Raw genomic sequence first — 72,089 nt, 5'->3', positions numbered from 1 at the left:
ATTACGACGGGAGATAGAGAAGTGTTGTTTCATGCTTGAGGTGCAGCTTCAGCCACTATTACCGCTCGCATTCTGTCGTATTAGTTAAGAACGTCGGGAAACTGATGTACGATACTGTATACGCCTGTAAGAAGTGTAAAAGTGTCTCATACCGGCGTAGCGGCCATTAGAGACGTAGAGAGGCGGGTCTTGGCTGATTTGAGCAAATTAAGATGATTTAAATTCAAATAATCGGACGAGTCGAGTGTCCTAATTACTTAGCCACCTACATTCGTTTGTGTTATTATGTCCAGCTTACAACGCACGTGGTAAGTCCACAATGTGGCTCCATGGCGCGCTGTTCATCTACATCTACACTTACACTCCGCAAGCCACCCAACGGTGTGTGGCGGAGGGTTGCTGTTACTGCTACTAGAGTGCTGCAACGCTCCATGTTTGACCGGTCACTGCTCGCCTGTTGACGGGGGGACCGAGTCTCTCGTGTCCGGCCCCACACGACTCGGCTCGGTCACGTACTCGCGCCATGTCTGTTGCCCGGATTCCGGACACGCGGATAACCGAGCATGACCGGTCACCGCTGACGTCTCAGCTCGCCTCGCCCCGGCTCGCTGCACTGTACTGTACAAATCCAAGGCCTCCCTCTCTCCACACACACGCACGCGCGCACACACACAAACACACCTACACACACACACAACGTATTTATCTCTGTCTCTCTCTCTCTTTTAATACAAAAGTAACGTTTCCAAGAACGGGTATGTGACTCAGCTAAATTCATAAAGCACTTGGAAAGTAATATGATATTTCAACACAATCGCGAATAGGAGATGTAGCAATTTTATGTCTGGAAGTGATCACAGTCTTCTCACAAACGAAAGTCAAGGCTCGATTTTCAATCCTTTGTACCTCCTCTTAAAAAATACATTTCTGTTAGTACACATCAATTACGCTACTTAATTATAAATCTATCGCGTATCATAATGAAACAGTGCTTTTAACTGCAGTAACTCACCTGACAGTCAGTGTCATTGACACTGCAAATTTGTTGCAGTTCGTGAAACGAAAGAAGAACTAACTGGATTGTCAGTTCTTTTTCGCCTTCTAATTCATCTGTGGCCTCTTTAAATGGTCTCAGAAAATGAGCAATTTTTCCTGCAAGCTCACTATCATATCCTTGCAATCTGTAAGCTGAGTCCTTTTCCGTCAGCAAAGCAGCAACTTCGTTATACTGAGTGTATAAGGATTCCAGCATAGTGTACAAGCTGTTCCAGCGTGTGCAGACCTCTTGTTTCAACGATTATTTCAAAGACGAGCAGAGGCCATTTTTCTTAATGAACCTTACAATGCATTTTGCAGTACATATTGTTGATGCGATGTTCGGGGCATGATTTAACAAGAAGTTATCTTCATTGAAAGTGTGGCTAAGTGCTGTGTTTATACAATGAGCAGCACAAGGAATCCTTTCTTGATTTTCCAAAGCCTTTATTACATTAGCAACCTGGTCGGAGACAAAAACAAAACTGTGCAACATGTGCGGCGAAATGTCCCAATCAGCCATCCTCTCTTCAGTTGCTTTCATAATATTTAATCCCGTCTTATTAACACCAGGGAATTTTGTTGTAAATAAAACATTGTTCACAGGAGACCAATCTGTGTTAATGTAATGTGTTGTAAGTGTCAACCAGTGCACCTGATTATGCGAATCAGTCCACATATCAACTGTCGCAGCACTTGTTTTATTAATAACTTCCGTAATAACAGAACGCATTATGCTGCTTCGCATTGCATCAGCTTGTTCTTTGACATGTCTGCTTATAGTAGAGGGATGTGGCATGATATCTGCCACGTTAACTTCTCCATAATGCGCACCTAGATATAGTAATTCTTGGCCTAATTCTCTGAAACCTTTACCGGAAACAGCATTAAAAGGTCTCATATCTTTAGCACAGATTGCAACACATTTTGCTGTAATACTATTTTTTATTACTGCCGGTATTCCTGAGGGAGCTGTATCTTTGTGACCGAGGTTTCCTGCAAATGTGTTTCTTTAAATGAGGGGTTCCCGACTGGATACACAAAAATGTGGAGCAGTTTATGCACGATACGAACCCAGTAGACGCACTGTTTTCGTCTACAACCAACAAAAATGTACTCCATACTTGGCATTTTAGACCTTCCCGTTCCTTCAATGTGTAAACATTGGTTTCAGTCTTAAGTCTTGCTGCACTGGCTTCCTCGCGCTGCTTGATTACAGAGAGAGACACACCACAAATTAGAAGCCGGTACTGGCTGCAGTCTCAAACGGATATTGACAAGTGTAATGTGTTTGAAGTTACGTGCTACGTATTCGGTCACAGCTTCAATGTTCGGTCACATAAACTAGTCGGGCAGCCTATCCAGTTAGGGTGTGCTCGCCCCATCTCGTATTTCGTGCTCGCGTACTCGGTCATGCAGGACTCTTAACTGTTACCGGTACAGGACTGCGACGCCCTGTGATCAGCTCCAGCCGAGCCAATATTACCCCTCCAGGTGGTTCCCCGTGGGTACTGGTCCGAGATTAACTATCACTGTCGAGGGCGAGCAGCAACCCGTCGTGCATGCGTATGACTGTGAAAGAGGTAATCAACCTTCGACTCCCGTGACAAGGCGCTGGAGCGGACTGAGTTAGAAATGCATGTAAGCGTCTTACGATTCCCCACTCTGGACGCACGGCCGGCAAACCTCTTAAGAACCAGAGCACGTCCACCGTCTTGGAATTTTTGTGAGTCAGCCTACGCCGACCGATCGAAGCAGCTCGCGACGGCTGGCAACAGTCGCCTTTGAGAAATCCTTCTGTTTGGCTTCTGTGAGGCCGAAGACCTATCACGTGGGATAAATTTCATCCCTGTGCGATACAAGCTCGCAGAAGACTGATAAAAAAATTGCTGAGAAAATACAGGCACAGTCAGAAGTACTAAATATTTAGAGATAAACTATTTCGGTCTCTAATCATAACTTCTGCCGACTGGCAGTTCCAAATGCGTTTATAATACCTGAACCTTCTTATCACGCGACGTGAAATTAGATGAATAATTCGAAAACAAGAACTATCATAGCGATATTCTTTCAGGGTACTATTTCTGACTAGCTTCACTTCGAATTCGCAAAACAAACATGAGGGTATTCTTTCAGGATATCATATGTCGTTTCGAATTCACATGTAATGTGTTACAGCATTATTATCACTTGTTTAAAATACGAGTACAAATATCTGCACTACTGGCCATTAAAACTGCTACACCATGAAGATGACGTGCTACAGACGCGAAATTTAACCGACAGATGCTGTGATATGCAAATGATTAGCTTTTTAGAGCATTCACACAAGCTTGGCGCCGGTCGCGACGCCTACAATGTGCTGACATGAGGAAAGTATCCAACCTATCTCTCATACACAAACAGCAGTTGACCGGCGTTGCCTGGTGAAACGTTGTTGTGATACCTAGTTAAGGAGGAGAAATGCGTACCATCACGTTTCCGACTTTGATAAAGGTCGGATTGTAGCCTATCGCGATTGCGGTTTATCGTATCGCGGCATTGCTGCTCGCGTTGGTCAAGATCCAATGACTGTTAGCAGAATATGGGATCGGTGGGTTCAGGAGGGTAATACGGAACGCCGTGCTGGATCCCAACAGCCTCGTATCACTAGCAGTCGAGATGACAGGCACCTTATCCGCATGGCTGTAACGGATCGTGCACCCACGTCTCGATCCCTGAGTCAACAGTTGGGACGTTTGCAAGACAACCACCATCTGCACGAACAGTTCGACGACGTTTGCAGCAGCATGGGCTATCAGCTCGGAGACCATGGCTGCGGTTACCCTTCACGCTGCATCACAGACGAGAGCGCCTGCGATGGTGTACTCAACGACGAATCTGGGTGCACGGATGGCAAAACGTCATTTTTTCGGATGAATCCAGGTTCTGTTTACAGCATCATGATGGTCGCATCCGTGTTTGGCGACATCGCGGCGAACGCACATTGAAAGCGTGTATTCGTCATCGCCATACTGGCGTATCACCCGGCGTGATGGTATGGGGTGCCATTGGTTACACGTCTCGGTCACCTCTTGTTCGCATTGACGGCACTTTGAACAGTGGACGTTACATTTCAGATGTGTCACAAACCGTGGCTCTACCCTTCATTGGATCCCTGCGAAACCCTACATTTCAGTAGGATAAAGCACGACCGCACGTTGCAGGTCCTGCACGGGCCTTTCTGGATACAGAAAATGTTCGACTGCTGCCCTGGCCAGAACATTCTCCAGATCACTCACCAATCGAAAACGTCTGGTCAATGGTGGCCGAGCAACTGGCTCGTCACAATACGCCAGTCACTACTCTTGATGAACTGTGGTAACGTGTTGAAGCTGCATGGGCATCTGTACCTGTACACCCCATCCAAGCTCTGTTACAATGAGATTCTGGCAGAAAATAATATATAGGATTTTATCGAAACAACCTTCTTTTTGGAGATTCGGCTGGAAACAATAGAACTTTGTTCTAACTAAATTCGGAGAGAAATAATCTTATCAAGTTCCCATTCACTTCGTGCCGCAATCCATAACTCTCGTGAAGGTTTTGCAGCTATGTTTGTTTATTGTTATTAGTCTGACCCCGTAGATTTATTTAACAGATTAAAAACTGAAATGGGTCTAAATTTATTTCACTGAATCTCAAACTGATTAAACATCATCATACATCCGATTTTTCGATTTCAAAACAAGTTATTGTGAAATAATAAAGTCAAACCTTACCTGTGGCTGATTACAGATTCATGAAGCTATAATCTTTATACATGTGCCACAACCACGTTGTCCAAATATATTTGTTATTGAATAGATGCTGATGAACAATACGTTCTTCCATAGGATCTGCCGGGAGGTGCCGTGAACATTCTTTACGATACTACGAAGGATATTCAGTCAAAGTAATTATAATTCTGGTGAAGTCACCTCAGACTTTTATTTTTAATTATCCGTTTCAATAAGATCTTCCCTTGTGGTCAGATCGCCAGGGGGTATATACTTCCGAGCGGCGACCTGCTTCAGTGCTTCTGTCTCTCTGTACCTCTTACGGGAAAGCACACCACACCAAACAAAAGGTCCCTCTTAGGGGCCCTGAATAGCAGCGGAGACACGGGAAATAACGTTGTCTTTGCTTGTTCAATAGCTCGTGCAAGCACTTTTCATTTTCTTCTGTGATTGCGGAGCGCGCTCTTTCATTCGGAAATAGCAGCAACTCCGCCTCGGATGAGGCTGGAGTTGCTGTGGCCATTGTGGTCAACCGACGCGCCGCTGGTGAATAAAGCAGTCCGCCGGGGCTTTCTTGTAGCGCTGCGCATAGACCGCCAGTTGTTTGCGAACCTCACCCTATTTCGGATTTTGTTGCTTGCGCAGATATGCAAGATTACTACTTATCACCTGGCGAATTGAATCACATATGAGGTTTGCATTTGGTTGCGTAACTAGGGACGCAGAAGATAATTTGAGGCCGGCCAGTACATTTCAGGAATGTTGTTGTCCACAAACCATTGTCTCGCAGAGGCTGCTTTATGACAGGGTGAGTTATTATGCTGATACAATCAATGACCATCTCCGAACTGTTCCTCTTATAACACATCGTGTTACGTACCCTTCCGAGACGGCCATGTACAGTGACGAATGTGTGGCCGGACGAAGGCCAGAAACAAAAGATAAGTCGAGAAGTAATAAAAGAGTACGAAATCGTGTGACGAATTTGAGACCTTTTGATAACTAACAAACCGTTTCTCTGCCCATAATTTGCGTATTAATTTTATTTCGAAGTATCGAAAGACTCAACCGCGAGTTGAGACAGAAACGAAAGGAATCTTGAAATAACAATTCCTTACAAATAGAAGAACCGAAATCTGTGCAGGCCGGAGTATCCGAGCGGTTCTAGGCACTACAGTCTGGAACCGCTCGTACCGCTACGGTCACAGGTTCGAATCCTGCCTCGGGCATGGATGTGTGTGACGTCCTTAGGTTAGTTAGGTTTAAGTAGTTCTAAGTTCTAGGGGACTGATGACCTCAGAAGGTAAGTCCCGTAGTGCTCAGAGCCATTTTTTGAACCGAAACCTGTAAACAATTTAAAAGAAATTAATAATTCGTTCAGTATGGCGGCAGCTGTTAAAATGATTCAACCTCAATCTGAGCATCTTCTTCATCTTAAGGCGCGGACGAACACAGTAGAGAAGCCCGCCATCCCAATGGCTGAGGCTGCTGCCTCTGGCGCAGAAAGGAAGTGGCCAGTTCTACGGCCCAGTAGGCGAAAGCTAGCCGCTTCACCGCGCAGCAAGTTGGCACGGAAAGTAGTTTTTTCAGCCGTAGGCACACTAGTGTGAGGAGCCGATCGGCTAACAAAACCCCTAAGCATCGCCTATCAGGCCCCTTCTGCAATCCTGTAATGTTTGAATACTCCATTAGAAGTGTAGCGCTTGACACAGTAACGTCGATTAAATATTTGGGCGTAACATTGCAGAGCGATGTGAAGTAGGACAAGCATGTAATGGGTTCAAATGGCTCTGAGCACTATGGCACTTAACAGCTGAGGTCATCCGTCCCCTAGAACTTAGAACTACTTAAACCTAACTAAGGACATCACACACATCCATGCCCGAGGCAGGATTCGAACCCGCGACCGTTGCAGTCGCGCGGTTCCGGACTGAAGCGCCTAGAACCGCTCGGCCACCGCGGCTGGCAAGCATGTAATGGCAGTTGTGGGGAAGGTGGATAGTCGTTTTCGGTTAATCGGTAGAATTTTGGAAGATGTGGTTCATCTGTAAAGGAGACCGCTTATAAAACACTACTACGACCTATTCTTGAGTACTGCTCAAGCGTTTGGGATCCCTATCAGGTCGGTTTGAGGGAGGACATAGAAGCAATTCAGAGGCAGGCTGCTAGATTTGTTACTGGTAGGTTTGATCATCACGCGAGTGTTACGGAAATGCTTCAGGAACTCGGATGGGAGTCTCTAGAGGAAAGGAGGCGTTCTTTTCGTGAATCGCTACTGAGGAAATTTAGAGAACTAGCATTTGAGGCTAACTGCAGTACAATTTTACTGCCGCCAACTTACATTTCGCGGAAAGATCACAAAGATAAGATAAGAGAGATTAGGGCTCGTACAGAGGCATATAGGCAGTCATTTATCCCTCGTTCTGTTTGGGAGTGGAACAAGGAGGTAAGATGCTAGTTGTGGTACGAGGTACCCTTCGCCACGCACCGTATGGTGGATTGCGGAGTATGTATGTAGATGTAGATGTAGATGGAAAGTCTTTGAAGGTCCAGCAGCTGCCGTCTCACCCGAGACCTCCCATTGTATGCTCCGCCATGTGACGGTTCGTGACTTTGGGTACAGTCTAATAATGCTGCTCGGATTCAATCGCCGATTCGGTCGTTTGATACTACAGGAAAGCAGCAGCGCCAGTCATGCGGTAAGGTGCACCGAATTCTGACCCCCCACCACCACCTTTTTTTGTCGAAACCTAGTTCTCGTGGTTCAGTATTCTCTTTCCGCAGTGTTTTTAGTTAAACTTGTGTAGCTATAGGTGTATGCTACTTCTATGTCATTCGGTGAATCTATTTATGTCAGTGGAGTCTGCCCTCAGTCAAGCGTGCGTTGTAGTGTACTAATTTCTAATCTCTTTGTGCTACTTTCTAAATCGTTTATTTGTGTTGCGATTTCTACCACTTTCCCCCAGTATTCATTCAAATCAATGGTTCCCTGCAAGTAGGGTCGTTGTCCGTGCATTCCCACGGTTTGATACTGGGTAGAGCAAGCCGCTGTGGCCGTGTGGTTCTAGGCGCTTCAGTCGGGAACCACGCGACCGCTACGGTTGCAGGTTCGAATCATGCCTCGGGCATGGATGTGTGTGATGTCCTTAGGTTAGTTAGGTTTAAGTAGTTCTAAGTTCTAGGGGACTCATGACCTCAAATGTTAAGTACCATAGTGCTAAGAGCCATCTGCACCATTCTGAATCATTTAGCTTACATTTGTGGAGATTTTTTGTTGCTAAATAGCCCACATGTTCCGTTTGAAGCCACTGATCAGTTTTAGCAGTGCATTAAACGGTTGAGTGCACTTCTTTAATGTACACTGCTAAATATGCTGCAGAATCAATGTATCACCAGCGGCGCAGTCGGCCCAAAATTGCGGCCACTGGCAAGTTGGCCGTACTATCCCTATACAGAGCTTTAGTGTGTAATATGCCGGTGTGTAATGTCAGGATAGCCTAGAGCGCTAACGCGCTGCATCCTGGACTCGGGTAGGAGCGCCGGCCTCGGATCGAATCCGCCCGGCGGATTAACGACGACGGCCGGTGTGCCGGCCAGCCTGGATGTGGTTTTTAGGCGGTTTTCCACATCCTACTACGTGAATACCGGACTGGTCCCCACGTCCCGCCTCAGTTACACGACTCACAGACATTTGCAACACATTCACACTATTTCACGATTTCCACAAGACGCAGACAGCTGGGGTACACTAATTCCGTCCTGTGGGGTACGGGGTGACGGCAGGAAGGGCATCCGGCCACCCCTTACAATTAACATGCCAAATCCGGTTAACCATGGCCAAGCCTGCGTAACCGTGGGTCAAGGAGCAAGCGATAGAATGGCGGTGTGTAACGTAGCTATGTCATTGTGTGAGACAGTCTCAAAAAACTGAAAGCACGAATATGAAGAGTTCGTCCACACACGGAGCACCCTCTGCTTCAGCACGACAATGCCAGACCATACACGTGCGCTTGCGACATCTACAACAATCCGACGTCTTTGGTTCACTGTCATCGATCATTTTCCGTACAATCCCACTTGGTCCAACCCGATTTTCATCTGTTTCCAAAACTTAAAAAACCGCTTCGAGGACTTCAATTTCATAGTGATTGAGCGGTGCAAGCAGAGGTGAGGTTGTGGCTCCGTCAACGAAGTCTAAACGTTCTACAGTGACGGTATCAGCAAACTGGTTTCTAACTGAATGAAATGTGTTCGTCGCCAGTCCAAAAAATAAATATGTAAGCATGAAGAATAAAGATGTAAAATATTAATAAAGTTTGATTTATTTAAAAAGCTTGAAGAGTTTTCACATAATAACGCAGAGGATTTACTTTTCAGAACACCCTCGTAAAAATAAATTGTAATGAAGTTACCATCGCTTCAGTAATTGCTCTTCATAAGCGTCCTTGCCCTCTTTTCCATTATAGCCCTTGGCATGAGGTTCATAAATAAACAATCCCATACCGTATCTCTATGTACGTACAATTAATAGCGCAGGAAACAAAATTTGAGTCCATATACAATTGAGCATGCCATAAACGAAAGGAATTATTTTCTTTACCACTGCCGAGCAAGGTGGCGCAGTATTAAGGCGTGGGCTCTCATTCAGCTTGGTGGCACTGAAAATTCCCGTCCAGCAATCCAGTTTTTCATTGGTCTCCGAGAATAGTCAAAGACAACTGCCGGGATGGGTGCTTGAAAAGGAATTAGCTGACTTCCTTCCCCACTCTAAACTTTTATACGCCTCTGACTACCTCTTCGTCGATGGAATTTTAAACGCCAGTCTCTTTTCTTCAGTTACTTCGCAAATACGACTCACAATCAATACTATGTACATTTGCACTAGTGAGGGAGTATAAGCAGTGTAGTACAGTCACAAAGATAAGTAAATACCAAACGCAAGAGGTTATCCAGCAACGAAATACTAGAGACCATATTTTTCTGGTACCAAAATACTCTGCAGATAGTCATTATTTTAACTGAGAGAATGGTATGACGCCGGCCGGAGTGGCCGTGCGGTTCTGGGCGCTACAGTCTGGAGCCGAGCGACCGCTACGGTCGCAGGTTCGAATCCTGCCTCGGGCATGGATGTGTGTGATGTCCTTAGGTTAGTTAGGTTTAATTAGTTCTAAGTTCTAGGCGACTGATGACCTCAGCAGTTAAGTCGCATAGTGCTCAGAGCCAACCATTCAATGGTATGACAGATTAGGTTGCATCTCTTTGATTTCAAAGTAAGCAACAGATATCAATTGTCACACGCTCTAAAGATAGTATAGTGGTCTCTTTGGTAGATATTCATCACACAATCTAGTTACAGTACTGAGAGAAGACTTTTATGACTGCCTTGTGCCTTTATCTTCACTTTATAGGAGGGGCCATCAAAAAGTTTCCTTTTGAGGGAGTTGCTGCAGCGTATATGCTGACTCCGGTGCGGGTATGTAAGCGTCGACGTATAGGCAAGGGATTAGTGTGGCGTTCGTATCTTTCCGACGTGCGTGCGGCAAATGCTATAATGTGAACTATGCCGACGTTATTACCAAATGCTTCCAAGTAGGACAATCGTGCTGCCGAAGGACAAACACCGGTGGATATCCATCGGCGAAAGGAGAATGTGTAGGAGGAAGTAGTTCTGTCGAAGACCACTGCTGTGGAATGGTGCGCAAGAAGGAAAAATAAAGCTCGTCACCACATCACAAATGTCGTTCGCAGAAGTTACGCCAACTCTAGTGGGAGATACTCGATCTCCCGCCCTATAGCCTTGATCTCTTACCGATCGTTATCACGGCTTCAGTCCCTTAAAAAAAAAAAAAAAAAAAAGCCTTGAAGGATCGACGATTCCTGTCGGGCGAGTATGTGCAGCAGGCAGTTACGCACTACTTCACGCAGGACGACACGGTGTTCCACGAAACGAGTACCTTCAGCCAGAAGCGTCGGTAAGATGATTATCTCAATATTTGAAACTTCTTGGAAGATTAAAACTGTGTGCCGAACCGAGACTCGAGCTCGGGACCTTTGCCTTCGCGGGCAAGTGCTCTACCATCTGAGATACCCAAGCTCGACTCACGCCCCATCCTTACAGCTTTACTTCCGCCAGTACCTCGTCTCCTACTTTCCAAACTTTACAGAAGCTCTCCTGCGAACCTGAGGTTTCATATCAGCGCACGCTCCGCTGCAGAGTGAAATTCTCATTCTGGAAACACCCCCAGGCTGTGGCTAAGCCATGTCTCCGCAATATCCTTACTTTCAGGAGTGCTAGTTCTGCTAGGTTCGCAGGAGAGCTTCAGTATGGAAAGTAGGAGACGAGGTACTGGCGGAAGTAAAGCTGTGAGGACGGGGCGTGAGTCGTGCTTGGGTAGCTCAGATGGTAGAGCACTTGCCCCCTTTAAGGCAAAGGTCCCGAGTTCGCGCCTCTGTCCGACACACAGTTTTAATCTGCCAGGAAGTTTCATATCAGCGCACACTCTGCTGCAGAGTTAAAAACTTCTCATTCTATCTCAATATCTGATCGGCATACCAGTGCTGGACTGTGCGGACTACGAACGGTTGCTTTTTTATCGCCTCTTATAATTTTCTTTTTCTGTATGTGCTTTCCATATATTTCTACTACATAGACTCTAGTACTTTTGTAGGCCACATTTGGATTACAGTAGACGTATGTGAAATTGATATAAATTTGCAAAACAATAGAACACACCTGTTTATTGACATTGTGCTCCACTTTCACGACTATGTTGACAGACCCGAAGATGAGCAGCCGCTGTCTCTAGCGATATCTAGAAATTCGACTCAAGAAACGAAACGTCCGATACATCAGCAGCCTCATCCTGGGTGATCATAACTGTCGACTTTGGCTGAATAAAAGTGTGTTAAATCCCTTACATCTCCGTAAATCGTTTTTAGTCAAGTTCAGTTAATATTTACACAATAATGCATTTAGTTTTGTCTCCACTAATTCAGTGTGAAGTTTTGCTTCCTTTCCACAGTGAATTAATTTGATTAAGTTTGTGGATTTTGTTTCGTGACTTCTGCTGGCCCTGCTAAACTAAAGTTGAGAGGCTCCACGCAAGACCCGAAAGCTTAAACAGGAAACCAATGGTCGAATACTAATTTTCTCGTAATATTAAAAACTATGAAAACTTGAACATGATTAGGTAAATACAGTAATTTGTGGACCGAGCGACTTCCGTATGATATAATTTGCATTTTATCCGTCACGGCAAATGACAGGGTGGTGGGGAAGTAGAACGTGGCATACGCAACAAAAATGTAGCGTTAATTAATGTTCTGTGTTGTGTCAGGTTTAGGAATTCGCATGAGTGGGTGGATCAGATTTGACTCCGTTCCACCGCCAAATGATTGACAGTAATTTAGTTTCGTCATTCGCTTTAAAAGTCATTAACGCGCAAAACGTTTGCAAAATCGTTGGCATGCAATTTCATGCGTCCTTTGCTGAGTGACTAATTTAACCATCATCGTAACTCGATTCCACATTTATGAGCCAATAATTACAGTAACTTCAAAAGCTCGTGAGTCAATGCATGATACCCTCTTTTCCCACTGATGAATTTCATTCTCTCGTAGACTGGACGATATACGAGGTATGATCGAATAAAGACCGGGCTTCTGAAATAGCCGGCAGAGAGTGCACTGCGGCCACTGAGCATACATAGGGGCAGGTTTAGAAAACAAACTGAGGTTAGCATTTTTCCACTGTGGCTGTTTATGCCGAGTTACAGCCACTTAAGTGAGCGCATGAGCAAACTGTTCTACGTGTCAGTGACAATGGATGAGATTGAACGCCGAGTTTGTGTAAATTTTGCTACAAACTGACATAACTTTTATGGCTATGATGTTGAAACGGAGGTGCAGTCGTTGCAGTGGATGGGTAAACGGTTTCTTTGTACGCATTAGTCTCTCTAAGATAAACGCTACTTTGGTTGTGTTTTTTAAGGCATTGTACACCATAAACCTGCACCACGTTGTCAGATGGTACACAAGGAAGCCTACCAGGGAATTTTAGCGTCTTTGAGGGATGCTGTGCGCCAGAAGAAGCCTGAATTATGGAAAAAACCAGCCCTGATTGTTCCATCATGACAATACGCAGGCTCATACATCGCTCCTACTCCGCAGCTATTTGGGAAAACATCAGACTCCCGTTGTGCCCCATCCACCCATTCTTCGGACATGGCTCTAGTAGACTTTTCTCGGTTTCCCACTCTTAAAACCACATTGAAAGAACGTTAGTTCCAAACCCTAGAGGACGTTCAAGACAATGCGACAATGCCCTGCGTACCACACCAGGAATTGCATTCCAGGAAGAATTCCAAAAGTGGAAGAAATGTTGGACACAATACACTGCCAGTGAAGGGTTCTACTCTGAGGGGGGAGGGGGTGGGAATAAATATCTTAAGAGCAAAAGTCTGTCTTTTTTTGAACATATCTCGTCTTCACAGTGTAAAATTTAGCCAGTTTTTCATCAGAATCAACTGGCGAAAAGCTTACTTTTGTGTCAGCCGTTTGACACATTCAACGCTCCATGATTTTCTGTATGTCTATTCATTATCTAAAGAATATCATCTTACAGTGTCCTCATTTACTCACACTGGCGATTATTTTCTTTAGCTAGCTCGTTTTCTTCTTCACGCTGCAGACATCAATTCATAAACCTTTTGTGACCTTATTTCTTAAAATTATATTCTCACGCAAAGGCACAGTGATAATTGCTTTCCTCTCTCTGAATGGATGAGACTCGTAACAAAACACCTACTTTAATGTCTTCTCTTCTGATTTAATCTTACCAAGCGACATGGCACCATGGTTCAGATACTGAGAGCAATATTCAGATGCCATTTCGGCCGTACTTATTTAAGTTTTTCTTCGTTCACTTAAGTCGTATTGCATACTAGGAACGTTTAGTGATTAAGGTACTGGAGTCGCACTGTCAAGGACTCGGGTTCAAATTCCCGTTTGACTATTCGTCTTTAGGTTCTTGTGATTCCTCTCAATCCATTTATACAATTGCTCCGTTGATTTATTCAGGAATTTCACGCCAATTTATTTCCTCACTCCTCTCCCACTGATTCAGTGCCCTGCTCTAACAATGCCGATACCGATGATAGTTCAAACTGCAAAATTCATTCCTGCGACTAGTCAAGAAATTAATGCACATATCCTGTAATGACCATATCGGGAGAAAGAGCGGAATCCAGATCTTTACAGTGACTTATTATGTTCTTCGCGTGTATCATCCAATGCAACACGAAGGTACAAAATGATACTGGTACACTACTTACCCCTCGCCATAGGCAGTTTACTGGCTCAAAGACTACAAATGGAGTCAGTATTTACCGCCGTACCCACCGTTTGGCCGCCACAAAAACTCACAAATCGAAAATACTGAAAGAATACTTCCAGCATTGAAAAGTAACTGAAATTATTCAAAGCACAGAAGGTGTTAGACACTGACAAAGCCTTTTATTAGACTTTCCATTTAACTCGCGACGAAAGGAGCCCCTCTCCTAGCTCATAAGAATACCAGGCAAAAAAAAAAATTGTCACCCACTGGAGAAACCACGCGAATACCGTGTAACACCGCCTTTAACACTGAAAATGGCATCCTTTCGCAGGGAAAACGAGTCCACAAGTCGTCAGATATACACTCCTGGAAATTGAAATAAGAACACCGTGAATTCATTGTCCCAGGAAGGGGAAACTTTATTGACACATTCCTGGGGTCAGATACATCACATGATCACACTGACAGAACCACAGGCACATAGACACAGGCAACAGAGCATGCACAATGTCGGCACTAGTACAGTGTATATCCACCTTTCGCAGCAATGCAGGCTGCTATTCTCCCATGGAGACGATCGTAGAGATGCTGGATGTAGTCCTGTGGAACGGCTTGCCATGCCATTTCCACCTGAAGCCTCAGTTGGACCAGCGTTCGTGCTGGACGTGCAGACCGCGTGAGACGACGCTTCATCCAGTCCCAAACATGCTCAATGGGGGACAGATCCGGAGATCTTGCTGGCCAGGGTAGTTGACTTACACCTTCTAGAGCACCTTGGGTGGCACGGGATACATGCGGACGTGCATTGTCCTGTTGGAACAGCAAGTTCCCTTGCCGGTCTAGGAATGGTAGAATGATGGGTTCGATGACGGTTTGGATGTACCGTGCACTATTCAGTGTCCCCTCGACGATCACCAGTGGTGTACGGCCAGTGTAGGAGATCGCTCCCCACACTATGATGCCGGGTGTTGGCCCTGTGTGCCTCGGTCGTATGCAGTCCTGATTGTGGCGCTCACCTGCACGGCGCCAAACACGCATACGACCATCATTGGCACCAAGGCAGAAGCGACTCTCATCGCTGAAGACGACACGTCTCCATTCGTCCCTCCATTCACGTCTGTCGCGACACCACTGGAGGCGGGCTGCACGATGTTGGGGCGTGAGCGGAAGACGGCCTAACGGTGTGCGTGACCGTAGCCCAGCTTCATGGAGACGGTTGCGAATGGTCCTCGCCGATACCCCAGGAGCAACAGTGTCCCTAATTTGCTGGGAAGTGGCGGTGCGGTCCCCTACGGCACTGCGTAGGATCCTACGGTCTTGGCGTGCATCCGTGCGTCGCTGCGGTCCGGTCCCAGGTCGACGGGCACGTGCACCTTCCGCCGACCACTGGCGACAACATCGATGTACTGTGGAGACCTCACGCCCCACGTGTTGAGCAATTCGGCGGTACGTCCACCCGGCCTCCCGCATGCCCACTATACGCCCTCGCTCAAAGTCCGTCAACTGCACATACGGTTCATGTCCACGCTGTCGCGGCATGCTACCAGTGTTAAAGACTGCGATGGAGCTCCGTATGCCACGGCAAACTGGCTGACACTGACGGCGGCGGTGCACAAATGCTGCGCAGCTAGCGCCATTCGACGGCCAACACCGCGGTTCCTGGTGTGTCCGCTGTGCCGTGCGTGTGATCATTGCTTGTACAGCCCTCTTGCAGTGTCCGGAGCAAGTATGGTGGGTCTGACACACCGGTGTCAATGTGTTCTTTTTTCCATTTCCAGGAGTGTATAATATCCAGTTAATGTCATTCATTGACGATAAGATCCCGTAGGGCTACTAAATTTCGGGGATGTCGATTGCTACGTTTCACCCATTCTTGCAATGACTCCAAAATATTTTCTGTGGGACTTATATTGGGTGATTAAGCTGGCTAGTCCATGTGCAATTCGATACCTGAGTGTTTTTCAAGCCAGGGACATATGCGTGCAGCTCTATGAGCACCGATGTTGTCATCCTGCAAGACGGGAGTGTCCTCAGCATATTCACCATGAAGATATAGACGTAAGAGCAACACTTGGTCACCGATAATGTTGAAATAAAGATCCTGGGTTATGTTCAAGGTAACCTGAATGAGCGAGCCCAAGTCATGTTACGAGACACAGGACCCAAAACATCGCGGAAATACCTCCGGACTGAATTACATCCTCAGCACATACAAGGGTAGATTTCATTGGCCTGTCGGTGCAGTCGACGTCATGCATCGTTCGAAAAGAGGTCGGACCACGCTATACGCCTCCACTAAGTTACTGTCCTGCTGCTGTGTTGTTTGGGTAGTTAGTGACGGGCAGTTTTACACGAGCTTATGAGCAACGGCTTTTACGAAGTAGGCCTAGCCTACTCCAGATGTCCAATTTTTGTAGTTCCCTTCGCAGTGTTCTCTCGGAAAATCGATGAGATCGATAAGCATTCGCGACGTTACCAATTCTCGGGTTTGATTCCTCTTGATGCTAGTCTCCGGTCGCTGTCGGTTAGTATCCTTTTGCAACCAGTTCTTCCGCTGTGTTAAATGGTTTCGAGTGTTACGCCATTCCCTGTACACACTTTGGACAGCCCGCGTTGATATACGAAGAAATTGGGCAACTTCATTGACGATGTGGTCATGGCCGTGTCCAAACACACCAACTTCGTGCCATTCTGTCTCGTCTCGATTGTAACTGTGTAACGTGCTCGTCTAGAATGTGTGCTCGTATATTATCATCAATCATTCCGAACCCAGATCCATATGAGCCCACGAAAAAGTTTGGGATACTGTTGCAGGATACCATCCAAACAGACCCCAGCCCCCACAGTACCCCTAGGAAACATAAACAGAGGCGTATATGCTCCTAACAATATTCCCTAGATAAGGATTAGGTCGTCGCCGTATGCGCTTCTTTCTGCAATACTGTCAGTGTATTATTCGTCCCAGGAGCATGTAAGAAAACATACAATGACAATCACTCTCCAGGCTAAACAACGGTAGTCCATGAATGACGTGATACCCTTCTGCACCGAGCTGCAATTACGGTGGACAAGACACCACATCCTCCCAACAATCCGAAACTTCTGTGTGATTGGAATCTGTTTATAGGTTTGTGCCGGTTGCGTAGCTTTGGACAATGAAGAGATGGTAGCGATTCGGTTTCTGTGTTGAAGCACGGGCAGTGCAACGTCGATGACTGTTTCCTCATCCTAGAATTCTCTCAACAGCCGTCGAAAGACGCTACAGGCGACGTCAGTTCCCAACCCATCTCGCCTTGGCTGAGGCTTCTCTACAGCTTACTACTGAATTGGCCGTGCTCAGTGTCGGTAAGAAGTGTTCTCTGTTCCTTACGATTCGAATGTTGTGTGCAAAATTCACACCACACGCATTCAGTTCTACTCTATCCAAGATCTTTGCACACACGATTTCGTACTGGGTTGCCGTGAATAACAGGGATTTCTTCTTGTTGTCCCGCTGTAATTAGTTTGCGCACTGACGTAATTTTTTCCGCTTGATATTGAAAATCTCTTCACTTCCGGACATCAATGTACGTAGATATTGCGGAAGTCAAGGAATCTAGAAATCAGTTCTCGCGAATCCCAAAGGAATAGAATAGATATGAGAGAACTACAGGGTGTTTATAAATGAATATTGGGGTTTTAACGCTTTATAATGTTTATTACATTAAACTTGCAGTTATAAATGATATGTCAAATGAATGAGCAACTCAAACAGTTTTACCAAGAACCTTATAAATGTTCAATGTGAGCACCATTTGTCACACGGCACACATCAAGTCTATAGCCGAGTTCCTCCCAAACGATGAAAGGTGTGTCTTCAGTGATTGTAGCAACAGCTGCTTCAATCCGGTTTCTTAATTCAGGGAGGTCTGCTGGTAGCGGAGGCACGTACACACGATCCTTGATGAAGCCTCAAAGGAAAAAACCTCATGGCGTTAGGTCGGGTGAACGTGGAGGCCATGCAAAGCAAGCCCTGCCATTGGGCCCCTTGAGGCCTATCCAGTGCTTGGGTTCAGTGAAGTTCAACCAATCGCATACTTCGCTATGCCAGTGATGTGGCGCACCATCTTGCTGGAAAATGAAGTTCTATGACTCATCTTCTTCCAGCTGAGGGAAGAGCCATTGCCCTAGTGTCTCAAGGTAAGAAGAGCCAGTTAGAGTAGATTCACCAAAAAAGAAAGGCTCATCAACTTTCCGCCGGGATATGGCACAAAAAAGTCACTTTAGGAGAATCTCGATGCATTTGTACCACCTCATGTGGATTTTGTGAGCCCCAGATAGGCACATTGTGAGTGTTAACATGTCCACTATGCTGAAAGGTCGAGTCATCAGTGAAGACAGCATGATCCAGAAAACCTTCATCGTCATGAAACAACATTTCGTTTCCGAAGTTGGCACGTAATCCAGGTCTGCCGGCTTTAGCGCCTGTAATAACAATAAACGGTAAGGACGTGGTTGTACGCGTTTTCTTAAAACTTTCCAAACAGTCGACACGGGAATTTTTAATTTACGACTAGCCTTCTGGACTGATTTCTTTGGGCTACGAGTGAAAGACTATCTCACTCGCTCAACAGTCTCTTCACTAACTCTTGGTCTTCCTGTGCTCTTCCCTTTACAAAGGCAGCTGGTATCTTAAAAATTGATGATACCATCTACGAATGTTATTATCACTTGGAGGATCACAACCGAACTTCAGCCGGAACGCACGTTGCATAGTAACTACAGATTCGGTCTTTGCAAACGGAAAACACAAAACGCTTTCTGTTCACTAGTCGCCGTCTTCGCTTCTACAGCTGTCTAGCGGATTGCGGCGGAAACATTGCACGCTGCGCATGCGCACTGGTGCCAGACACAACTATTTGAGTTGTTCTTTCATTTGACATATCATATATAACTGTAAGTTTAATGTAATAAATATTATAAAGAGTTAAAACCCCGATATTCATTTATAAACAGCCTGTATTACAAGTACAGCATGGATACTTGGGGTATCCAACGACTCATTCTACATAACCGACTGTACTCCTAAACCTTTCGGTTCTCTGATGTGTATGATGCGTATCTGCTTCCACGAAGTAGGATTTCATGTGATCTGCTGTCCGAAACAAATAATTTTATGTAAAAAAGAAAAGCTAACATACATTTCTGAAGTTAGTTTCTCGATTAGCATCTTACTTTCTTTAAAAAAAAAAAAAAAAGATCACTGCCGGCCGTTGTGGCCGAGCGGTTCTAGGCGCTTCAGTCCGGAACCACATTGCTGCTACGGTCGCAGGTTCGAATCCTGCCTCGGGCATAGATGTGTGTGTTGTCCTTAGGTTAGTTAGGTTTAAATAGTTCTAAATCTAGGGGACTGATGACCTCAGATGTTAAGTCCCATAGTGCTTAGAGCCATCTAAAGATCACTATCTTTATGTTGGCGTGATTTCTTTGTTATGCATTCTTCCTCGTGCATTTTTAAGGAAAGTATTCGGGAAAAATCGATGTTTTTTCGCTTATTATAGTCCCACATCGCCGTTTCATAATTAACTCACAATTTTTAGGTAGGCTCCAGAGATGCATGTTAATGTAAATATAAGTTTGCGTGAACCAATGCTGTTATATTTAAACACATCTTTAAATGCAGCCATCCTTTTGGAACGACAATTTAAAAAGTAAAAACCGTTGTCCGAATTCCCGTAGCAGGAAACGCCTGAAAACAAACGGAAATGAACGTTTCCCCGAGGACCGAGAAGTTGTACATGAATCAGCAAGAACTGTTGTCGTTCTGATCCCGTGTGCTGCCGGCACGAACTCGTCCGTAGCGTGAAACGAGAGATGGTCTCGGATGTGGCACTCCAATACTTCACCTCAGCTCCCGAGGACACGTCGAAATGGAAACATCACAGTTCTCTGCTCTCGAATTGTCCACCATTGCGTCCATATAAATGTCCCTCGAGTTTTGCGCGTAGATTGTAACTCGCCACGCATACGGGGAAACAAAATGAGTTCTGAACTTTAGGTTATTTGCAGCTGTGCCGTTGCTGGCGGTGTTGTGCGTATTTCGCGCTCGAAGTTTGTCGGAGCGGCGGGCGGCATGCGAGGCGATGCCGGCAGATAATGGCCCACGCAGTTCATTTGCTCACGCCACGCCACGCCACGGTGTGCTGCGCCCCAGCTCCGCACGTGGGACGCCGCTGTAAACAAATTCGGTGGCATTGTCGACCTCGCTGCCCGGAAGCACCGCCAGTACGCTTCTCTCTCTACCTCTCCAGCTACACTGTCTTAACTTTCACATTCCGGCGTTCCAAGTTTTTTCTAACACGCTACCAGCCATTAAAATTGCTACACCACGAAGATGACGAGCTACGGATGCGAAATTTAACCGACAGGAAGAAGATGCTGGTCATATAGAAGAAATGCAGATGATAAATTGGTATTCATTGGACAAGTATATTATACTAGAACTGACATGTGATTACATTTTCACGCATTTTGGGTGCATAGATCCTGAGAAATCAGTACCCAGAACAGCCACCTCTGGTCGTAATAACGGACTTGATAGGCCTGCGCATTGAGTCAAACAGAGCTTGGATGGCGTGTACAGGTACAGCTGCCCATGCAGCTTCAACACGATACCACAGTTCATCAAGAGTAGTGACTGACGTATTGTGAAGAGCCAGTTGCTCGGCCACCATTGACCAGAAATTTTCAGTTGGTGAGAGATCTGGAGAATGTGCTGGCCAGGGCAGCAGTCGAACATTTTCTGTATCCAGAAAGGCCCGTACAGGGCCTGCAACATGGGGTCGTGCATTATCCTGCTGAAATGTAGGGTTTCGCAGGGATCGAATGAAGGGTAGAGCCTCAGGTCGTAACACATCTGAAATGTAACGTCCACTGTTCAAAGTGCCGTCAATGCGAACAAGAGTTGACCGAAACGTGTAACCAATGGCACCCCATACCATCACGCCATGTGATACGCCAGTATGGCGATGACGAACACACTCTTCCAATGTGCGTTCACCGCGATGTCGCCAACACAGATGCGACCATCACGATGTTGTAAACAGAACTTGGATTCATCCGAAAAAATGACGTTTTACCATTCGTGCACCCAGGTTCGTCGTTGAGTACACCATCGCAGGCGCTCCTGTCTGTGATGCAGCGGCAAGGGTAACCGCAGCCATGGTCTCCGAGCTGATAGTCCATGCTGCTACAAACGCCGTTGAACTGTTCGTGCAGATGGTTGTTGTCTTGCAAACGTCCCCATCTGTTGACTCAGGGATCGAGACGTGGCTGCACGATCCGCTACAGCCATGCGGATAAGATGCCTGTCATCTCGACTGCTAGTGATACGAGGCCGTTGGGATCGAGCACGGCGTTCCGTATTACCCTCCAGAACCGACCGATTCCATATTCTGCTAACAGTCATTGGATCTCGACCAACGCGAGCAGCAATGTCGCGATACGATAAACCGCAATCGGGATAGGCTACAATCCGACCATTATCAAAGTCGGAAACGTGATGGTACGCATTTCTCCTCCTTACACGAGGCATCACAACAACGTTTCACCAGGCAACGCCGGTCAACTGCTGTTTGTGTATGAAAAATCGGTTGGAAACTTTCCTCATGTCAGCACGTTGTAGGTGTCGCCACCAGCGCCAACCTTGTGTGAATGCTCTGAAAAGCTAATCATTTGCATATCAAGCATCTTCTTCCTGTCGGTTAAATTTTGCGTCTGTAGCACGTCATCTTCGTGGTGTAGCAATTTTAATGGCCAGTAGTGTAGAAAGGTGAATGAAAAATCACATGGCCGTGCGGTTCTAGGCGCTTCAGTCTAGAACCGCGTGACCGCTACGGTCGCAGGTTCGAATCCTGCCTCGGGCATGGATGTGTGTGATGTCCTTAGGTTAGTTAGGTTTAAGTAGTTCTAAGTTCTAGGGGACTGATGACCACAGATGTTAAGTCCTATAGTGCTCAGAACAATTTGAACCATTTGAAAAATCACAGCTAAACAAAGTCCAGGCCGAACCACTGCGCTGACGGACAGGGACCGCCGACGATTGCGGTGGACAATTGTAAATATTGCATGAAATCAAAGGAAGAACGACTTTTGAGTTCGAAAGTCCCAATAGCAGTCCAGCTAGCACAATGACTGAGCGTAGTGAGTTAAAAGAATTGGGTACGATGGTCGAGCAGCTTTTCAAAAGCCACACATTTCTGTACTCAGTGCTAAGCGACGCTCAAGGTGGTGTAAGAGCGATGCCCCTGGACAGTGGTTGACTGGAAAAAGAGTGATTTGCAGTGATGAATCACGCTATAATCCGTGGCAATCCCATCGGAGGATTTGGGTTTGAAGAATGCCTGGAGACTTTACCTACAATCAAGTATAGTGCCAACAGTGAAGTACGGACTGGTTCGTGTCGGGGTAAGAGCGTGTTTTTTGTGGGTGCGACATGGTACGTTCATTGTACGTAAGAACGCTAAATGCGGAAATATGTGAACACATTCTATAGTACTGTAGAAGTACTGATCTGAGACGACGACTGTTGGTATCAGTCTGACAAAGCATCCTGTGAAAAAGTAGCATCAGTGAGGCAATTATTTATGGATAATAACACTTCTGGAATGGACTGATTTGCGCAGAGTACCGAAGTGGAGTCAATGGAACACCTCTGGGATGAGTTAGATCGTCGAATTTGCTCCGGACCCCAGCGTCTAACATCACTTCCTTCTCTGCTTTCAGCTATTGAGGAAGAGTGAGCCGCATTCCTTTCGACCGCAGCTCGTGATCTAGTCGCCGGCACGGTAACTCAGCGTGTTCGGTCAGAGAGCTGGTTGGCCTCTGTAATAAAAAAACTTAGTTGAAGGATCAACAAACGAACTCGAACTGATGTCATGTGACGTCCGAAACGACCAAATACAACGATCAACGACGAACAAAATGAAAAAAAGTGGCTATCGTTGCTACCTCTAGATCAAGCGGTCCCGAGTTCGATTCTCGGCTGGGTCGAGGATTTTCTCCGCCAGGGGACTGGATGTTTGTGTTGTCCTCATCATCTCATCATCATTCGAGACGTGTCGAATCTGGAAACGGAAAGATTGGGAACTTGTACGGGCGCTGATGATCTCGATGTTGAGCGCCCCGCATCATCATCATCATTCACAGACTTTGACACCTCACTGAAAGTGTCCCCAGCAGTGGTTAGCCATTTGCGGCGCTAACCGCGCAGCTACCGAGGCGGACTACTGACATCTTCGAACGCTCAACCTCCCAGCCTGCGAGACAGAAAGATGGGCCAGAGCCGAATCAAATCCGCGCGACAGGTAATTTACCGTGAGCTAGTAAACTGGACATGGCTGAGTTTTAGGCTTTTCCCCATCCTCGTTTAGGCAAATGCCGACCTGAGACCTAAATTCGCCTCAAAGGCTACGATACGTAAACAGTTGTGATACGATGATAATACACAAAACAAAGTTCACACGTTTTGCAAACAGATATTGCACACGAATACTGTCCCTTGCGTCAAGTTGATGACTATGGCGTGAGGGAGTGCATCCATCCACAAAGCTGAACAATAAAATAAAAATTTGACATCCTGGAAAGTGTACCCCGTACTAGATGGGATGGAACTAGGAAAAAGAACGAAATAAACTCGTTACATCTTGTTGTAAAATACAGTGTCTCACATTCTATTACGAGTATTACTCTACATAAGTAAGGTATTACCTATTATGAAACTTCCCGGCGGATTAAAAATGTGTGCGGACCGAGACTCGAACTCGGGACCTATGCCTTTCGCGAGCAAAAGGCAAAGGTCCCGAGTGCGAGTCTCGGTCCGGTACACAGTTTTAATCTGCCAGGAAGTTTCATTACAGCGCACACTCCGCTGCAGAGTGAAAATTTCATTCTGGAAGGTATTACCTAATTTCGCTGAGTCAATATTCCAGAATTACAACTACGTGTAATATGTTCCTACGTATTGATCATGTGGTGCTACATCATCTCAATTTAATATGCGGCCACAGAGCGCACTAGCATCTTTCCCGTCGCCGGAAAAGCTAATAATTTCACGTGTACACCATCGTCCAATAGTTTTCTATCACCGTTACATAAGCAAAATAAGGCAAAAGGGCTCAAACAGCATTTTAGACCAGTGGATTTTGTGATCTCCTGTGATGAAAATAACAATTCTAACTGGGAAACTACGCCTTTATTCAACAAACTCCACGCCAGCCGGTGTGGCTGAGCGGTTCTAGGCGCTTCAGTCTGGAACCGCGCGACCACTACGGTCGCAGGTTCGAATCCTGCCTCGGGGATGGATGTGTGTGATGTCCTTAGGTTAGTTAGGTTTAAGTAGTTCTAAGTTCTAGGGGACTGATGACCTCAGATGTTAAGGCCCATAGTGCTCAGAGCCATTTGAACCATTTTTGAACAAACTCTGCTCTGTTTTTAGGAACGGAAATGCCTACAACAGCAGGTGAACTTTTTGAGCAAACAAAGTCAACCCGGAGACAAACTGGAGGCGCGGCTACAATGGGAGAGCAGCAAAAAGGAAGCACTATATTAGCAAGTTCAACTGTAGGGAAAGGTTCCACAGAGCAGAAAGATAGTGGTTAGTGTGAATTCTGCTTGGTAAAGAATTATAATTGTGCACAAAATTAAATTAATGTCTATTGATAACATGGTAAAATTCAAGTGAAATGAAAGACCAACGAAACACAGCGAAATAACTATTTTCAGACGTATGAAATCTCCACACAATCAGCGTAGTTAAATGATTTGTGGTGTCTTTCGACTTTAGAAAGTAAACATACATTTCTTGAGCACAGAATCTATAAAAATAATTACTTGACTTTATTTACAGAACATTTACACACAAGTGTTTAAGACTGAATGTCTGGTCGACATTCATATTCTACGCTTGTCATAATCTGAAACTTAATCCAAGTCCAGAGCACGTTTGGCTGCCCTGAAGTTGCTGACTGATCTCCAAACTCGCCAGATGTCATTTATATCAAGACTGTGTAGGAAACTTTGGATATAAAAGTAAAATAAAGCCCAAATTCGGCAGGGTGTCATATAAAGAACAGTTGAAGGGAGGATCAGTGTTTAATACGAATGTTCCAGAACAGTTACGGAAATGTGCAGGAAAAATAAAAATAAACAGAAAACAGTACCAGTCAAGGTACTCAGAAGCAATTTATTACTTCATTGGAAGCTTAGACGTTCTGTCTTCATGGTATCAGACGAGACGATCGGGACTGACCGATTATCGTATCATCCTTAGCCACTGGCGTCAATTGGATGCGATATTGGTGACCATGGGGTCAGAGCTCCCAGCCATTGTCTGCTTAGCAGCTCTTGGAGCCGCTAATTCTCACTCAAATAGCTCCTCAGTCGAAGTCACGATGCTGAATGGATCCCTTTCTGGTTCTCCAATAAAGGAAAAACACCTGGCAGTAAATCCGGGTCCTCCAAATGACAGTCAGCGACACTGACCACTTCCTTCGATTAAAAAAAAAAAATACGGCTCCAGAAGCAGACGGTTCATTGAACGAGTTCCAATTAATAAAGTTGTGGGGATCTTTATTATCTGTGTGTGTGTGGGAAACATTACCGAAATACCGCAAAAAATACGACTGTTTTGTTTTATCCATATGCGTGCAACGACTGTTACAAAATCATTGCGTTTTTAGGGAGGGAAAATGCTAAAGAGAAGCAGTGTACATGAAAAATAATTACGCATCTCAATTTCTCTATATTTACGCACTATGTTCATCTGTGATGTACAAGACCGACTGTGCCTGCGCGAATCAGTGCGGCCGACGACTTAAGCTTGCCTGAGAGCCATTGTAAAGCGTGCCAGGAATAGACCGTTTCCTGTAGGTCAGTGTTAAACATTCCTGTGTTTACAGATTCCTAGTCTGCGTGTGTTGTAAGTACTGCAGCAGAGGGTATAAAGCTTATACAGGGAGTGTGCGAAGCGGTGGCGCTAATTCCGTCGTGTGTTAGATTATAGCAAAACCAGCACCAGAGTAAGGACGAAAAAGACGTCTTCCGAGCAGGTTTTAATATTCGGGGAAAGTGTCATGACACAACGGAGCCTCAGTAACATCGTATTAGGAGTAAACCACTAAATTACAAAAAAAAAAAATGGTTCAAATGGCTCTTAGCACTATTAGTTTAGTGAGCCGCCAGCTGTCGTCGAGCGGTTCTAGGCGCTACAGTCTGGAACCGAGCGACCGCTACGGTCGCAGGTTCGAATCCTGCCTCGGGCATGGATGTGTGTGATGTCCTTAGGTTAGTTAGCTTTAAGTAGTTCTAAGTTCTAGGGGACTGATGACTTCAGATGTTAAGTCCCATAGTACTCAGGGCCTATTAACCATTTTGTCCATGTGTACGATATACTAATAAGATAACTAAAATACTGGGTAGCTAATTATTAAAACTTAAGTTTGGAAATCATGGTTCATTTGGAAAACTTAGTTTTCAGATGCCGATGTCACCACTAAACCACAAAGCAAGTTCGACAAATTTGCAGAACATAAAGCTGTGTCGTATTCACGAGACATTGTCTGTCTCGGACAGGTGGTAAAGTTTCGTATGTCATTAGGCGACAAAACTTCACTTACAAAATTTCCCATTTATTAGTACAGAAATAGATGAAACCACTTACGCGCAAAAAATGCTTACCTCAAATAGTTTCTGTTATAATTATCCATTTTCAGAATATATACCAAGCGGGGTGACGCAGTGGTTAGTTAACTGGACTCGTGTTCAGGTGGACGATGGTTCAAACCTGCGCCCGGCCATCCTGGTTTAGGTTTTCCGTGATTTCCCTAAATCACTTCAGGCAAATGCCAATGTGGTCCATTTGAAAGGACACAGCCGACTTCCTTCCCCATCCTTCCCTAATCCGACAGACCGATAACCTCGCTGTTTTTCCCCTCCCCAAATCAACCAGCCAACCAGAATATATAGTCTACTGCCAACTCTTTTATATAAGAAATACTCGTAAGAGACTATAATTGTATTTGAATAAAGTAGCTACCTGAACAGCGATCCATTCTCGAATATTGTCCATCTGTCAATGATAATTCCCAAAGATACCAGATAACTGATATCAGAACAACGTGGTTCCACATGTACACCCCCACTCCGTAAACCGCCATACTGTGTATGGCGGTGGTTAGTCTGCGAGCAAGTTTGACTTCATCCCCACCTTATACCATTCGCAGAAGGAATTACTGCAACTAGACTTCCTTGTAAAGTTACCACCATAATTATTACTTGAGATAGTTATGGAAGGAGGTAATCTATTTCTTGACTCCTGTTGAAGGTCGACTCTCGGTATTTTAATAGAAACTATCCTCACGGTTCTTAAAGTGCCACCATTGGAGACTGTTAACCACTTCTCTCTCACGCTTTCTAGACATACTCTTCAACCAGTCACGAAACTATTCTTCGAATATTGCCAATTTCATCCGTTATGCCAACATGCCAAGAGTTGCACAAATGGATAAATATATTTAATAACCCTCGGGATAGAAGTTCAATAACCACTTACCTGACAGTTTTCTTTCTTCTTCCTCTTCTTACTTTTGCTGACCTTTATCAGCTATCTTCACGGGATCGGCATGTTAATCTGGATCTGTCATTGTTAGTCGTAGAGAGTGCCCGGATCCTCTTCCCTACACTTCTTGCGACGCCGTGTGTCTGGGATCCTAGCTAGCTCAAGTTGAAACTGGCTGTTCAAGGAATCCAGGAACATCTTGTTAAATTTGTAAATTACCACTTCACTTATTAACAGACAGCCATTGAGGATTAATTGCAAATCGTTGGAAGATAAACATGCGTTTTCACGAAACTCCGTGAGAAAAGCTCAAAGATACAACGTTATAAAAGTAACGCACATTTCTGAAACTGTACAGCGGGCTGTCACAAACGTCATACATTCCAAATATCATTGTATTTTAACCACATTCATAATATATTTGTGTTGAGAAGACAACTTTTAACAAGGCAGTTCGTAGAACAAAATGTACAAGAAATCAAAACACATTCGGAGGCATACATCCAGATTTAGTGTGTGGGATAAGTAAGGTCGAAATGACACTTATCCCACGTACTCGTCGTCATAAACCTGCCCGAAAAGGGTCCGAAATTACACATTAAAGATGGTATGCGATCCGGAAGTAAAAGCCCACTTTGTGATGTAGTCTGGTAGAGGAGGTACACTGAACTGAGAACGTCTTTTGTCTTTCACTGAAGTGCATAATTAAAGACCTGCGCGAAATTAATAAAGAATGAGGAGGAGGGGCTGAGCTTCAGTAAAACCCGTGTCCAGTGGAGCTGATTAATTTTGCATGCAATATTTCCACATGGGAAAACAATAATAGCGCAATAAAGTGAATAGTGCGGTAGCTGTTTGCAAAGGACTCTGTGGCCAGTAATATGTCGCTTTATTGCTCCGACCGCTACCTAGCGCTGCGCTTCATTTGTACAGCCGCTTTGTAATCTGGAAAGCCATCCTTTCCGCAGCGCTTGCCGTCCCCCACACCACCCAACCACGATACGCACAAGTTAGATCTGACCGCTCCCGTCGAGTACCAAGTCTTCTCTGACAAAACTTTTTAAAACGGCTTCCTTACACAAAGGCCTCTGTACTCAACAAAACCCGAGCTACATTCTGTTCAATATTCGACACTTACGATCAAGTATACGACTCGTTTTATTCATACTGGACAACACGAGTCCCTGTTCCTGCAGAATGCATTTGCATCTGTTCTTTCGAAAACTATTATTTGCTCACACACTTGAAACCTACGTTTTCTTCTATTTTTTGTGTCTGAACATCAGCCGGCCTTTGTGGCCTTTGCGGTTCTAGGCGCTTCAGTCTGGAACCGCGTGACCGCTACGGTCGCAGGTTCGAATCCTACCTCGGGCATGGATGTGTGTGATGTCCTTAGGTTAGTCAGGTTTAAGTAGTTCTAAGTTCTAGGGGACTGATGACCATAGATGTTAAGTCCCATAGTGCTCAGAGCCATTTGAACCATTTTTTTGTCTGAACATCATTTTGAGTTTCTAACATATAAGGATCGAAAGCATTGTATAATACTAACTGAAATCTAAGGTCGTACCTTCGATATCTGTACATTAAGGGTTTTGCATACCTATTAGGCGTACCTCATAACAACCGCTTTCTTCACGTGTGCGATAAGTGGTTCAAATGGCTCTGAGCACTATGTGATTTAACTTCTGAGGTCATCAGTCCCCTACAACTTAGAACTACTTAAACCTAACTAACCTAAGGACACCACACACATCCATGCCCGTAGCTGTCGCGCGGTTCCAGACTGTAGCGCCCAGAACCGCTCGGCCACTCCGGCCGGCGGCGATAAGTGTCTTACAAGATTCCACTATATAGCGGAAGCGGTGAATCGTGTAGAAACTGAGGGAGGATATGTAAAGGGCCACAAAACCTACCGAACATTTTTGTTCTACATAGTTATCCTCCTTCCCGTTATGTAAAAATAAACAGAATTTATAGCAATATTGAAATTGTCAATGTTTGATTCAGGCTTTATCCGAAAATTGTTGATATGTGACGTGAAACACAGGGACCTGGAAGAAAATACAGATTGATCATGTAGCGATAGGAAGCGCAATTTTCTTCAAAAAAAGGCAACAAAAATATATTAAACATCGCTTCAATACTTTTTCAAACTTACGAAAACACGTTTCTGTCACTCATAAACAACATTCCCATTTATCGATAGTAACAGGAAACTCTTGTGTTTGAACATGATGAAGGGACGTTCTATTGAGTACAAAATAACATAATGTTTGTGGATGTGAACTGTACTTGCATCAAAAATAATTGCTTTGGTTACGTAAAAGAGCAGAATTTACGTTATTAACTAATTTTCATTACTTGTAAAGTGCAATTTATATTCTGTAAGGAAATAAAATACACAATGGGCTAACAATGGATGATGTGAGGTTCCAATTACCTGCAAAACAAACAAACAAACAAAAAAATAAATGGAAATTGTCGGCTCCCAGTTTGTCTCAAACACATTCATTTCCCTACCAATGTTAACAACACTACCGGTAATACTGTTGTTGTTGTTGTTGTTGTGGTATTCAGTCCTGAGACTGGTTTGATGCAGCTCTCCATGCTATTCTATCCTCTGCAAGCTTCTTCATCTCCCAGTACCTACTGCAACCAACATCCTTCTGAATCTGCTTAGTGTATTCATCTCTTGGCCTCCCTCTACGATTTTTACCCTCCACGCTGCCCTCCAACACTAAATTGGTGATCCCTTGATGCCTCAGTACATGTCCTACCAACCAATCCTTTCTTCTAGTCAAGTTGTGCCACAAACTTTTCTTCTCCCCAATCCTATTCAATACTTCCTCATTAGTTATGTGATCTACCCATCTAATCTTCAGCATTCTTCTGTAGCACCACATTTCAAAAGCTTCTATTCTCTTCTTGTCCAAACTATTTATCGTCCATGTTTCACGTCCATACATGATTATCCTCGTTTTGCTTTTGTTGATGTTCATCTTATACCCTCCTCTCAAGACACTATCCATTCCGTTCAACTGCTCTTCCAAGTCCTTTGCTGTCTCTGACAGAATTACAATGTCATCGGCGAACCTCAAAGTTTTTATTTCTTCTCCATGGATTTTAATACCTACTCCGAATTTTTCTTTTGTTTCCTTCACTGCTTGCTCAATATGCAGATTGAATAACATCGGGGAGAGACTACAACCCTGTCTCACTCCCTTCCCAACCACTGCTTCACTTTCATGTCCCTCGACTCTTAAAACTGCCATCTGGTTTCTGTACAAATTGTAAATAGCCTTTCGCTCCCTGTATTTTACCACTGCCACCTTCAGAATTTGAAAGAGAGTATTCCAGTCAACATTGTCAAAAGCTTTCTCTAAGTCTACAAATGCTAGAAACGTAGGTTTGCCCTTCCTTAATCTAGCTTCTAAGATAAGTCGTAGGGTCAGTATTGCCTCACGTGTTCCAACATTTCTACGGAATCCAAACTGATCTTCCTCGAGGTCGGCTTCTACTAGTTATTCCATTCGTCTGTAAAGAATTCGCGTTAGTATTTTGCAGCTGTGACTTATTAAACTGATAGTTCGGTAATTTTCACATCTGTCAACACCTGCTTTCTTTGGGATTGGAATTATTATATTCTTCTTGAAGTCTGAGGGTATTTCGCCTGTTTCTTACATCTTGCTCACCAGATGGTAGAGTTTTGTCAGGACTGGCTCTCCCACGGCCGTCAGTAGTTCCAATGGAATGTTGTCCACTCCGGGGGCCTTGTTTCGACTCAGGTCTTTCAGTGTTCTTTCAAACTCTTCTCCCATTTCATCTTCATCTACATCCTCTTCCATTTCCATAATATTGTCCTCAAGTACATCGCCCTTGTATAGACCCTCTATGTACTCCTTCCACCTTTCTGTTTTCCTTTCTTTGCTTGGAACTGGGTTTCCATCTGAGCTCTTGATGTTCATACAAGTGGTTCTCTTATCTCCAAGGGTCTCTTTAATTTTCCTGTAGGCAGTATGTATCTTACCCCTAGTGAGATAAGCCTCTACATCCTTACATTTGTCCTCTAGCCATCCCTGCTTAGCCATTTTGCACAACCTGTCGATCTCATTTTTGAGACGTTTGTATTCCTTTTTGCCTGCTTCATTTACTGCATTTTTATATTTTTTCCTTTCATCAATTAAATTCAATATTTCTTCTGTTACCCAAGGATTTCTACTAGCCCTCGTCTTTTTACCTACTTGATCCTCTGCTGCTTTCACTACTTCATCCCTCAAAGCTACCCATACTTCTTCTACTGTATTTCTTTCCCCCATTCCTGTCAAGTGTTCCCTTATGCTCTCCCTGAAAATCTGTACGACCTCTGGTTTAGTCAGTTTATCCAGGTCCCATCTCCTTAAATTCCCACCTTTTTGCAGTTTCTTCAGTTTTAATCTACAGGTCATAACCAACAGATTGTGGTCAGACTCCACATCTGCACCTGGAAATGTCTTACAATTTAAAACCTGGTTCCTAAATCTCTGTCTTACCATTATATAATCTATCTGAAACCTGTCAGTATCTCCAGGCTTCTTCCATGTATACAGCCTTCTTTTATGATTCTTGAACCGGTAATACTATCATTTACTATGTCATTTATGCGTTATGCCAAAGTTACTGAGTTGTAGTTTTGGCAGAGTGAAACTTTAATTCGCACTAACAGATAACCGATTTTCTCGCCTCACTAGATACTGCAGGCAACGGCCTTGCGGCAGTGGCTACACCGGTTCCCGTGAGATCACGGAAGTTAAGAGCTGTCGGGCGTGGTCGGCACTTGGATGGGTGACCATCCAGGTCACCATGCTTTGTTTCCATTTTTCGGGGTGCACTCGGCCTCGTGATGCCAATTAAGGAGCTACTCGATCGAATAGTAGCGGCTTCGTTCAAGAATACCATCATAACGACCGGGAGAGCGGTGTGCTGATCCCACGCCCCTCCTATCCGCATCCTCCTCTGAGGATGACACGGCGGTCGGATGGTGCCGGTAGGCCACTCGTGGCCTGAAGACGGAGTACTAGATACTGGAGCTGTTGTATACCAAGCAAGTGGTACGCGACAAATACCGCGAGAGGCCGCCGCCACACACGTACAATGACACACCTGGCCTCTCTCTGTGGCGTGCAACGGCATACATATGGCACTCGCAAACCCAGACCTCTCCTTGCTTCCGTGCCATTTCCTCCAGCGTATCCTATACGCCCGCCGATGGTCTAAGGCTTTTATTCAGTCCCTTGTTGACCAGTCTGGTGTGGCTGTTGAAGACAGGAAAACGAAAGCAAAAGTCTTAAATTTCACTTTCGAGAAATCATTCACACAGGAGAACCGTACAAACATATCGTCATATGACTATCGGACAGACTTCCGTATGGACGACATAGTAATAAGCATCCCTGGCATAGAGAATCAACTGAAAGATTTGAAAGCAAATAAATCATCAGGTCTGCATAGAATCCCATTTCGGTTTTACAAAGAGTGCTCTGCTGCATTGGCCCCTTACCTAGCTTGCATTTATCGTAAATCTCTCACCCAGCACAAAGTCCCAACTGACTGGAAAAAGCGTGAGTGACTCCAACACATAAGAAGGTTCAAAGAGCGGACGCGCAGAATTACAGACCAATATCCCTAACTTCGGTTTTCTGCAGAATCCTTGAAAATATTCTCAGTTTGAATATGATACACTTTCTTGAGTTTGAGAAGCTTATGTCCACGAATAAGCATGGTTATAGACAGTATCGTTCGTGCGCAACTCAGCTTGCCGTTTCCACCCATGATATACTGCGAACTATGGATGAATGGCAATATGCAGATTACATATTTCTAGATTTCCGTAAATCATTTGACACGGTGCCCAATTGCAGGCTGTTAACGATGGTGCGAGCATATGGAATAAGTTCACAGGCTTGTGAGTGGCTCGATGACTGCTTAAGTAGTAGAACCCAGTATGTTATCCTCATCAGCGAGAGTTCAGTAGAACAAGGGTATCGTCAGGAGTGTCCCAGGGAAGTGTCATAGAACCGCTGTTCTCTATATACATAAATTATTTGGTGGACAGGGCGGGCAGCAATCTGTTTTTGCTGATGATGCTGTGGTGTACCGTAAGGTGTTGAATTAGAGTGACTGTAGAAAGATACAAGATAAATTAGACGAAATTTGTAGTTGTTACGCCGGCCGCTGTGGCCGAGCGATTCTAGGCGCTTCAGTCTGGAACCGCGCTGCTGCTATGGTCGCAGATTCGAATCCTGCCTCGGACATGGATGTGTGTGATGTCCTTAGGTTAGTTAGGTTCAAGTAGTTGTAAGTCTAGGGGACTAATGACCTCAGATGTTAAGTCCAATAGTGCTTAGAACCATTTGAACCATTTTTTTCTAGTTGTTGTGATGACTGGCAGCTAGCTGTAAATGTACTGTATAAAAATGTAATTTAATGCGGATGAGTAGGAATAACAAACTTGTAACGTTCGGTCATAGTATTACAGTGTCCTACTTGACACAGTCAACTTGGTTAAATATCTAGGCGTAGCGTTGCAATGCGTTATGAAATGGAACGAGCATTTGAGAACTGTGGTAGGGAAGGCGAATAGCCGACTTCGGATTATTGGGAGAATTTTCGGAAACAGTAATTCACGTGTATAGGAGACCGCATATAGGACGCTGGTGAGACCTATTCTTGAGTATTGCTTGACTGTCTGGGATCAGTGCCAGGTCGGATTGAAGGAAGACATCGAACCAGTTCAGAGGTGGGCTGCTACGTTTGTTACTGGTAGGTTCGAACAACACGTAAGTGTTACGGATATGCTTAGAGAACTCAAATGGGAATCGCCGCAGGAAAGGCGACGTTCTTTTCGATAAACGCTATTGAGAAAATTTACTCGTAGAGAACCGGCATTTGAAGCTGACTGCCGAAGAATTCTACGGCCGCCAACATAAACTGCATCGACCACAAAGGTAAGATACGAGAAATTAGGGCTCATACGGAGGCATATAGACAATCGTTTTTTCCTCGCTGTATTTTGCGAGTGGAACGGGAAAGGAAATGACAAGTAGTAGTAGTAGTACAGTATGTAGATGTAGACGGTATGTACACTCGGCGTAGGGAGCGCTGTCAACCGCGGATAACACTGCTACCGCCTTGTACTGGCAGACATAGATATTCTTCTGCCGAGAGGCACCATTACACAACACACTCTGGACATTCAGGCAGCTCTACGCCAGCAATTAATTCAGTTTAGTGCCTGGAATCAGTTCAGTACAGTACTCTGAAGACCCCCTTCCGACTTAGCATTCGCTATTTACGGAGGACTGGGGCCACAAACAGTGTGTCTGCAACATTCCATTCACTTATAGTGGCAAAATAATAGACTGCCAAGACACAGCAATGTTATTTATATTGTATCACATTAGGTTTAGGACGTCAAGTGCCACACAGCAAATTGTACCACTCTGTTAATAAACATTGTTTGTTATTTCTTATCATGTTGCCACATTTCTGTAAAAGTGTCCTATCGAACAAGTGTTAAGTATCAAGTGTGCAATGGCTATCTTTTGTGAACTTCAGGAGTTTTCTGCTGCTGTGAAAGTTTGAGCTAAATTAATACACTCAAGTCAGAAGAAAACAGAACACCTTGAACGACAAGAGACAGGACGTTCATATTCAGAGGACATGTACATTTGCATATTCTGGAGATGTGATTAGCATTTCAGTAATCTCGGTTCAGAATGTGTCCCGGAGCCCAGTAGGCACAGGGTCAACAATGTGCCCTGATAACTTGTCCCATACTTGATGACATCGACGCGTATAACTCGCGAGTCGCGTCCTGTGGTATAGCCATCCATACTGCATTCACCTGGTTCCAAAGTTCATCAATGGCGGTTGGCATTGGGTCACAGCGCTGCACCTGCCCTTTCACCATATCCCATTCGACTGGTGATAAGTCTGGTGATCTGGTGGGCCATGGCAGAAGGCTGACATCCTGTGACACCAAGAAGGCACGTGTTAATGGAGCAACATGCGGTCATGAATTGTCTTGCTGAAAAATAACGTCTGGCGTGTTGTGCAGAAAGGGTATAGCTACGTGTTGCAAGCTGTCATTCACGTAGGTTATACTGGTCACAGTATCCTGGACACGCGACAACTGTGATTTGTGGTTGTACTCAACAGCACCTCGAGTTGGCCCTGTATGTCTCGTGCGAATGCAGTTACTGTGATGCCGCTCCCCCTATCTGCGGCGAACCAAAGTGCTGCCATCATTTTCAAACAAACAGAAACTGGATTCATCCGAAAACACTATCTGATGCCATTCCTGTCCCCAGTGACGTCGTTCCGTACACCATTGCCGTCTTTCCTGTTTCTGCACATTCGTCAATAGTAGGTGGAGTTATGGACGAGGCGCACGTAACTCATGCTGTAACAAATGGCGACGGAGTATGGGCCAGAGCCGAGATTTTTCCGCTACAAGTAAGTAAACTCAATGCTGCTTACCACGCTCCCTTGAATTAGCAAAGCTTCTTCTCCCACCATTCAAGATGTTTCTAATTTAGACGAATGCTGCGCAAAAAAAAGGTATTGCACAGCCCACGATTTTGCAATAAAACGGTGTGCGTTTGAATTAACATAACATGCATTTATTTATTACACAAAACACAGATGATTCAAAGCTAAAAGTATACCAATAAAAGCAACCTAAACAACATTCTTTCCTATAGTGAACACTCTTTTTAAAGAAAATGGTGAATTTAGTTGAATGCTCTGATTATTTCGGCATATTAGACGATAAATATAATAAAACGTTCTTTCAGTTATAATTTAAGGTGAAAATCACTAGCGAGATCGTGCGAGTCAGGTTTTATTTCAGTTTAACTGGACCTTGACTTGCTGTAACATACCTGATACTACGAGGAATAGTAATAAGTAAAAGACTTTTCTTACCTTGCTTTTATTTGATACAAATGCTGGCAAAATGTTAGAAAGTTTACAACTCACATTTCATGGCATAAAAATGCAAAAATCACAACAAATTTACGACTTTTGTAATACAAAGAGACATTGCAAACTGCTTCACTTTTTCTGAAAGAATTTGAAACAGTTTTTCCCTTTGCAAGACAGGGATATTGGTTGCATCTAATGTCTTTTGTTTTAGATCTGTTAATGCAATGCTCATTTTGACAGGTTCGTGGGGACAAAATCCCAGCCACTGTGGGACAGTGATCATATCTATCGTATCACTTCTCCCGACTTGATTTTGGGTTAGGTCTGTATATTCTTGCATTTTATTTGCGATGCTTAATTCCCGTTCTGATATTGTTACACATCTTAATGGCCTCCTCTTTATGTGTGGACGACAGTTTGGTTGGTTGATTCGGGGGAGGGGACCAAACAGTAATATCATCGGTCTCATCGGATTACGGAAGGATGGGGAAGGAAGTGGGACGTATTCTTTCATAGGAACCTTCCTGGCATTTACCTGAAGTGATTTAGGGAAATCAAGGGAAACCTAAATGAGGATGGCCGGACGCGGGCTTGAACCGTCGTCCTCCCGAATGCGATACAAGTGTGCTAACCACTGCGCCACTCGGTTGACGACAGAGCCTCTTCCATAGACATTCTACATTTCAGAAGCACTATAATGCTATTTTTCACAATGTGCTTTTCACGGCAGTATTCCTTGTACTAAAACTAACAATTGATAGCTAAAAGGTATACGAAGTCCAGTTATTTATTTTAATCAACCATATGGCTAGGGCCTCCCCCGTCGGGCAGACCGTTCACCTGGTGCCGGTCTTTCAATTTGACGCCATTTCGGCGACCTGCAGTCGATGAGGATGATGGGATGATGATGACAGCACAACACCCTGGGCGGAGAAAATTTCCCGACCCAGCCAGGAATCGAACCCGGGCCCAGAGGATTGACAATCCGTCACGCTGACCATTCAGCTACCGGGGGCGGACACGAACTCCATTTAACAGTGACAAAACACCATTCAAATCAGACTCTTTTAACAGAGAACGAATTTGATGTTCTCTTCGAAGTGCTTATAGCGAAGCTATTATGCATCAAAAGTACAAAAAGCAATGACACAACCGTGCCCATTCAATGATAAAGTTTTACAGTAAACAACTAACTCGCACAGTCGTTGGAGTACAAGATGGAACGCAACATTATTATCCATAATGATGAAATTACTAATAACTGTCGATACCACATTACATATTCCTTTCCAAACAAGCATGCCCAACTGATCGCCGAAACAACTCGATTTAAGGTAATTACGAACTATTGACCTGGCGACGGCATGGTACTTTCGTCGTAACAAAACTCAATTTCATGTGCCACGTTCTATTGGCGCCGAGTGTCAGCATAAACAAGACAAGTAAGTGGAGCAAAACCTGCATGATTGTTGCAGGTCGGTTAGATGAAGGACAGATGACTCCGCACGTCTGAAAAAAAATAGCAATCGAACCCACATTACCGCAGAACAGTCTAATGATCATGTGGGTGCGGTAGAAAAGGAGTAAACGCAAAAATAGGTAATATATTCCGCTGGCCACCATCTGAAATACAACTGTTCAAAAAAATGGTTGAAATGGCTCTGAGCACTATGGGACTTAACATCTGTGGTCACCAGTCCCCTAGAACTTAGAACTACTTAAACCTAACTAACCTAAGGACATCACACACATCCATGCCCGAGGCAGGATTCGAACCTGCGAGCGTAGCGGTCACGCGGTTCCAGACTGAAGCGCCTAGAACCGCACGGCCACACCGGCCGGCAAATACAACTGTTCTACGTAGTTTTTAGCAGGGTACCTAGCACTATCATAAAAGTAAATTATGAAAGTGTTGTGCCTTCTCTCTTTCATTAACACCAAAATTTGTACAAAAAGAGTGTTTGCTGATAAATTCTACCAGGCATATTTCCGGAATACAGAGGTCAGAATGGCAGATCTGATCCGCAACACCTTAAATTTATTCGAAGGGCCAGGTGCCTGTCTTTGTGTCAAACACTGATCATCTGCAAATCTTCCCATATTTGGCAATAATTCTCTACCTACGTGGCATCGATGTATGTATAACAACGTGCGAATATCTCTAGACAGCTACAAACATTAATCACTCATTTAGTGCACAACAACGGCCTGATCACTCCCGTACTTTATTGTGGCATCTGACGATTTCTCTCAGTTAAGAAGGCTATACTGACTGTTTTCTATCTACATAAATGATCTTTTGAATAGGGTGGATAGCAATGTGCGGCTGTTTGCTGATGATACTGTGGTGTACGGGAAGGTGTCGTCGTTGAGTGACTGTAGGAAGATACAAGATGACTTGGACAGGATTTGTGATTGGTGTGAAGAATGGCAGCTAACTCTAGATATAGATAAATGTAAATTAATGCAGATGAATAGGAAAAAGAATCCCTTAACGTTTGAATACTCCATTAGTAGTGTAGCGCTTGACACAGTCACGTCGATTAAATATTTGGGCGTAACATTGCAGAGCGATATGAAGTGGGAAAAGCATGTAATGGCAGTTGTGGGGAAGGTGGATAGTCGTCTTCGGTTCATTGGTAGAATTTTGGGAAGATGTGGTTCATCTGTAAAGGAAACCGCTTATAAAACACTAATACGACTTATTCTTGAGTACTGCTCGAGCGTTTGGGATCCCTATCAGGTCGGATTGAGGGAGGACATAGAAGCAATTCAGAGGCAGGCTGCTAGATTTGTTACTGGTAGGTTTGATCATCACGCGAGTGTTACGGAAATGCTCCAGGAACTCGGGTGGGAGTCTCTGGTGGAAAGGAGGCGTTCTTTTCGTGAATCGCTACTGAGGAAATTTAGAAAACCAGCATTTGAGGCTGACTGCAGTGCAATTTTACTGCTGCCAACTTTTATTTCGCGGAAAGACCACAAAGATATGATAAGAGAGATTAGGGCTCGTACAGAGGCATATAGGCAGTCATTTTACCGTCGTTCTGTTTGGGAGTGGAACAGAGAGAGAAGATGCTAGTTGTGGTACGAGGTACCCTCCGCTACGCACCGTATGTTGGATTGCGAAGTATGTATGTAGATTTAGATGTAGAGGCGGCTGTGGTTATCCGTAATCAGCGCTTTGTGGGGGTCGGGAGATGCGCGATCAATTTAAGCTCCCCTGTTTATAGACTTCTCAATTTTGAGAAGCTTGTTAGCGTATGACCATTGTTCGCAGATTTTGAGTGCATTCCTACAGTACTGTTGTTCAGTCTCGAAAACAGCAATTATACACAAGTACGAAATCTCTGTCCTAATTCTACTGCAATGTTCCCATCTAAAATAACGGACCAGTTGTATAGAGGACAAATAGGGTCGATTATGTGAAGAAGCAAGGAATGGCATAAAGGGTAACGAGTTAAGCGAGGCTTTAGGAAAGCGGCGGGGGTCGGAAGGAGTGCGCGGAGCACGGACAGAGAGATAGGACACGCCGCGGCTGCGCTGCCGACCGCAGCCGTCCGCCCCCACCCGCCGTTTACCTTTCCACCCCACAAATTACAAAACTCCACTCCTCCTATCTCGTTGCTAACTACGCTCTGAAAACTGTGGTCAGTACAAAGTTGACGTTTATAACAGCCCCACTGAGTTCAGACGCAGCAACGGACGTTCCGAAATACTCTTACTGTGCAATATTTAGAGAGATAGAAACACGCACCTAAACAGTAAATAAATGTGTGTTATTTTTTCAGTGTATGTACTACTCAACTTACTTTCCGAGCTACTAGAACTTGTGTGTAACATATATTCAATGCGATATCGGATTCTCGAATGATAATATTAAACTGAGGTGACAAAAGTCATGGGATGGTGATACGCATATACAGGGTGTTACAAAAAGGTACGGCCAAGCTTTCAGGAAACATTCCTCACACACAAAGAAAGAAAATATGTTATGTGGACTTTCCATGTTAGAGATCATTTTATTACTTCTCTTTAAATCACATTAATCATCGAATGGAAACACACAGCAACAGAACGTACCAGCGTGACTTCAAACACTTTGTTACAGGAAATGTTCAAAATGTCCTCCGTTAGCGAGGATACACGCATCCACCCTCCGTCGCATGGAATCGCTGATGCGCTGATGCAGCTCTGGAGAATGGCGTATTGTATCACAGCCGTCCACAATACGAGCACGAAGAGTCTCTACATTTTGTACCGGGGTTGCGTGGACAAGGGCTTTCAAATGCCCCTATAAATGAAAGTCAAGAGGGTTGAGGTCAGGAGCGCGTGGAAGTCATGGAATTGGTCCGCCTCTACCAATCCATCGGTCACCGAATCTGTTGTTGAGAAGTGTACGAACACTTTGACTGAAATGTGCAGGAGCTCCATCGTGCATGAACCACATGTTGTGTCGTATTTGTAAAGGCACATGTTCTCGCAGCACAGGTAGAGTATCCCGTATGAAATCATGATAACGTGCTCCATTGAGCGTAGGTGGAAGAACATGGGGCCCAATCAGGACATCACCAACAATGCCTGCCTAAACGTTCACAGAAAATCTGTGTTGATGACGTGATTGCACAATTGCGTGCGGATTCTCGTCAACCCACACATGTTGATTGTGAAAATTTACAATTTGATCACGTTGGAATGAAGCCTCATCCGTAAAGAGAACATTTGCACTGAAATGAGGATTGACACATTGTTGGATGAACCATTCGCAGAAGTTTACCGGTGGAGGCCAATCAGCTGCTGATAGTGCCTGCACACGCTGTACATGGTACGGAAACAACTGGTTCTCCCGTAGCACTCTCCATACAGTGACGTGGTCAACGTTACCTTGTACAGCAGCAACTTCTCTGACGCTGACATTAGGGTTATCGTCAACTGCACGAAGAATTGCCTCGTCCATTGCAGGTGTCCTCGTCGTTCTAGGTCTTTCCCAGTCGCGAGTCATAGACTGGAATGTTCCGTGCTCCCTAAGACGCCGATCAATTGCTTCGAACGTCTTCCTGTCGGGGCGCCTTCGTTCTGGAAATCTGTCTCGATACAAACGTACCGCGCCACGGCTATTGCCCCGTGCTAATCCATACATCAAATGGGCATCTGCCAACTCCGCATTTGTAAACATTGCACTGACTGCAAAACCACATTCGTGATGAACACTAACCTGTTGATGCTACGTACTGATGTGCTTGATGCTAGTACTGTAGAGCAATGAGTCGCATGTCATCACAAGCACCGAAGTCAACATTACCTTTCTTCAATTGGGCCAACTGGCGGTGAATCGAGGAAGTACAGTACATACTGACGAAACTAAAATGAGCTCTAACGTGGAAATTAAGCGTTTCCGGACACATGTCCACATAATATCTTTTCTTTATTTGTGTGTGAGGAATGTTTCCTGAAAGTTTGGCCGTACCTTTTTGTAACACCCTGTATACAAATCGCGGTATTATAGCATATAAAGGTAATGAAAGGCCAGTACATTGGCCGAACTGCCGTTTGTACTCAAGTGAAAAGGTTTCTGACGTCATTACGGCCGCCCGACGGTAATTAACAGACTTCGAACGCGGAATGGTAGTTGGAGCTAGACTCATGAGACATTCCGAGGTCCACAGTGTCAATAATGTGCCGAGAATACCAAATTCCAGGCATTACCTCTCACCACGGACCACGCAGTGGCAGACGACCTTCACTTAACGACCGAGAGCAGCGGCGATTGCGTAGAGCTGTCAGTGCTAACAGCAAACTACACTGCTTGAAATAACCGCAGAAATCAATGTGCGACGTGCGACGAATGTATCCGTTAGGATGGTGCGGCGAAATTTCACGTTAATGTACTATAGAGTAGACGACCGACGCGAGTGCCTATGCTAACAGCAACGACATCGCCGGTAGCGCCTCTCCTGGGCTCGTGACCATATCGGTTGAACCCCAGATGACTGGAAAACCGTGACCATGTCGGATGAGTATCGGTTTCAGCTGTAAGAGCTGATTACAGGGTTCGAGTGTGGCGCAGACCTCACGAAGCCCTGAAGCCAGGTTGTCAACAAGGCACTGTGCAAACTGATGGTGGCTCCGTAATGGCGCTGCGTTTGCTTGGAATGGATTGGGTACTCTAGCCCAACTGAATCAATCTTTGGCTGGAAATCGTTATGTTCGGCTGCTTGGAGACAATTTGCAGCCACTCATGCACTTAATGTTCCCAAACGACGATAACCCGTTTCCGGGCCACAATTGTTCGCGAATGGTTTGAAGAACATTCTGGACAGTACGAGTGAATGATTTGGCCAGCCAGATCCCCCGAAATTAATCCCATAAAACATTTATGAGACATAAACGAGAGGTCAGTTCGCGCAGAAGGTTCTGCACCGGCTACACTTTCGCAATTGTGGACGGCTATAGAGGCAGCGTGGCTCAATATTTCTGCAGAGAATTTCCACCGACTTGTTGAGTCCGTGCCGCGTCCAGTTGCTGCACTATACAGGGCAAGAGCAGATCCGACACTATATTAGGAGGTATCCCATACCTCTTGGTACCTCAGTGTAAAAATATATGAGGGCACTTCAAAAAGTAAGTTGCTCATTATTATGTTAGGCCAATAATTTCTGTTGAATTCTGCAGTAAACAACCAAAGTGACACAGATACATGACACAGTTTTTAATATAGTCACCAAGTCTGTAAATTACACTACTGGCCATTAAAATTGCTACATCACGAAGATGACGTGCTACAGACGCAAAATTTAACCGACAGGAAGAAGATGCTGTAATATGCAAATGATTAGCTTCTCAGAGTACTCACACAAGGTTGGCGCCGGTGGCGACACCTACAACGTGCTGACACGAGGAAAGTTTCCAACCGACTTCTCATACACATACAGCAGTTGACCGGCGTTACCTGGTAAAACGTTGTTGTGATGCCTCGTGTAAGGAGGAGAAATGGGTACCATCACGTTTCCGACTTTGATAAAGGTCGGATTGTAGCCTATCGCGATTGCGGTTTATGGTGTCGTGACATTGCTGTTCGCGCTGGTCAAGATCCAATGACTGTTAACAGAACATGAAATCGGTGGATTCAGGCGGGTAATACGGAACGCCGTGCTGGATCCCAACGGCCTCCTATCACTAGCAGTCGAGATGACAGGCATCTTATACGTATGGCTGTAACGGATCGTGCAGCCACGTCTCGATCCCTGAGTCAACAGACGTGGACGTTTGCAAGACAACAACCATCTGCACGAACAGTTCGACGACGTTTGCAGCAGCATGGACTATCAGCTCGGAGACCACAGCTGGGGTTACCCTTGACGCTGCGCTTCAGTCTGGAACCGCGTGACCACTACGGTCGCAGGTTCGAATCCTGCCTCGGGCATGGCTGTGTGTGATGTCCTTAGGTTAGTTAGGTTTAATTAGTTGTAAGTTCTAGGCGACTGATGACCTCAGAAGTTAAGTCGCATAGTGCTCAGAGCCATTTGTACCATTTGAACCTTGACGCTGCATCACAGACAGGACCGTCTGCGATGGTGTACTCAACGACGAACCTGGGTGCACGAATGGCAAAACGTCATTTTTTCGGATGAATCCAGGTTCTGTTTACAGCATCATGATGGTCGCATCCGTGTTTGGCGACATCGCGGTAAACCCACATTGGAAGCATGTATTCGTCATCGTCATACTGGCGTATCACCCGGCGTGATGGTATGGGGTGCCATTGGTTACATGTCTCCGTCACTCTTGTTCACATTGACGGCACTTTGAACAGTGGACGTTACATTTCCGATGTGTTATGACCCGTGGCTGTATCCTTCATTCGATCTCTGCGAAACCCTACATTTCAGCAGGATAATGCACGACCGCATGTTGCAGGTCCTGTACGGGCCTTTCTGGATACAGAAAATGTTCGACTGCTGCCCTGGCCAGAACATTCTCCAGATCTCTCACCAATTGAAGACGTCTGGTCAATGGTGGCCGAGCAACTGGCTCGTCACAATGCGCCAGTCACTACTCTTGATGAACTGTGGTATCGTGTTGAAGCTGCATATGCAGCTGTACCTGTTCACGCCATCCAAGCTCTGTTTGACTCAATGCCCAGGCGTATCAGTGCTGTTATTACGGACAGAGGTGGTTGTTCTGGGTACTGATTTCTCAGGATCTATGCACCCAAATTGCGTGAAAATGTAATCACATGTTAGTTCTAGTATAACATATTTGTCCAATGAATACCCGTTTATCATCTGCACTTCTTCTTGGTGTAGCAATTTTAATAGACAGTAGTGTACTAATCGTTCAATTCGTCGACAGTAGAAATCCGTTCCTTGGTCACGGAGCCATTCAAGAACCGCTCTGTGATCGTCCTTATCGTTGGAAAATCTCTTTTCCCCAAGGTGTTTAATCAGCTTATAGCAAAGCTGGAAATTGCGTTGTACAAGATCCGGGTTTCCCAATCGTAATCGTCGGCGTCTGTGCATCTTGGACAAATTTTTGGCACCATTCCACAACGGCCAGACGCGACACTGCATGTGGGATGATCAGAATTTCAATTTGAATCTTAGACGTTTCGTACGCAATAATCGTACTGTCCCGCATACTTGAACTTGGGAGTACGTTTCCACTTCGCACACCATATCATTTCCTCACTGTGGTGCACCTCTTGTGCATATTATAGCTGAATTGTGTCTGCAGGATACCCAGTACATGTACTTTCTTCTGACAGTGGGCCAGTCTTGTTGCTCATTGGTCTTAGCCTGGGACGACAGGTCTGACTTACTTTTTGAAGTTACCTCGTTTATTAGACAACTATTGTTATATTAACACACACGCAACCAAGTAAGTTTTAAATTAATGTGAGTACATTGTTTTCCGATAAAAATATTGTAAGTGTTTTTAAACTATATTGTTTCTTGGATGATCTGTTAAAATAAAACATTCGTGTACGTTTTTCTCTAATTATGGCAGAAACTTTAAAGTGAATATGTACTGTCTTAAGTCGATGAAAACTCCTCTTTCGTTCTTCCTTATACCATATTTTCTTCTTCAGAATCTTCTTGTACCTTTGTCCAGCATCAGCGTACAGTCGGCTTGGTTATTGACGGATTTTGCGTCTTTAGTTTCAGGAATGGTCGGATACCCTTCCTGTCTGCTATCCGTTACTCTCCCCTTCCTCGCCCACACCGTCATGATGGCCAACACAGAAGGTGTATTGCCATTTCTGTATATTGGTTAGTTTTCGCTAAGTGAGGTCTTGCAGGATGTGGTTACTACGATGTTAGCGTGGGTCTGATTATGATTAACCATCAATACACGCTCATCTAGAGATAGATTGGGTCGAAAGTGTTGTGTAATTCATGTGAAAGTGAGCGAAAATTTTCTAAATGTTCGCGAATCGTGTAACTCAGGTGGAACTTGGTACCACCCAGTATTCACCTAGTGAGGTGTGGGAATCTTTTTAAAAAAACTCAGGCTGGCCGCGCCACACAGATCATCGTCGTTAATCCACCGGGCGTATTCAGTCATCGTCCCAGAAGCAGCGCTTTAACATGCACGTTCTACCTTTTGTGGTGTAAAGTAAAATTAATTAATGCTGCACGCCAACTGTAGGAGCATCAACACATTGCTTGTCCTAACTTGGAAGGCTTGATGGGTATTTCGAAGATGTTACTTATGTAGGACGATGAGTGTGTCACCATTGTAAGAGTTTAAGAGCCCAACGCTTCCGTGATGCGGTATCACGCCTGGTGGAGACGGATAGAAAAGAATACAGTGCGATTAGGGAACCATTCCACCAAACGGTTGTATTGATTTAAGGTGTAGTAGTAAAACTTGAATCAGGATGTCCGCATGATGATTTGGGCCACACCCCGGCAGAGTACAAAAAGGAGTGAGTGGTGTAAATGTAAGGTATAATGACCCGTTGACATTGTGTTTCAAGACAGAATACTACGTTAAATTTGATAAAGGTGGGCAAAATATCAGCCACTGCTTTTCCAAACAAATCGTCCCATCATTCTCCTGATCTAAAATCTGGACGTCTACACGCTGATTGTAGTTATAATCTACCCAAACACAAATCCAGCACACCACGTCGCTTAGTTCTAGTGTTACTGTGGACATGAACGTAAGATGTGGTTTTCAGCTACAGTCTACGTCGTTCTGTATTAATGAATGTCTGCACAGTTAACTGTATGTAAAAAACAGAAACAATTTTATTATTATACTTTGGATTGTAATGACGATAACAGTAATAACTATTAAACACGGTCCGCATTTGCTTCTAGGGCGCAGGCCATATGTAAAACAGTAAGTAATAAAACCTAAGTCATAATGTAGAGTAGTGGAAAAGTACTCAACTCCAAAAGAACTTGTGCAGAAGCATGCACAATAAATGCTCATTTGTTTCTTGTTTTCGTACTTACAATCATTTTGACATCCACCATAACTATGTTCAAATGTGTTAGGGGAGCGTCTATATTATCCGTGATCAATACTGAACTATCACAGTGTGTCACAAACACACAGTCACCGCAAAACTATCTTAAATTGTTATACATCCTTACAAGACAAGCACCGAAAAGTATTTACCAGTTGTGTACACGGAACTAAAGTACCACACGGATACCGTATGTAAAAAGATACATTTCTTTTTCCAAAATAAGGCTCCGAAATGCAAACCGATAAATGAGGACCACTCTGCTTCCAAGCCAATAGTTTCGCTGTTATGAGCCAATATAAAAACAGGAACAGCCTTGTGGAGTTCAGGGAGAATGCATTTTCCATGGCATGAGTTGCAGCCATTTATTCTATTAATACACATCCGAAAAACAGATGCGTAAATGCCGACTGAAGGACGAAAATAACATTTTCTGTAGTACTTCATTCATGAAATTGATGCGTTAATATCATGTTGTTCTTCACACTACCATTTTGTTTTCATGACATTTTTAACAAATAACGTCGTCCTGCATGTAAATTAAAGATATTTTAACATATCGCTGGTGCTGTCCAACCAACTGAGATGTATACACTCATAAGCTGTTACGCAGTATACGCTTCTCTTTTGGGTAGTGCGAATAATAAAGCAAACAGCTAATACGTTGTGTGTATTTTTGTAATGGACTGATGCTTTTATTACTACATGTGCAATGTACCTCCGTCTATGATACTTTCTCACTCAATGTTTTATTGTAATTTTCAAGTTAATGGCGAACGTATACACTTCACCAGACCGGTGTTTAGTTTGACAAAACTTTTATTGGTCGACTGGTATAGAATATGTATTAGGAAAATATGCCGTATTCTTGCAAGTGTAAAGTCATGTTAACAAAGTTCCTGTTCGTAATGATTCATTACTTAGATATTTCAGTTACCATTCAGGATGGTCTTCATCCCGACGTTCGTCCTTCAAAATTAGTTCTTTAATCCGATTCAGAAACGGCAAGAGTTTGAGAAGAAGGCGCAGTTCACGTGTTTACACACACAAAAATCAGCTCTGCCTGTTACTATTTGGTAGAGTTAGGATGTACAGGGAAAAATAGTTTTATAAGTGATAGTAACGATTTGAAGAAGACATTTAACTTCTTTGGTGATAATACTCAGTAAATGTCTGAAGATGGCCTTGTAAGCCGAAAACCGGTTAACAATAAAAGTAATATTGTAGAACAAAAGCAAACTGGTGCTTTTCATTTATTATTTGAAGAAGAGTTCACGTCCGTGGGGGCATATAATGCTCGGAAAAGTAATTGGCTACTAACGAACGAGAATTGAGCGAAGCAGTTTGTTCCATCGCATATGTGTGTACTAGCAGATCATTTATAAATTTAATTGCTCTCCCGCGTCAGGCTGTTGCGTGAGATTATTAATTTTAGGTGTAGCCGCTCTAGTTTTGTTACAACGTAATACCGAAATATTTTGACATTTTATAGTTTCATATCAATTTTATTACTTCGAATTTAACGAAAAACAAAACTACCATGTGTGTAACCTGTTGTAGAACGTACCGTAAAGACAAGTGCGAACTTGTGTTGTATATCAATCAATGTACCAAGAGAAACAGTTTGCTGCAGTGACGTTCCAACTGCCAGATTGCGTTGATATAGTTCCCATTATGGTAATCTTTAGTATTCTTGAGAGTACTTTGATCTGTTGCTCACGTTTGCAACGTATATCACGAAGGAACCGGCTTCGATTAATTAAGTAAACCTAAAGCATTTACACTAATCAGCCAGAATATTATGACCTCATACCGAATAGCCGGTATGTACACATTTGACACGGATAACAACGGGGACGCGTCATGACATGGAAGCAGTGAAGCTTTAGTAGGTCACTGGAGGGTGTTGGGACAACATCTGCACATACAAGTCACATAATTCCCCTAAATTCCGGGGAGGAGGGCGGTGATCTCTAACGGCGCGTTCAGTCTCATCCCAGATGTGCTTGATCCGGTTCAGATTTGCCGAGTTGGGGGGGGGGGGGGGGATGGGGGAGGGACATCACATCAACTGGAATTCGCCACTGTGTTACTCGAACCACTCAATCACACTCCTGGCCTTGTGACATGGCGCATTATCTTGTTGAAAAATGCGACTGCTTCGGGGAGCATGATCGTCATGAAACGGTGTACATGGTCTGCAACCAGTGTACGATACTCCTTTGCCGTCATGGTGCCTTGCACGAGCTCCACTGGACCCATGGATGCCGCCTTGGCTGGCCGGGTTGGCCGAGCGGTTCTAGGCGCTACAGTATGGAACCGCGCGACCGCCACGGTCGCAGGTTCGAATCCTGCCTCGGGCATGGATGTGTGTGTGATGTCCTTAGGTTAGTCAGGTTTCAGTAGTTCTAAGTTCTATGGGACTGATGACCTCAGATGTTGAGTCCCATAGTGCTCAGGGCCATTTGAACCATTTTGTTGCCGCCTGGTGGCCTGGCGGGCACGTGATGCGGTAACAGAAGTACGTAAGCGGAGCAGACACGGACGGGGATCACACTAGCGAAGATATGGCCTCCAAATGGGAAAATCCATTGAGATAAGCGACTCTGACAAAGGGCACATTATTATTAAGCAGAGCCTGTGAACGAGTATCTCGAAAACGGCGAACCTGGTCGAATGTTCACGTGCTACTGTCGTGATCATCTACAGAAAAAGGTAAAAGGACAGTGAAACTACCACTAAGCGCTAAATGATTGAATGTCCACGACTCTTCACAGAACGTGGGGTTTGGAGGCTTGTCTGCTCTGTAATGTAGGATAGCTGGCGATCTGTGGCACCTCTGACGAAAGAGCACAATGCTGTTGCACGCATAACCTTCATCGCACTGTGTTGAACATGAAGCTCCGCAGCAAACCATCATTACGCGTCCATATGTTGACTCGACAACATCGTCAACTACGATTGCAGTGGGCACGGGACCATCGGTATGCGACAGTCGATCAGTGGAGACGTGTCGTGTCTTCGGGTGAATCACATGTTTGCTACACTGGATCGCCGTAATGGAGGTGAACGACGGCTCGAAACGTGCAGCGTTGCACGAGTGGAGGCTGGTGGAAATTGTGTCATGCTATGGGAGACATTCTCCTGCGCTTGCATGGGACCTGCATCTCTTCATGCTTGATGGCTTCTCCGACGGCGATGTCATCTTTCAGCCGTATAATTCTCCGTGTCTCGGAGCCAGAAGCGTGCTTTTGAGGAAAGTTACAGTGAAATCACATTGACGCCTGGGCGACCAAAATCGCCTGGTGTAAATCCTGTAGAACCCATCTAGGTCATTAACGGCACCATCAGCGAGTACGCAGATCTGTGACCCGCTATTAATGTGAATTACATGACATGTGCGTAGACATGTAATGCCACATACCTCTACAACCCTGCCAACAAACTGTCAGATCCCTGATACGCAAAATCAGTGATATATTTCGTTCCAAAGACGGACAAACAAGCCATTGAGCAGGTGGTAGTAATGATTTGGTGGATCAGTGTATAACAGAGTTGCCACTACTTTTCATCCAACCCATTATTACTGCCTTGATTCCTTGCAACAAATTGGCACATATACATTACCCACATACGTCAGCGTTGTATGATCACACGACTTCCTGGCACCAGTTTTACACCACACAACGTTACAAATCACCCAATGTGCTCTTTAAAGAGTGTAACTAATATTTTAAACCGGTGATCTTATGTAGGGTGTAAAAAAACCACGTATACAAAATTTTAAAGTGTTTAGAGGAGGTAAAAAGAACATTTTCGTTATTTCGCAAAAATGTCACAAATGGATAGTTTCTCTGATAGCTGTCTATGAAAGTTTTGACGTTAGCTGGTGATGTTCAGAGACGGTGTTCATATCTCCATGTGGTAACTATTATTTTAGAGCTGCTGCTCAAAATGACCTCCGTTTATATTTTTGAGCAACTGCTACATGCGCGCTAATAATTGTCTAACATCTGTAAACCACCAGGTGATTCACAATAATGGCTACATCTTCTGACACAAGGGAAACCAGCTCTTCTGGAGTGTCTGTTTGTGTTGAGTACACCAAATGCTTCATCTCCCTTCACAAAAAGAAATCAATAGGAGCCAGGCAACATCTCTGAAAAAATCATTAAGAATATCAGACAGCTACACTGCTCTTTAAGAGCATTTCATTAGAATACATATTTTGCAATGCGGGCCCCAAAGAACAAAAGTCAATATTAATCAGTTTGAACGTCGTGCCGGTCGAGGTGGCCGAGTGGTTCTAGATGCTTCAGTCCGGCACCTCGCGACAGCTACGGTCGCAGGTTCGAATCCTGCCTCGGGCATGGATGTGTGTGATGTCCTTAGGTTAGTTAGGTATAAGTAGTTCTAAGTTCTAGGGGACTGATCGCCTCCGAGGTAAAGTCTCATAGTGCTCAGAGCCATTTGAACCATTTGAACGTCGTGTCTGAACATCATTAGCATCCAAATCTTCATGGATTCCTAGCGGATAAGCTGTACACTTATGACATTTTGGTCATACGAGAAAAGTCTTTCATTTTATCTTCACTGAACACTTTAACATTTTGTAGATGCAGCTTTTCTGCATCCTGCACAAACGACGTTAGATGCTCCATATGTATGATATTAATCATATGATCGGATACTATCGTTGTTGTTTGTCTTTGCTTATAAGTATTACCTTGCATATACCCACAGTTATCTTAAATACTGGCGCTTCATGGATCTTACAGTTTATATGTGAAATCATCACTAACACATTTTTGTTCCTAAATCTAGATTATCGCCACATAAAAATTCTGGCCACTTTGTCTCCCAGCGGAAGCTTGGAGGCATGAAACACCCACAGCTAGTGAAAGTAAATGTTTTCGCTGATGTTCTGCGTTGCGGTACATAGGTGACCGACCCCTCACCTTTACACAGACTCGCGACCACGCCCACACACGGCGCACGCACGTATTAATTACGCACAGCGTTCTGCGTGCATTAACTCGCCGCCCTTTCCTGGGCGCCGTCGCCTTGACCAGCTCCAGCTCTGGACGGTGGCCCCTCTGTCCTCCCGCAACACTGCATCACAGTCGCGTCATCTGGGTTGTCACCAAGGAAATGAACAAAAAATGTGTGTGAAATCTTATGGGACTTAACTGCTACGGTCATCAGTCCCTAAGCTTACACACTACATAACCTAGATTATCCTAAGGACAAACACACACACCCATGCCCGAGGGAGGACTCGAACCTCCGCAGGAACTGGCCGCACAGTCCATGACTGCGGAGCCGAGACCGCTCGGCTCATCCCGCGCGGCAAGGAAATGAACACTCGCCACCAACCTTACGAAACGCAACTCCTTTTTCGCCATTGCCGTAAGAAGAGGAGGAGATTAGTGTTAAACGTCCCGTCGACAGCTAGATCATCAGAGGCGAAGCACAAGCTCGGATTAGGAATGGATGGAGAAGGAGAACGGCCGTGCCTTTTGAAAGAAATCAACCCGGCATTTGCCTTAGGCCATTTAGGGAAATCCTAAATGAGGATGGCCGCACGTGTGTCTGAACCGTTATCCACCTGTATGTCGCCATTTCCAAGCACAAAGTGCTATACTGCAGGAAAATGGTTGAATCCTTGTTGACTTAGCATTAAGAGTGGACTGCCAACGTCATCCTTTTCCCAGGTTTGTATCTTTTGCTCGGATTATGTGAAAATTCACATTCGACTATTTTTACAGTTGACTAGAATGCTAATTACTGTTTTGTCTGCTTGGTATTTGATGACTGTCCAATTCTTAATTACAGCACTGTTCGTGATTTGATGCAACAATGAGATGATTTTCTGAATTACATTATTACCGGTGATGAAATGTGGAAAGCTCAACACCTATCCGGGAAAAAGTAATGTTCTGTTGTAACACCACACTCCCTTATAACGCCGCGCGACCGCTACTGTCGCAGGTTCGAATCCTGCCTCGGGCATGGATGTGTGTGATGTCCTTAGGTTAGTTAGGTTTAAGTAGTTCTAAGTTCTAGGGGACTGATGACCTCAGAAGTTAAGTCCCATAATGCTCAGAGCCATTTTTGATATAAAAGAAACATCATCATCCAATTTTTGCCTCGAAGTGTGACTACTAATGCCGGGGTCTACAATGAGAAATTAAAATATGTATCAGGCCATTGAGGACCAACAGCGTGAAAGGCTACATCTCTTTTGCAGGATAACGCCCTTCTGTTAAACTCACGTGACGTAATGGAGCTTTCATTCCTGCTTATAGAAAGTTTTTCCACATTCATCACTCAGTTTCTTAGACTTATCGATTTCTCAGATTGAATGAATGCCTGGTTGAAATACTTTTAAGATGTTTGTTACCCTGAGGAAACTGCCACAGCGTTATACATAGCATACGGAACACTTTTCATAACCTATTCGTGATAAGTATGGGAGAGTTGCCTATATTGGAACGGGTACGGATACTTTTGTTCACATGGTGTAGATGCTACAGTTTTGGATACAGCTCAGATAAAACTATGGTACCCACTTGCAACTTCCAGTCTCTGTCATCTCTCAGTTGCTCTCAGCATCAAATGATGTGGAGTATTTTGTTGACAAACCGTTCCGTATACAATCGAGTAGCATCACTGTTACTGCCACATAAAAATAGCGTATCAACTCTGGAAAAGTATGTTCCGAGTAAGTGGATTAAGGACGGGAAAGGCCCACCGTGGTTTGATAACCTTCAGAAATTGTAGACAGACAGATGTTTGTAGAGGTACGTGCGCCTATAAAAAGGACGATGAGCGAAATATGCAATAAATTTCACTTTCATACCTTCGCGAAAAATTTTATCGAGAACCCTAGAAAATTCTGGTACTACGAAAAATCACTAACCGGAGTAATGTCTTCTACCCCGTCTCTCGTAGACCTGTCTCTTGTACCAAAAGATTACGAATAAACCTCAAAAACCTTCATCCCAGATATCATTATTTCCATCTAAAGCATACTCATTGTTACAATAACGTACACAATGGTCGGTATATGAAACACGTGGTCAAATAGATCTCGACAAAAGAACTGAACACCAATAATCGCATGTGCCTTGGAAAATACTAAAAACAGTTTACTAGACGTGGGTGTAGCTCTAGTATTCGGAGAGACGAATGTAAACCCGGTTTTATCTCGTGCATTGAAAACTATCTCATCGAACAACTAATGTTAAGTTGCCCACCCGGTTAGCCGTGCGGTCTAACGCACTGCTTTCCGGGCGGGAGAGCGTGCCGGTCCCCGGCACGAATCCGCCCGGTGGATTAGTGTCCAGGCCCGGTGTGCCGGCCAGCCTGTGGATGGTTTTTAAGGCGGTTTTCCATCTGCCTCGGCCAATACGGACTGGTACCCCTTATTCCGCATCAGTTACACTACGACGGCGATTGCTGCGCAAACCTTTCTCCACGGATGCGTACACCATAATTACTCTACCACGCAAACATTGGGGTTACAGTTGTCTGGTGTGAGACGTTCCCGGGGCGGTCCTCTGGGGGCCGAACCGCACAATAACCCTGAGTTCGGTGTGAGGGGGCGGTGGGGTGACTGGACTGTTGTGGCCTGTTGTGGGTTGTGTACCACTGAGGACTACGGCGGGGACCAAGCCTCTCCGTCTTTCTAGGTCCGCAGTTCCATACAATACAATTCAATGTTAAGTTCGAACATAGATAACTGCATGTTAAAGATTCCAGAATCCTACAAATACTATCACACCAAGGTGCACGATGCAAGCCAGAAACTCAACGAACATTTATAACACTAAATCTGAGAATAATAACATACATTAACCTCAATTCAACCTAATACTTAACGCAACTATAGCACTGTATCTGTACCTCGAAACACGCCGACAGGTAGCCCCAGAGCGGCTTCACTCGTTTTGTCCCGTTTAAATGGCAACTTCCCAGTGGAACACACAGCGTGCTCGCTTCTCATTGGCTAGCGCTACCGTTCGCCAAAGTGCTTTCACTTGTGATATCGCTTCTAAGTTAGTCAAAGATAGCGATACTTTCAACGATCTATTTCACGGTTCAAAATGTTCTTTGAAGAATTTTTGTGATTTAGCGTACATGGGAGCAAACTCAGACAACTTTCAGGCTTTTCGATGAAGCGTGCGTAAACATTTCAATAAAGCTTTTCTGGGCATGTAACCCTATTCTGTGTGATGAAACTAATAACGTTTAGGCCGTTATTGCAGTCAGTGCTCATCAGGGTGACAAGTAACTTGTGACTGCTGCTTCTGGTTTACTGTTTCTGTTGCTGGGCGTTTTGGGACACTGTGTTTGGTTTTGTTGGGTGACAGGAATAGAGGGGAGGGACGCTAATTGGTGGGAAATTTTATACGAATTTTTATTGATTGTCATCGGCGAATCCCTTGAATGCTACCAGCGTGACTTACTGCTGCTGACAAGGGAACCTCCCCATCGCACCCCCCTCAGATTTAGTTATAAGTTGGCACAGTGGATAGGCCTTGAAAAACTGAACACAGATCAGTCGAGAAAACAGGAAGAAGTTGTATGGAACTGTGAAAAAATACGCAAAATATACCAACTGAGTAGTCCATGCGCAACATAAGCAACATCAAGGACAGTGTGAGCTCAGGAGCGCTGTGGTCCCGTGGTTAGCGTGATCAGCTACGGTATGAGAGATCCTTGGTTCAAGTCTTCCCTCGAATGAAGATTTTGATTTTTTTATTTTCAGACAATTATTATCTGTCTGTCCGTCCATTCGATGCGATCACCTTTCTGGGAGTGATTATCACATCCACAACAAAACCTAAATCGGGCAAGGTAGAAGAGCCATTTTACCCATTCACCAAGTGTACAAGTTAGGTGGGTCGACAACATATTCCTGTCATGTGACGCACTTGCCGTCACCAGTGTCGTATAGAATATATCAGACGTGTTTTCCTGTGGAGAAATCGGTTGACCTATGACCCTGCGATCAAATGTATTCTTTTCCCATTGGAGAGGCACGTCCTTTCGTCTACTAATCGCACGGTTTTGCGGTGCGGTCGCAAAACACAGACACTAAACTTATTACAGTGAACAGAGACGTCAATGAACGAACGGACAGATAATAATTGTCTGAAAATAAAAAATTAAACTTTTCACTCGAGGGAAGACTTGAACCAAGGACCTCTCGCTCCGTAGCTTCTCACGCTAACCACCGGACCACGGCGCTACTGCAGCTACGGTTTCCTTGATGTTGCATATGTTGCACATGGACCACTCAGTTTGTATATTTTGCTTATTTTTTCATAGTTGCACACAACTTCTTCCTGTTTTCTCGTTTGATCTGTGTTCAGTTTTTCAAGGCCTATCCACTGTGCCAACTTATAACTAAATCTGAGGGGGCTGCGATGGGGAGGTTCCCTTGTGAGTAGTGGCCGGTGACGAGTGAGACCTGCCTGTGCTTATTGTTGCCAACAGTGTGTTGGTTACGTCGCATGGTGAGGCAGCTCCTCTATCACGTTATGGCCTTTGACTTGCAATCACTAGCAACCTGCACACCTATAGTCCGTAGCCCTCCTCGTTGTTCATGTTGGATGGCCGATTTGCTATCTTGACAGCTTCCCCACTTTTTCGCTTAGTGGTAAATGCCTGACCAGACTGTTTAAAATTCATAGACCAACCACGCTTGACTGCATATTCTGCCACCGCCTATTTAGTATGCTGACCAAACCGTATGTATCGCTCTTGCTGCCTTCACACAACTATATGCATTATGGAGAAACAGTAACATCACATACAAGATTAAAATTCGTATTTCTAATACAAATATGTATTCTGTTCTTCTGCATGGCAGTGGAAGTTGGAGAGTAGATACAAAAGATAACATCACAGGCACAGAGCTTCATAAACAGTTGTCTCCCGGGCAGAATGAACATCTGGTGGCCAGGAAAAATAAGTAATGAGAATCTCTGGAGAAAAACAAACCAGACACCTATGGAGGAACAGATATGTGGAGAAAGTGGAGATGGTTGGGACACACGTTGAGAAATCCAGACGGAGCAGTCATAAAGAGGGCATTGGAATGAAATCCCCAAGGAAAATGCAAGAGAAACGGGGCTAGAGATATACGGAACCAGACTGTGGAAGGGGAAGCAAGGAGTGTTGGCAAGACCTAGGCGGAACTGAGGGATATGGCCAAAGACAGAAATGGACGGCAAGTTCTCCCGTACCCTCTATGCCCCCATAGGCCTCAAAGGAATTAAGTCAAATAAGTCAGAGAATCTCTTATTTTGTTGTTTGTAGTATAATCCCGCCCATCCTATCACCAATGCCTCGAACGCATGTTACACAGGCGGTGTGCCGTGGCGGTTCTTCCATTTTGTTTCTTGTTGATATAATTTTTTATGGCCCCCTAACTATAGCCGTTTGCAATGAAAGTGATCTGCAGCTTACTAAGTTCATCCTCCAGGCTGTAGGCGTCGCTGATTCTGGTTGTTCTCGTCGTTTATAAATGAATCAGTTTCACTTAATGTCGGGCAGTCATGAGATATCGCTTCCAGCTGTTGTCCGTGCTCGCTGGCTTCCTGAGCACGCTCTGCTCGTGTTTCCCGCCACATATCCTATAGACCTCTATAGGCCTGTGGGGTGCCTCTTACAGGCCGCTGTCTGAGTCGTTAATAGCGGACGACGCAGGCTATCGACCTCGAGGTCGGATGGCAGAAACATAGAAACCACACGTGCAGAAAGGATAGCACACCGCCCGCCACGGCTTCCAACATGAATTACATTTCCTTTAATTTACGCCGGCCGTTGTGGCCGAGCGGTTGTAGGCACTTCAGTCTGGTACCGCTCGACCGCCACGGTCGCAGGTTCGAATCCTGCCTCGGGCATGGATGTGTGTGATGCCCTTAGGTTAGTTAGGTTTAAATATTTCTAAGTTCTAGGCGACTGATGACCTCCGATGTTAAGTCCCATAGTGCTCAGAACCATCTGAACCTTTAATTTACGCCTATGGTCACAAACTTTTTGTTCAGAGATTACCGGTTTCGATCTATAATGACCATCATCAGCTCCGCAGCAAAATGTCGCAGCTTATGAATTACATTTTCCCACGTTGTTAGTTTATACGCTAACGAAAACTACGAAGGCAGCTTTTTCCATATAACCAAATTTGTTAAAATTGGCATTTATTCAAAACTAAACATTCATTTGTTAGTTACGCGAAAATTCTAAAAATACATATCATTAAGAGGAACAATCAGTAAGTATTGTTTCTTAAATCAACAGAGTGGCCCAAGAGATGATATATACTTTCAGTTGTATTATGTATGCTTATTAGTTACCTTTATTTATTTTTTCGGCAACTGTATATTTCAAGGTACAATTCAGTAGTGAGTTGCACAGATATTTTGATTTAATTTTACTGCTTTCAACAAATTGGTCAACTTCAGAAGCTTATTATTGGTTTAGCAGATGTCAATATCTTCTTAACAGAAGCATAATGCCATGAGCCGGCCAGGGTGGCTGAACGGTTCTAGGCGCTACAGTCTGGAACCTCGTGACCGCTACGGTCGCAGGTTCGAATCCTGCCTCGGGCATGGGTGTGTGTGATGTCCTTAGGTTAGTTAGGTTTAAGTAGTTCTAAGTTTTAGGGGACTGATGACCTCAAAAATTAAGTCCCATAGTGCTCCGAGCCATTTGAACCATAATGCCATCAAATGTCCAAAACTGTACATATTGTATGTGACTGCTGTAAACACAGATTCACAGACTGATAATATACTGTGATTTATCAACCCATCAATATACGATTACAGCACTCGCATACAATATGTACAGTTTTCGACATGTTATGGCATTATGCTTCTGTTAGGAAGGTATCTTCTAAACTAATACTAAGCTTCTGAAGATGAACAATAAATTTTGTACTGTAGTCTTCTATTGAAAACCAATTTATCTGCCAAAATCACTGTGTAAACACAATTATTGGATTACTAATTTCCACAATATGTATTGCCTTCCTTAGATCCATAAAATCGGGCAGTGGTAGTTACATCGTACAATGTTTGCACCACGCTGTGACATGAGGACTATACAATATGAACAAAAAAATCGAAGCACTACAGTGACATCTTGGAGTAACAATGGCACGAAAAAGGCAGATACATGTCAAATCTTGCCTTTTCGTGGTATAATGCCATGTTGGTTGCGGTATGAAAAAGTACTACTTCCCGTGTCCGCAGCTCGTGGTCGTGCGGTAGCGTTCTCGCTTCCCGCGCCCGGGTTCCCGGGTTCGATTCCCGGCGGGGTCAGGGATTTTCTCTGCCTCGTGATGACTGGGTGTTGTGTGCTGTCCTTAGGTTAGTTAGGTTTAAGTAGTTCTAAGTTCTAGGGGACTGATGACCATAGATGTTAAGTCCCATAGTGCTCAGAACCATTTGAACTACTTCCCGTTGGCCACTGTGTATTAAGAAATATTCAGCTAACTAGGAGAACACGGCAAGTGCCAAAAAATGTTCAAATATGTGTGAAATCTTATGGGACTTAACTGCTAAGGTCATCAGTCCCAAAGCTTACACACTACTTAACCTACATTATCCTAAGGACAAACACACACACCCATGCCCGAGGGAGGACTCGAACCTCCGCCGGGACCAGCCGTACAGTCTATAACTGCAGCGCGGAAGACCGCTCGGCTAATTTCGCGCACGGCAAGAGCCATTAAGCGATTTCCCAGAAGTTTCGCTCCGTGGAAGTTTGGTCAAAATAATAGAACACTTGTCTCGGCTTATTCGCAGATATTCGACTATTTGTGAGAAAACGACGGTCAAAATTTTCAAGGTATTGCATGTGTCATTTAGCGAGTAAAGAGTTCAACGGAAGCAGTGGTACAGTTTCGCGTCGCATCTTGACACTGTTTTCCAATGCATACTGAAATAACGTCCTTATTCAGCTACTAACTGTACGCCTGGTGAATCAATTAAACTAATAAATGAATAGAAAAATTATCTGAAATAGCTCTCTGGGAAATTCGTCTAGTGTTTCTCGGTTCATAATCAAATGCAAGAGCCAGTTTTCGGAAAAATTATCCGTTATGCTTGGTTGACCTCGAAAAATTATCCGTTATGCTTGGTTTACCTCAAAATTATTGCAAACACGTGAAAACTTCTGCAACTTTAACTTCTCTTCCCCGAATGAAAAATGGTTCAAATGGCTCTGAGCACTATGGGACTCAACTGCTGAGGTCATTAGTCCTCTAGAACTTAGAACTAGTTAAACCTAACTAACCTAAGGACATCACACACATCCATGCCCGAGACAGGATTCGAACCTGCGACCGCAGCGGTCTCGCGGTTCCAGACTGCAGCGCCAGAACCGCGCGGCCACTTCGGCCGGCCTCCCCGAATGAGATTCATAGGAAGAAATATCGGTGCGGAAACCTGCTCTCGTGGTGTTCGGAACTTTTTTTTCCAATGTTTATACGGTCATATCATCCAGCGGAATGACCCAGACCTTCCTGAAGAATAAACATAATAATGAAATATAATAATTAAGAATATAAGAATGAAATATAAGAATATGAGATTTTAAAAATGATTGTAACTCATAAAAATACCGTTGACACGTAAACAAATGTAGGACACTTATTGTGAAACTCACTTGTAATTCTACATTTAATATGACACCCTTGTTTCCCTTAACTTCATAAGAAACATTCGTGTAGTAACCTTCTACGGACATCGGTAGGTAAATCAAAAACATGAAATAAAATAAATAAAAACAGTCACCGGGTTTCGAACGTGGTATGTAAAAGTGAGAAGCTGCGACGCTAGCCGTTCTGCCACCAGTTGGACTGAGCTTATCGCGCATAAAGATGCATCTAAATTACACGGAAAACTTTGACGATCGTTTTCTCAGAAACGGTCCAGTATCTACGTATAAGCCGAGATTCGCTTACTTTGGCTCCTCTTCCAGTGAGCTAAGTTTCTGGGAAATCAGGTCATGCCACGTGCCGCGTTCTCACAGCAAGACTTTATCCATAGTAATACTTTACCCAACAGGAGATTTCCTGATACACTAAAGCTGCTTTTCGTAGCAGAACGGACCAGCCAGTCTTTGCCTTTGCTGGTACATGCTACTCATTGCCGTCTCATTATAGGAACAACTCAGAAGTTGTGACTAAGCCATCTTCATGCCATACCAACACTCACTTGTATTATAGTTCAAAAAGGTACGCAGAAAAGCGTATATCACTTTTAGAAGAGAAAAAGCGGGATTCTGGGATATTTACAATTTACGTTGTGTGGTGAGGCACGCTTAGTTTGCGCAATAGGTGGGTCGCTGCCTGTGGAAGACATGATTCAGGTTCGCGTTCCGGTCCAGCAGTTTCTGTTTGACTCCAAGTTTCAGTAGAGCTAGAGTTTCATTCTGCTATCGTCTACTCAAACGCAGTGTATGATCAGATGAAACGATTTTGCATAATTATTTGAATACTTTCTAAAGCTACAATCCCTTACTTTGCAAAGAATTTCATCTTGCATGTTGACTGAAAGGAAACCAAGCGATGAGGCTCTGTAACCCCGTGATTGAAAGCCGACCGCCGCGTCATCTTCACTCAGTCAGTCGTCTTCGGACGCAGTATGGCAGGGCATAGGATCGGCACACTTCACTACCGGCAGTTGGCGTTTCGACCCTGGAACCAGGTTGCTCGTAAATTGGCATCACGAAGTGCAGCCCGGTCCAGTCCTCCCATCAAGAAAAAAAAGACCTGGCAGTACCGGGAAATGATACTGAGTCCCACGCATGAGCATCCGTCGCGTTGACCACTTGGCTGCAGAGGCGGACTCAGATTGAAATAAAATACACTACTGGCCATTAAAAGTGCAACAACAAGAAATGCAGATGATAAACGGGTATTCATTGGAGAAATATATTATACTAGAACTGACATGTGATTACATTTTCACGCAATTTGGGTGCATAGATCCAGAGAAATCAGTACCCAGAACAACCACATCTGGCCGTAATAACGGCCTTGATACGTTTGGGCATTGAGTCGAACAGAGCTTGGATGGCGTGTACAGGTACAGCTGCCCATGCAGCTTCAACACGATACCACAGTTCAAGAGTAGTGAATGGCGTATTGTGACGAGCCAATTGCTCGGCCACCATTGACCAGAAATTTTCAATTGGTGAGAGATCTGGAGAATGTGCTGACCAGGGCAACAGTCGAATATTTTCTGTATCCAGAAAGGCCCGTACAGGACCTGCAACATGCGGTCGTACATTATTCTGCTGAAATGTAGGGTTTCGCAGGGATCGAATGAAGGGTAGAGCCACGGGTTGTAACACATCTGAAATGTAACGTCCACTGTTCAAAGTGTCGTCAATGTCAACAAGAGGTGACCGAGACGTGTAACCAGTGGCACCCCATACCATCACGCCGGGTGATACGCCAGGACGGCGATGACGAATACACGCTTCCAATGTGCGTTCACCGCGATGTCGCCAAACACGGATGCGACCATCATGATGCTGTAAACAGAACCTGGATTCATCCGAAAAACTGACGTTTTGCCATTCGTGCACCCAGGTTCGTCGTTGAGTACACCATCGCAGGCGCTCCTGTCTGTGATGCAGCGTCAAGAGTAACCGCAGCCACGGTCTCAGAGCTGATAGTCCATGATGCTGCAAACGTCGTCCAACTGTTCCTGCAGATGGTTGTTGTCTTGCGAACGTCCACATCTGTTGACTCAGGGATCGAGACGTGGCTGCACGATCCGTTACAGCCATGCGGATAAGATGCCTGTCATCTCGACTGCTAGTGATAGGAGGCCGTTGGGATCCAGCACGGCGTTCCGTATTAACCTCCTGAACCTAACAATTCCATATTCTGCTAACAGTCATTCGATCTCGACCAACGCGAACAGCAGTGTCGCGATACGATAAACCGCAATCGCGATAGGCTACAATCCGACCTTTATCAAATTCGGAAACGTGATGGTACGCATTTCTCCTCCTTACACGAGGCATCACGACAACTTTTCACCAGGCAAAGCCGGTCAACTGCTGTTTGTGTATGAGAAATCGGTTTGAAACTTTCCTCATGCCAGCACGTTGTAGGTGTCGCCAAACTTGTGTGAATGCTCTGAAAAGCTAATCATTTGCACATCACAGCATCTTCTTCCTGTCGGTTAAATTTCGCATCTGTAGCACGTCATCTTCGAGGCGTAGCAATTTTAATGGCCAGTAGTGTACATAAATGGGAGAAAAGAAATCTGAAAATTGAAAGGAAAGGGAAATAAGAAGAAATATCGACTGTTTATGACTCATATATGCGTAGTTTCTCTAAATTTGATCTATGTTTTGCCGCGGAGCTTCTAAAATTATAATAACTTAGTCATACCTATACCTCCCAGCTATAGTACTGAAACAGCTAGTAATGTATCACAGTTTACTTTTTTTACGTGGAAATGTCTTTAAAACTGTTTCCGAATAGTTGTCGACTAAGCTGATGACTTGGCCAACTTTCATCACCGTTGTTTTCGATACCGTTTGTATTGTAGGCGACGTCACAATGTGTCGTTCATATTTTTATTGTAGAACATAGGCTGAATCTCTCCGTACGGCTCATGCTTTTTGCTTCTTCAGGTATCAAGTGTGGGCGTGTGGGTGGGAAAGGGGGGGGGGGATGAGGGATGATACGTCATCTCCCGTTTCGCGTTCCAGCCGAACAAATAATTAAGGGTTAACTGTAACAGAACAACTTAGGCACGTGAGTGTTATTTGCAGAGTTTAGTAAGATGGCTTGATCATAAATAAACAATACTTTGTTACACCACAATTATACGCAACAAAGGATGAAAAATTGTAAAACAGTGTTCGCCTGGTTAGCTGAATGGTAATGTGCTTGCCTCCCATACAATTCCCGACCGGGTTAGAAATTTTCTCCGCTCGTGGACTGACTGTTGTGTTGTCCTCATCATCGTTTCGTCCTCAGCCTCAGCCCAATGTAGCATAGATTGAAATAAGACTTGCACTCGGCGGCCAAACTTCCCCGGATGGAGCCTCTCGGCCAACATTACCATATGATCATTTCATTTTTTTGTGTGAAAAGATGCAAATTAATCAGTGAAGTCCAAATACAAGAATAAGATGCCTCAAAAGCAACAGGAAAACCGTTGAGAGAACTGAACAGTATGTAGATAATCTAACAAAAATTTAAAAAAGTTTGTGGAATAATTAAGTATGTTAAGGGACCCCTCAAAGCTGAGACGTTGTGTGTGTGTGTGTGTGTGTGTGTGTGTGTGTGTGTGTGTGTGTGTGTGTGTGTGAGAGAGCGAGCTGGTAGTTGCGGCTACTTGTAGGGCGGTACAGGGTCCACAGATGAAAGCAAGGATGTCGAACCGGCTGCCGAGAGAGAACCGAAGAGCTATTCCCAACAGCACTCAGCAGCGCGATATGGATTGTAGGTTGTTGTATCGGTTTAACACCCTTCTGCCGGCCGGGGTGGCCGAGCGGTTCTAGGCGCTACAGTCTGGAACCGCGCGACCGTTACCGTCGCAGGTTCGAATCCTGCCTCGGGCATGGATGTGTGTGATGTCCTTAGGTTAGTTAGGTTTAAGTAGTTCTAAGTTCTTGGGGATTGATGACCTCAGAAGTAAAGTCCCATAGTTCTCAGAGCCATCTGAACCATTTTGAACACCCTTCTGTGTAAACAATAATCATCGTATTTCTCGTATGATTTCCCTTGTATTCACTAAGTTCGCTTTCCAATGCAACTTTTGCGATTATTTCACGTTCGCAGTTCGTGGTCTAGTGGCGCTGGCACGGTAGCTCAGCGTATTCGGTCAGAGGTCTGGCTGCCCTCTGACGTCATCCGAACCATATGACGGGAACAATGATAAAACAAACTAAAAGAAAAAAAGTTGTTAGCATCGCGGCCTCTAAAATGAAAGTTCCCGGGCTCAATTCTCGACCTTTTCGGAGGTTTTCTTCACTCGTCGACTGGGTTTTTGTGTTGTCCTAATTATTTCTTCTCATCTTCGCCACAAAGACACGCAAGTTGCCGAAGTGGCGTCAAATAGAAAGACCAGGCGATCAAACAAGCCGATACGGGGCGAGGGGGGGTCTCCCTGCCAACAAAACAATACTATCATTTCATTTTCAGTTATCTGATTGGGTTATGTTTTTTAAGTTATATTCTGATATAGAAAACGTACGGAGACAATCACAGAAAAGAATGCCATCAAACGGACTGACCAAAAAAAAAAAAAAAAAATGGTTCAAATGGCTCTGAGCACTATGGGACTCAACATCTTAGGTCATAAGTCCCCTAGAACTTAGAACTACTTAAACCTAACCAACCTAAGGACATCACACACACCCATGCCCGAGGCGGGATTCGAACCTGCGACCGTAGCAGTCCCGCGGTTCCGGACTGCAGACAGACTGACCAAACAGATCTTTGACTGGGTAACCACCGGAAACAACAAATGGGTGGCAGAGGTAAAAAACGACCTGAACCAACTCAACATAACAGCAGACACAATTAACGGCAGAATAAAATTCAGAAACATCATTAAGAAAAGTAAACTACATGAGATTCACTGTGACAAACTAACAGGCGTAAAACGGACCGAAGAACGCAAGCAAGATCACAACCGGAAGATGAAAGAAATATCGTCAACCAAAAAGGCAATCAAGATGAAGCCGAAGACACAAAGCCGACAAGAAGCATGGACAGAGGACCGGAAACAGAAACACAGTGAGCTAATTAGGGAAGTTTGGGCAGCAAGGAAGGTAGCAAAGGGAACTGGCTATGTAGTTTAGTCCAACTGCGCTCTTTATGGGCAAAACACTCATAATAATAATAATAATAATAATAATGATATATATAAAGAATGTAGCAACCAGTCGCGGAAGCATCATTTATTTATCTTGTTGCAAATCGATTTCGACTGATATCAGTCGTCATCGGTGCATTTCTATCAAATGGTTCAAATGGCTTTGAGCACTATGGGACTTAACATCTATGGTCATCAGTCTCCTAGAACTTAGAACTACTTAATCCTAACTAACCTAAGGACAACACACAACACCCAGTCATCACGAGGCAGAGAAAATCCCTGACTCCGCCGGGAATCGAACCCGGGAACCCGGGCGCGGGAAGCGAGAACGCTACCACACGACCACGAGCTTGCGGACGCATTTCTATCAAGACTTCATGATATAAATCATTAAAGAACAGTACTTCTACTAATGGTATGTATCGGTTAGAAACATGCACCGATGATGACTGATATCAGTCGAAATCGATTTGCAACAAGATAAATAAATTATGTTTCCGCGACTGGTTGTTACATTCCTTATAATTTTATATTCCACGGACGCTGCACAGAAAGGGAACCTTGTGGAGCCCAACATTCATATATATAGATGTTTCTCATGGAGAAAAGATTTCGATAGTATATCTGATACAATACACCCACAACTCCTTTCCCTTGTTTACAATCTACAAGTTACACACAGAATAATTTTCCAGTTGGCAATGGGCATCAATTGCTCCGAACACTGTCTCACTGCAGACTTTCGCAATTCAGCATTTTACATCTTGCGAAGTGGAGCCACGTTTCAGCCACAAGGCTATGAAACATCCATCTGCTGCAAACCGGTTTCGTATGAGGAGCTCCTGTACTTCCGGTAATGTACCAGAAATGAAGTGCACGTATCCCAGTTAAGCTTTGGCACGGTGCAGGTCTCCGCTATAAAAAAAAGCGATTCGACCAAGACTAGTTTCCCTTCGTCGTGACAGGTCGTTAACTATCCGAAATGGAAGTCCGGACAGGTGATGGCAGCAAGGCCGCCTACGCCGACATCGCCACACTAATGAGAGGCTGAGTAGGTCGATTAGGCAACAGCGTCGTGTTCCCGCCCTCACACACTCCTCCTGATGTACTCCTGATTGAGCCTGTAATCGATTTCCGTTCTAGCAGCCAAAGTGGCTACATGTTCCTATTTTCGACCTGCACTAAACTAAGTTACCGTTTCACTCATTGCTCAACGTTCATCCTTATTTCAGATGTTGAAGTGGAAAATTTTAAGCGGCAATTTCTGCAAGTTCGACTCCTACTGGACTTGCCTACATTTATAGTCAAAGAATCATTTTACAGTCTGTGAAAGAGTGTATATCAGTACATCTCCCGTGTCACTTGTGTTTCTTTGGTGAATGGTATGTTTATGTAGCGTAATGGTCAAAGGCGGCACTGTGTGATGGAGACTGATCATCACCCAAGAGTTCTAAACGAAGAGAAATACATGAGAGGTGTCAGATTCCGAACATTTAAATTTTATTTCTCATTGTACTTCCATATCTGTGAAAAATAAGGAGGGCAAGACACCGATTCTGTATTTATACAACTCTGAATCTATCCTAAAGTCTCTTAGTACTAATACGGCACCTTTATTGTCAAACCCTCAATAAGGAGCATGCTAATATTGTTACTGTACCGGCTGTTCTGTTTTATAGCATAATTATGAAACGGCTTAAATATATATAAATTTTTATAATATATTCTCTCTCTAAATTAGACAGTTTTCATCCAGTTTCTCTTACCTGCAATAGCCCTACACGTCACGCAGTCTAATAATTTATGTAAAAGTGATGGCCAACCTAAAAGCTATCAAGTTATTTAAAGTTCTTATCGTAGTCGATCTCATCTACGCGTGAAACTATAGTTTTTACTAAGATTTTGCGAACCTGTGTGGTTAGACACAGATGACAGTATAACACTGCGCCTCCAGCAATTTTATGGAAACAAATAACAGAGATATGATTGTGGATTCTGCTGAGGGAGGTCTACCGTCTTATTCATACAGGAAGCCATGTTCGCTTTCAACGTCTTATCGACAGGTAGGTCATAACAGACGTAGCATTTGCTTGCATGTGGAAAGATGTAGTCAAGAAAGCGGCTGTTTCCTTTTGGAAGAACCATTACGATACTCACCCGAGGAAATCACACAATCAGGACAGCCAGGTGAGTGTTGGGAAAGCTCTCTTACCTAATGAGAGTCCAGTGTGTTAATCATTGTGCTGCACCTATTCCGATCCCTTTTCCTAGAGGCCCGTCTACTGATCCTACCAACTTCTGACTGTTGGCCCCATTATTTGGTTTTCCTCCAGTTGTTGATTGTATAGACGCGAATAAGAAACATTGATTAGCAATTTTACGTGGAATTTAGCGTGTTACTCAGTGTGATAGCGAGAAGCGTGACGTAGTTTCAGAAACTGCACTCGTGTTTGGGAGTATTCCATCCAGTTGTAGGTATCTCGTGTTTTCGTAAATCACTTGAGGGCCCACGGTTGCACACCCTGAATGTTTTGCTTGCCTGAGATTGGGAAATTGATTTTCATAGAAGATAGGTGTCGACTGTTCAAACGGTTCCCGTGTAAATGTTGTTCTGGTCAATTAATGCTGCCGGACTGTGTGAACTGTCGTCGTAACGTGACAGCTCTACTTTGCATCCATTGCATTCTGGATTACTCGAGGTACTCCTTAGAAAGTATATTCTCACTAACCTCATTTGTAACACCGAAGTGATTCGTTGTTTCTCGTCCCTTTTACGTCAACGTCTCGAAACAATCGCTACATTAACTACGAGTAGAGAACCCCATATGTACGAGAGCGTGCTGAAAAGTAATGCTAACGAATGCTTATGTAAAAATTCTTAGAGCATTTTTAAATAAAATAAACGTTATTAACAATCTACATATTTATTCCTGATGTCTACGTATTTATTTCTCAACATAGTCACCCTGGCGACGAACACATTTCTCCCAACGGGAAACTAGTTTGTTGATACCATCACTGTATAATGTGGGACACTGTTGACGGAGCCACAACATCACCTCTGCTTGCACCGCTTAATCACTATCAAAGTGAAGTCGCTGAAGGTGTTCTTTAAGTCTTGGAAACAGATTAAAGTCGATTGGGTGAACTCGGGACTGTATGGAGGATGATCGATGACAGTGAACCCAAGGCGGCGGATTGCTACGGATGTTGCAGCGTGTTCAAATGGCTCTGAGCACTATGGAACTTAACTTCTGAGGTCATCAGTCCCCTAGAACTGAGAACTACTTAAACCTAACTAACCTAAGGACATCACACACACATCCATGCCCGAGGCAGGATTCGAACCTGCGACCGTAGCGGTCGCGCGGTTCCAGACTGTAGCGCCTAGAACCGCTCGGCCACCCCGGCCGGCGCACGTGTGTGCTCCGGCGCTGTCGTGCTGGAGCGGAGGGTGCTCCATGTGTGGCTTCAAATAAGTTGACACGAATAATAAAGGTGTACAATGTTAATAACGTTGGTTTTGTTTAAGAAGCTTTGAGTTTTCGCATGAAATTTGGAGGCATACTTTTCAACTTGCTCTCGTATTTCCATGTGGCAAGCTATTCAAGACGCTTCCAGATCACAAAGTTGAATTTAATATCGAATTCTTCTTTCACTACTAATGCGAAGCAGCGATTGATGCACACCACCATCGTTCCTTTCGTCTAGTATGACACTTCAAAATATGTGCTGGAACATAATACCCATTATCACATAATCTTATGAAGAGATGACTATTACTGTGACACAAGTTCAACCTAAACTAGACCAAAAAATGTGAGGCATTTTGAATCGATACTCCATTACCTATTACGGAATGCCTATTGTATCCATCAGTGCTAAAAATCTCTTGTAATTTCCACTTTGCGTTTTATAGCGCCTTATTTGAAGGTATGTACGTATGTATGTATGACGCATTCCTAGGTATCATAACATCGAACTCCGCTGCTCCGATTTGCGAGTATCGGTAACGGCAGCTTCTCCCTACTTGCCAGTATATTATATCAGGAGAACGACAGGCAACGTCTAACCCACAAGGTTTAGACAAATCACCAAATTTGTATGGTATGCCATCATTCACCATGTGAGCTGTCAGCGTCTTCCACCAGTGTATGAAATTGCATCGCGACAAACCCGCAATTTGTTATCCTAAACAACATTAATTCTATACTGTGGCATTTAAAAACTCAATTGTTCACCAGCGTAATAAGGTATAATTAAGTAATGAGAATTTGCTGCCATAAAAGGGTGTGGGAAGGGGTAGAAATGAAGACGTTTTCACAAAGTAGTGTCCTAGGGAAGTAATTAAAACTTATATACCGTGTTTCAAAATAAAGTTGCAGTCGCAAACACGACGAAATCAGGCAAGTCGTCATAGAGCACAAGGAACATGAATCCGGAGCTTGTCAGAGCCATATTCCCCTCTGGCCGCTTTGTGTGGATTGGGCCACGTGATCCTCCTCAAGGAGGAGGTAGAACCTAAAGTTTAAGGCTGACGTCCTAGTGATATGGCTATCCACGTGTCATCCAAGTCGGAGATTATTTCAGTGTAGTTACCAGTAAACACCCCAATTCTTTAAAAAATCGAATTTCCATGTACAAAATAGTTTCAAACGTCTGATTACAAATGAGTTAATGTGTTAAATATTTGACTTTTAGCACACGGAACTCTACGCTCGGTTTGAAATTACAGGCAGAATACGGTGCTGCGATCAGCAACGCCTGTACAAGAGATCAAGTATGTGGCACAGTTGTTAGATCGGTTACTACTGCTAAAATGGCAGGTTCTCAAGACTCAAGTGAATTTCAACACGGTGTCATAGTCGGCGCACGAGCGATGGGACACAGCATCTCCGAGGTAGCGATGAAGTGCTGATTTTCCCGTACGACCATTTCACGAGAGTACTGTGAAATTCAGGAATCCGGTAAAACATAAAATCTAAGACATCGCTGCGGCCTGAGAAAGATTCTACAATAACGGGGCCAACGACGACTGAAGAGAATCCTTCACGTGATAGAAGTACAACCCTTTCGCAAATAGCTGCAGATTTCAATGTTGGGACATCAACAAGTGTCAGCGTGCGAACCATTCAACGAAACGTCATCGCTATGGGCTTTCGGAGCCGAAGGCCCACTCTTGTACCCTTGATGACTGTTCGACACAAAGCTTTATGCCTCGCCTGGGCCCGTCAACACTGACGTTGGACTGTTGATGACTGGAAACATGTTGCCCGGTTGGACGAGTCTCGTTTCAAACTGTATCGAGCGGATGAACATGTACGGGTATTGAGACAACCTCATGAATCTCATGGACCCTGCATGTCAGCAAGGGAATGTTCAAGCTGGTGGAGGCTGTGTAATAGTGTGGGGCGTGTGCAGTTGGAGTGATATGGGACCCCTGATACGTCTCTGACTGGTGAAACGTACGAAAACCCGTCTGATCAACTGCATCCATTCATGCCCATTGAGCATTCCGGCGGACTTGGGAAATTCCATCAGGACAATGCGACACCCCACGCATCCAGAATTGCCACAGAGTGGCTCCAGGAACACTCTTCTGAGTTTAAACACTTCTGCTGGACACCAAATCTCCCAGACATGAACATTATTGAGCAAATCCGGGATATCTTGAAATGTGCTTTTCAGAAGAGATATGCACCCCCTCGTACTCTTATGGATTTACGGACTGCCCTGCAGGATTCATGTTGTCAATTCACTCCAGTACTACTTCAGACATTAGCCAAGTCCATGCCACGTCGTGTTGTGGCACTACTGCATGCTCGTGGGGTCTCTACACGGTATTAGGCAGGTGTTCCAGTTTCTTTGCCTCTTCAATGCATAAAACACGCTTAGTGATCTTTCGCTCACAAAGGCTGTCCGATTTTGTCACGGTCTACAGCTGGGGCGGCCACAGTGTACCAAACCACACGCATGCAAGGCGTGCGGCACGCGTGGCAGCCGAGGCATGAACCGTCTCGGTCCGCCTCGGAAGAACCTGGTACAAAGCGACATT

Source organism: Schistocerca piceifrons, chromosome X (assembly GCF_021461385.2).
Source record: "Schistocerca piceifrons isolate TAMUIC-IGC-003096 chromosome X, iqSchPice1.1, whole genome shotgun sequence".
In the NCBI taxonomy this organism is placed as follows: domain Eukaryota; kingdom Metazoa; phylum Arthropoda; class Insecta; order Orthoptera; family Acrididae; genus Schistocerca; species Schistocerca piceifrons.
This window is presented reverse-complemented; position numbering follows the sequence as displayed.